This window comes from Lucilia sericata, unplaced genomic scaffold (genome assembly GCF_015586225.1).
Source record: "Lucilia sericata isolate MDLA Ls3-8-SP2 unplaced genomic scaffold, ASM1558622v1 Contig001808F_arrow, whole genome shotgun sequence".
NCBI classification, from domain to species: domain Eukaryota; kingdom Metazoa; phylum Arthropoda; class Insecta; order Diptera; family Calliphoridae; genus Lucilia; species Lucilia sericata.
Genome location: NW_023995707.1, coordinates 3,708 through 75,796, shown reverse-complemented (window position 1 = coordinate 75,796; position 72,089 = coordinate 3,708). Strand labels below are relative to the sequence as shown.

Below are 72,089 nucleotides of genomic sequence, written 5' to 3'. Positions count from 1 at the left end.
ATATTGTTTGCTTGTGTATTACTAAAACATATCTAATGATGGGTTTTCTAACGTTTTTTCCAGTATACCGCGGCAATATTTCTTTAGACTTTGTCCTTTGTAAAAAAAATAAAACTTTAATGATAAATTTCATGGTGTGTGTGCGCGTTTTCGTTTGTAACTTTCTAAGAAAGATCTCTCAATTATTTACACTTAATTAATTTTAATCATTTTTCATTGAAAAACAAATCTCTGTTGTTTTGCTATTTCTAAAAGGCGTATAAATTTAGGATTTCATTTATTTGATTTGTAAACTTATTCATGAGTAATTGCAAATACGTCATGGTAATTATTTGATAAACGTGATTTGCTCAGAAGTAAGAAAAACAACCACATTAAATGTATTTTTGAAGTATTTCAAAACGGAAGTTAGTTAAAAGATTTTAATTAAATTGTTTTACTTGTTAAATGGAATAAAAATTAAATATTTCATATATAAATATTTAAAAAAATAAATAAATGTTGAAGAAGTTGAATACGTAGCATTTTTGAAAAATTCGTTTCAGTAGTAATGATACAAATCAGAAACCAAATTCTGGCATTTGAAAGCGATCACCTTTATGGAAAAGGGACTGAAGTCATTGAAGTTATATGTATGTACCTATCTGTCTTAATGTAGACACGCTTTGTTGTATTTATTACACATAAGAGTAAACACTGCTGAAATCAGGGATAAAAACAATTTATAACGAATTTCTAATTTTTTTTGACAAAATTAATTAAAAAACAACAAAAACATTTTTTTTTAATTTTTATATTTAATTTTCAATAGTAAAGGATATATAAGATTACTCTTACTTGATTTTATTTAGAATTGTCTTGCATTCAAAGAATTGCCCTTTTCAAAATGCATTAAATGTGTTTTTCTTTTTAAAAGTAATTAAATGTTTATGTTTTTTTCTATATTTTTAATCAAACAGATTTTTCTTATTACTATCGCTTGTTTTATTGTTTTATAAATTCGAGAGGGTACTTTTTTCAACCATTTATTGTGCATATAGCTTTACTTTCAAATACTTAATTCCATTTATTTTGCTAAACATTCCCTGCATCCTTAGTTCTGCTTAATTATGCTAGTAGTTTTAATTCCTATAGTTAGTATTTGTAAATTCTTATAAACTCATTTTTAATATGCAGTATGTACTTAAAAATACATACATCTTAAAATAATTTCTAAATTAAAAAAAATCTTCCAAAGGCAAAAAACTACCTTAATTAATAGTAAAACCAAAAGGAGCAAAATATACACAGGAAAACGGAAATTATGTTTGAAATATCCAAATAATTGAAATAAAAAAAATGCTTCTATAAGCACAATAATAATATAAACAAGAAGGAATTTATAGTCGGGCATAGCCGACAATATGGTACCCTACACTAGTTTAAAATTTTGATAATTTTTTTAATATAAAGCATTTAATTTTTATCGTAATTCGGAAATATTTTAAAAATTTGTTGAGAAAAAGGTATTTTCTAAAAGAGCGGTTATATGGCGGCAGGGGGCAGAATATCATCGTGATGCCCCGGGCATGTTTCCTTGATGATAGATACCATCTTGGTGTATTGCAATCGGGGGGTAAAGGGGTGCTACCAGTACCTCTAGTCTGACGGGACTATAAACTGGTGATGTCACATCACTCCTCTGGTCAGTTGGTTGAGGTTCCTTCTGGATCCACGTAGTGGCTATGGTTTAAACCAAAATTCGCGGGAAGAGTAAGTGGCGGTTAAAAGACTGATGTAAGGTAAAGTCAATATTTCGGGATAAGTTCGGTGCTGTTGCCGATGACAACAGATACCCCACAGAGGAGTGACTGTGTTACTAAGCTTTGAAAATGAGTTGGTGATTGTATATGGTATGGGATGAATGTAGGTATGTCGTATGTTTTTCTCTAATGAGTGTGTCGGATGATGAGAAGTGTGCTGGATTGAATGATGATGGATGAAAGGTATCATATACAAGTGATTCCATTGAATTTTTCTTCCTTTTCCAGGTATGTTCAGAGTAAACTTTGTTCATACCAGGATTACCGCAGTGTGTCACTGTGAGTAAGAACAAAGTCTCGGCTTATTTGACAGATTCAACAGAGGCCATCCCATCTGTGTGGTTGTAAACAGAAGTGATGTTTTACATCTCGGAAGTTAAGCAACGGGGCAGCAATGGTCAGAGATTAGATAGCTCGAGTACTTGAGCAAAGTGCTCGTATATTGGACCGGAACAACCATATACGTAAATTGCCACCTGCGTGTAACAAACACAATGGGCGGTCACAACCACCCAGTGGTTGGAAAATAAGTGAACTTTGTCAATCTAAAAGGGACTTTGTATGGGGAATAGGGTTAAATGAGGGCCGATCATCAATCGAAAATCGGAAGTATTATTAAGACTTTTATAAAACTAAGTTTTGCAGTTTTTGGGAGTGATACAAAAATATTTAACATATTTTGAGCTCAAAATCCCTATTCGGGGCGTACAGTTGTATGGGGGCTATGCGAAATAATCGACCGATTTTACCAATTTTCAAAAGGCTTCGTGCTTGTATGTGCCAAATTTCATCAAATTATATTCAAAATTGCGTGTGCACAAGTTTTACAGACGGACGGATACACAGACAGACGGACTTAGCGAAATCGACTCAGAAAGAGCCGATTGGTATACTTTAAGGTGTAGGACCAATATTATGCACAGATGCATAATATTCTCCCCACTATAGTGGTGTAGGGTATAATGATCAAAATTTAAGAAAACTTATTTTAAGTAATTTACTAAAATAATTAAATAAAAAAATTAATTAAAAATAAATTAATCTAATTACACAGACCAACAAAATGAAGGTTTGTTAAAACTTTTGAAACCAATTGGACTATTCTTAATGTACTTTTAGCTGCTGATTTTATTAAAACTTCATAAGTATGTTTCCCATTATCTTGAATTATAAATTACATATTATAATGCATGAATTATAATGCATAACAGTCAAGAATTTAGGCTGTTTTTAAAAAATTTTAACAAAAAAATTGTGTTCTCCGAAATCCTAAAAATTCAAATCGCAGGTACTGCTAATCTGTTAGAGATATCGACCTAATTTCTTTACTATTTACTTCTTTACTATTTTATGCCTTTATTTGTTTTCCATAAGTTACATGGATATTTTCTTAAAATTTTAATATTTGCTTAACAAAATTGCTAAAAGTTTGAAACTGAATTTTTGAAACTGCCGTCTGAAGGGTTTCCCATTTACGACTATACCCCAAATACGGTTTACGCTATCGAATGTGAATAAAAACTCACATTTAAGTTAATACGAATATATTTAATGAAATGACATGGTTTTATTATAATATTTCCCAAAATTTGTTAAATTTTTTAAAATATTTCTCATTTAAGTGTTTTGTGATACAAAATGATCGTAGGAATTTGTAGTAACTTTTCAAATTTTTAACAGATTATTGTGTTTTATATCGATTTGGAACAATAAATGCAGACATATTCCAATTATTTGTTTTAAAATCCAAAAAGATAAATTTAGTGCCAAAATTTTTTTAAAAATACTTTTCCTCTTCAGAGCCGTGGTCCCACCAGTTAACGCGGTCCTATCGTACTAAATTTTTCCAGAATGTATTTTTATAACTTTAAGTATAAATCAAGATGCAGAGACAGTCAATATTCGCAACTTCTGTAAAATTACAAAATTTTGTATTTGGGTCTCAAGTAACAGTCAAAAGGACTAAAATATGAAAATGTGGAAAATTGGTGGGTGATACGACTTTTTTATTTCCATAATCGGAATTTGCACACTAAATAACTAGTGAAAATTAGTGAAAATTATTTAAAAGTTTTTACATCGTTTTTAATAGAAATTTTATTTTAATTCTAAAAACTTTACGCAAAAATTCAACAAAAAGTTTTTTTGGACACAAAAATTAAATAATACGTATACGTCACGTATCCATATTATGGATGAAAAAACTTTCACCATGAAATGTTAAATATTTCCTTCTTAATTTTACCTATGACGTTTTATATATCATTGGATTGGAAATTAAGTCTAGATTTTAGAATTTTATAATTTTTTAGCAATTAAAAAATTCATAGAAATCTTTCTTAAAAATTTGGAAAGACAAAAAGTTTAAAATTAAAATAAACTTTCTATTTATGAATATTTATTTAACAGTTATATAGACCTTTCCATTGATAATGTAAAACTGAAAAGAAATTTTGAAATTTGTTATCACAAATCAGACAATTCCCAAAAAGTTTTGAAAATCCCTAAAATTATTTTTTTTACTTTTTTTGGTTATATTATCCATACCAGGGCCCAGGGCGGGGTTATCGAAAACCTTTACAATATAATTAAACCTTTTTTTCGAAATCACAAACTACACGGTGTATGTATACATTTTCAATTTTTTTTTTTCAAATATAACTTCAAAATTTCGAATGGAATTTTGAAAATACGAACATTACATTATATTGTTCTCAGATATATGTAGACATCCACTCCAAATTTCAGCATATCTGAGCTACAGAAAATGGTGAAAAAAGATTGTCAGATTATCGCTGTTTTGGCCCTATCTCTTATAGTTTTCAAGATAAATGGACTTTTATGTTTTCATTACAAAATGGATTTTTGGTGGGAAATAAAAGTGATCACAGATTATCGTTGTTTTGGCCATATCTCTTATAGTTTTCAAGATAAATGGACTTTTATGTTTTCTGTAAAAAAAAACTGATTTTTGGTGGGAAATAAAAATGATCACAGATTATCGTTGTTTTGGCCCTATCTCTTATAGTTTTCAAGATAAATGGACTTTTATGTTTTCTCTAAAAAAATGGATTTTTGGTGGGAAATAAAAATGATCACAGATTATCGTTGTTTTGGCCCTATCTCTTATAGTTTTCAAGATAAATATACTTTTATGTTTTCACTAAAAAATGGATTATTGGTGGGAAATAAAAGTGATCACAGATTATCGTTGTTTTGGCCCTATCTCTTATAGTTTTCAAGATAAATGGACTTTTATGTTTTCTCTAAAAAAATGGATTATGAAGCTTTCAACGAAATATTAACATAACTTCGAATTTTCTAATTTAATTTCGATTTTTCGAACATAATATTGCATTGTCCTCATGTGTCTTTATCAATCTGCGGGATCTGATATTTAAATATCATTATAAAAACCTGATGCACATAAGGCATCCTTATTTTTCACCTACTGGTGTTTACAAATACACACATAAACATATGTATGTACTTGCAGTTGCTCTATGTCATGTAACCAAGTTATTTCTCAAGTTTCTTTTTTCTCATATTCTTATTTTGGTTTTACAATTTTTCTCTTCGTCTTTTACTTACAATCTGATGATGATGATGTAGAATGTTGGTAAGAGTAATAAAATTTCCCCTGTGGTTACAACTAATTAGAAAACATTTCGCATAAAATTCCCAATTTGCAAACTAACACGTTTTTAAAAACCAAAAAGTGCTCATGAATGTATGTATGTGTGTTTATCTGTTTAAGCATCCTAGTTTGCTTATGTGTTCGTAATGTGTGTTGAGGCTAATTTCATGTTTTTTTTCTTGTCAAGATGAAGGATTTTTTCTGTCTGTTTTTTTTTCAATAGAATGCAAATGCAATTGAAATGTTAAAGAACCAAAAAGTGCTCATGAATGTATGTATGTGTGTTTATCTGTTTAAGCATCCTAGTTTGCTTATGTGTTCGTAATGTGTGTTGAGGCTAATTTCATGTTTTTTTTCTTGTCAAGATGAAGGATTTTTTCTGTCTGTTTTTTTTTCAATAGAATGCAAATGCAATTGAAATGTTAAAGGACAAATTCTGAAACCTTAACAAATATAGGTAATGTTAAATATTATAATTGCAGTGAGTTGTTGATACATATATATATATATATATATATATATATATATATATATATATATATATATATATATATATATATATATATATATATATATAACAAAAGTGTTAAAAAGGATCAAAATAAAATGGATTTAATTTAACCCAACAAATTTAATTTAATTTCGCACGCGACCAAATTCCGTCAACGTTTTATAAGTTTTTATTGTTGTTCTAGTTTCATAGACCTTAGAGTCCAATCCTGGTATTAGGTCTGCTAACATCGACACTTATAACTTATTGTTATTCCGTACAAGATCTGTCCTCTGAGACTCATTAGCGGGACAGACAACACCAAGTTTTATTTATTTATTTTTAATAAAATTTTAAATTATGAAAATAGTTGTTTTGCATGTATTTCATTTACTTTGTGTAAGTTTGTTTTAAACTAGATTATTATGTGCTTAAATAGATAAATAAAATTTTAAATGTTCCTTTTTTAAAAACTTTGCTATATTCAACAATCACTGCAAATTTTAAGAGTGATTCAATTTGTTCGAAGCCAACTTTTATTAAAAAAAATACAATAAAATATACTCCTCCATCAACTCATGCACATTAGACCTGTCCCTTGAAAGCAATTACAAATACTTGATATCATTTGAGATCAAGCGATTTAAGGAGTCGGATTGAGAAAATATATACACAATCGATACACACTGAATTGGGAGTGGTGCTATGAAAGAGCAAGAAATTGATATGTAGGAAAAAGGGAGCTTAAGGAAGTTTAACTAATGAATGTAAAACCGTTTGATGCATCGAAGAATGATTCAAAATCCTGCATGAGTGGATACCAAACGCTCACTAGTAACGTATTCTTAGGTTTACGGTACGAAATTTGACGAACGGTTTAAAGCGATATCACGTCATTGCCTATGCCTAAATTACATCCAAAAATATTGGGAGCATTGTTATTTAAGGTATAACTTCCCTCAGAAACACTGATTGGAAAATTCTAAGGAACTACGATCATTTTCGTGTGGTGTATTTTTTCCCAACTGACTTTACCTATGAAAGTTTTCAAAATTTTTTACCTTATTCAGATCTGGTTTTATCGTTCATCGGACTAAATGATGCTTAATTTTTGAAAAAGTTATATAACTTCCAAAACCTAAAGAATGAACAACCCGCCAATACTTTCAAAAATTGCCATCTAAAATTGAATGGCTTTACCTAGGATTCAATCAATGAGGGCAATATGCCTCACTTAAAACAAAATAATCTCTTCAAAGCATTTACATTTTTAAGGGCATGTTTTATGTACATTCATAAAACTACATATCGAGGAACTATATTCAATAGTATCTATCTTAAATAACACAACTTTTCAGGAAACAACTGTTTACTTTTTTTCTACAATATTTTTTTAAGATCATATCTTAAGCCGTTATATAATTATAAAGACATTTTTTATATCTTTAGATCCTGAAAGAATAATATAAAAATAACACGAAATATTTTCCAACTCTTCTTGTTCGCTTGACATTAAATTTAGCATTGTTTGATCAGTAGAAGTATTTTAAAATATTTTTTGAAAAATTTACTTTTTAAAAGTTTGAAGTCCTTTAAAAAGGACACAGGATTACAAAATGAAAAACTAAAAACGTTTTTCTCCATTAAATTTATAGTTTCAGACGTATGTATGTATATCATCCGTTTCGTTTTTAATTTTGGGTGTCGGACGGTGAAATATAATGAAGTAATAGAAACTTAATACTTTAAAAAAGCACCAGGTCCAAGATCATTATTATATTGCTACTAAAACAAGTAAGATATTATAGTCGGGTGTGAACACCATATAATACAATACACTAGATAAGAGAATAAAATGTGATTTGTTTTTTATGATAAAGCATTTATGTTGAATTGTAATTTTTTGATAAAAAACAATTTTTCCGATTTATTTTCGGCTTTATATAGGAGGTGGGGGAAAATGTGGACCGCCTTATAAGATCTACGTTTACATAAAATGTGTTTATACTGAATTTCATCGCGATATTAACCTTTTTAAGCGAATAGCGTACATTTAACTAATTTTCGGAAGTTGTCCTTATATGAAGGCTAGGGTCAAGTGAGTACCGATCATTAAAAATTTCGGCAGGGTCATCAAGGCAAGTACCTATAAAACTTAGTCCCTGGGACAATAGAAGATTCATTGAATTATCATCGAAATTGCGACCTGTAATTATTTACAAGGTTTACATGGATGGACAGACGGACAAATAGACAGACAGACAGACGGACGGACGGATGGACATGGCTAAATCGACTCAGAAAATTATAGTGTTGTAGGGTACAATTAAACTAATTAGCATCATAATGTTATGGGGATAATTAAACTAATTAGTATCATAATAAGCGATATCTCAAAAATCATTAGGCCGATTTTAAATATTAGACGGATTTGAGTTCATCATATTCAAATTTGTAAGAAAATTATCCACACCAATAGAATTTTAAGCAATTTTTGTGAAATAAGAGATAGCGACTATTGAATATAGTCCCCTGATATGTATATAAGCCAATTTGTTTATTGTATTGTACACCATCGTAGAACAAATTTATTGTAAAAAATTCATTCAACAACTTTCTGAGTTGAGGTTTTGTTTCACAGATTTTACATTTTTTTTTGCTTAAAGTTTGTTAAATCAAATTAGTAATGCTTGTTTTAGTTTTTATAAAGATATAAAAACTAAAAAAAATTATAAGTGCAGTTGTGAATATTTTTTCTATTTCTCTCTCTCTATTTGTAAGTCTACAAATATGCTAAAGTTTAACTCCCTTGTTGAACAAAGTCTATGTTTTGTTTTTATTGTTTTGTGCATGTAGTGTCGTTATTTTCATTTTTTTTCTACATCCCTCTTGTATGCAACAGTTTTTTGCAACGAGTTTTGCTGTTTGCCTGCACAGTTTTGTACACCATCACATGTTGCCACTTGTTTAATACTATTTAAACGTTTTGCAATTTCTATGGAACTTGGCAACTCGTTTTGTTGTTTGTTATGCGCACAATTTCTGGCGTAGTATTTGAAAAAGTGTTTGTTAAAATTTCACTTTTACTTTCAGAATGTTGTTTTTGAAAAAATCAATATTTTACACAGAAACCGACCGGCACATACACTTTGACAGAGGATTAAGTACTTGAGTATTTTTTGTGTGTGATGGCTGCTGCTATTGGTTTGTGTCATATATTTCTGAGGATTTCTTTTCAGTTTTGTTTATATTCAATTTGTGTGTGATTTCGCAAGAAATATTTATTATCTTCTTCTATTTGATTTCTGTCATATAAAATACTTACTATTTCATCTTGTTCTTCGTGTGAATTGCAATATTTTTTATATTAATTTATTTTATTCTTTTATGCAGTGAAACAACATTTGTTCTTTAAAATTAATAAAACATTATTTTCTGAGAAGAATATATTTACTGTGCTGACTATTTACTTTCGTTCGTTCTCTTTTTGCTATAATTTCTGTTGCTGTCGTTTCAGCCACTAAAAGTGTTTATTTTGAGTCATGTCTCTGCACGCTCACACACTTTGTGACCTTGACAATGAACTAGTAGAGTTGCCAAATATTTACTTATCTATTTACTTTGGCATTATGAAAGAAAGTTTTTTGAACTTTAATTCGATACGAAACAAATGTTCTGTTGTAGAAACATTAAATTGATATATTCATGTCTTAATAATTTAAATTATTGTTATACAATGACACGTTTATTTATTTATTTATTTATTTTGTTGGCAAAAAACCATCTTTTGAATCAAGAAAATTTAAATTTTGTTGCTACTGCTTGAGTTATAGAAAAACCCGTTATTAATTAAACAAGAAGTAAATAATTTTTTAGATATTTATTAAGCACAAATTTAATTTTTTACTAATAATTAAAAAGTCAAACAAATAAGTGTGAAAAGTTCGGAAGATAGAAAATGGGTCAACTCAATCAAATTGAAATTTAAACAAAACGTTTGTCTATCCGCAGTTTAAAAGTAGAAAACGGAATAGGTCACAAACAAAAGAAAATTAAAAAGAAGAAATTCAGTAGATACAAGTAATTGTTATACGACTGTGCCGAATCTTACATAACCCTCACCATAGTGTATTTGAATAATTACACAGGACAACAAATTTTTCCATTACACGATGTTTAAAATCGAAAATCCCTCGTTTTTTCATTTTTGAGACGTTAGAACAAAGTTAAAATTTGTTGTATCGTCTGAAAGTCGAATGTGTCGAGTATTTAGTATCTGTTATATCTCTTTTTTTCTTTGAGATATTTTAACCTAAAGCATAAAACAATCGTAATTTAATAAAACCGAATTTTTAACTTTGACATAGATTAAACTTTTATTAGATCAGACTTTCCGAACTTTTATAAATCATCTCGCTTTTATAACGTCACGTGTTTTGTTTAATTTTTATGATATGGAAAACATGATGTTCTGTTGAAATTCGGCTTCAGCGCTACTCAGTCTTCTGAAAAAGTGTACCTTAGTTTTTTTTATTTTTTTATTTGTTTAATTTAAAAAAAAATCTATGTTAAATTCCAAAAAATTAAAAATCAGTTTTGATGAAATGAGATTTGTGACATAATCATTTCAAAAATGTAAAATTTTTCCGAAAAATTATAAAATATTAAATTTCTTTAACTATTACTCCATTGAATGCATCTCTGAAAAACCATTCAGATAATATACAAATTTTATAACATTTCTTTGTGAGAAATAGAAAAAAATTGGAAAAACCTTAAAAGTTACCTTTATATCTTTTGACCCAGCTCACCAAATATTTATGCCAGGGAAAAGTTTTGAGAAATGTTTTTTTGATTAAACTTAAACATTCGTTTCCGGTGGGAACAGCAGAAACTTTAGGAAATTGTCTAAGCTTTCCTTTGAGCAAAAATGCAAAAAAACGTCCATTTAAAAAAAAATTGGGTAAAATGAAATATTGAACAAATCTTATTCTTGAGTTAAAAAATATTTTTTTTGATAGATATTCCACTCGCATCCCATTAACCCTTTTACGCACAAAATCTAACCACTGGACTTTTTATGATTACGACTGCATCACACACTTTATTTTGACGTATATCAATCTTTTTTAATGAAAAATGGAAAAAGTGTTTTTGAAGAATATCGCAGGATATTATCCTTTTTATCATGTAGTCAAATTCTAAAAAATAACGTATTTTTCTTTGGAAATAAACATTTACTGTAACAGTGAACTCTAAATTACACTCTAAATCGAGAAAAATGTAAAAAAATCTTACCTGAAAGAGTTAAAGGAAATTATATAAACTTTCTTTTCAGCAAAAAAACATAATTTGAAAAAAATAAAAACGAGTATTTTTTGGAAACAGTGAAAAAATAGCTATCTAAACTCCTGTGGACAATTTCACCAATAGATGAAAAAACCCTGTATGACCAAAATGTCCAACTTTGACCCCCTAACTCCAGCAGTTCTTGACTGAGCTGGATATTTATATTTGGCCTAGTAATCAATAGTACCAACCTTGGAACAAATTTTATCCAAATCGATTTTTTAAGTTGTGTCACTTGAAACGAAATTGCCCAAAAAAAAATTTCTGAGACTATAACCCCTTGTCTGACCCTCTGTCCGTAATTAGAGGGAAGATAGTTTTTATTTAAATAAAATCTATTTCTCATAGCCCAAAGAAATTGAAAACTTTCTTTAGGACAATATAACAATGTTATGTTTTTATAAAAGGTATCTTTGCGAGGAACATAAATATAACATTATATGTCGCTCCCATGCCCTTCCGAATTTTACCTATTATCAAAATTCAAATTTGGGTTACATGTTCTAAAATCCCAAAAAGAAAACGGAAAGCAGTTTTGTAAGCCTTGATGTATTCCCTATATGCATATCTCCTATGTGTATTTTAGCTCTAATATGGGACACGTTAAGGCTTCCGTCTTTGAAATCGGATTCCTTGGCTATACCTATGTCAAATTTTATATTGATCAAATAAGCCGTTTAGAAATTCCAGATTTATTTTCCATTCTGCTCCGCTGTGCAATTTTCACATGGTAGATCATGGCTTTCTATACTTTGATAAAAATATTTTTTATACCCTATACCACTATAGTGGGGAGAGAGAGCGTTTGTGCTGATGTTTGTAACACACAAAAATAAAGGACCTACACCCACCTTAAAGTATACCAATCGCCTCATAATCACTTTCTTTAATACTTCACCTAGCCCCTATACAACCAGACCTTCCGATTTGGGTTTTTTAACTCTTAACTACGTCAAATATACTACTATCTCTCCAAAAATTGGCACAACTAAGTTTTATTTGGACATAAATGACCATGCCGTTTTTTATACATCCCTCCTTTCAATTTGTTGGGGATCGGCCCATTTTTGACCCTAAAACCATAAAATGCCCCTTTTAGATATTTAGTTTTTCATCAATAAATTGCTTAAATACATCGGAATTAAGGTAAAATTCAACATAAAAGTTTCTTTATGAAAAATAAACAATTTTCAAAACATACTAATGGTGTTGGGTATCATATAGTCGTCCATGATCGACGACACTTTCCTATTTGTTTTGTTTATGGAAAGTTGGAAATAGTAGTCCAAAATTTCCGTCCAATGTTCAAAACTAAACAGGAAATCGGGTACATAATTCAACGAACAACGAACTTTCTTTATCGGTTTGAATGTTAGTCCAGCCGAATTTTTTTTCAACAAAGTGGACGTTCACAAATTTTGTCTTACTTTCTTTATAAAATGATCAATAACCGGATTTCAGATTTGAAAAGGTCACATGTTTTATTAGTGGGTATATAAGGTTTTAACTAATATATCACATTTGCTTTTATAAACATTTTGTATAATATTTATTTACTTATTACTTACTTTGAACGAAATAAATGCTGATCAAAATTTTTATTTAATTTAATTGAACATGTTGTTTTAAAAATATATTTAATATAATATAAACAAATATTTTATTTGAAACAAAATAATATAAATCTTTCCGTATATTCACTTTATTACTGAAACAATAACTTAAAAATGCCATCAATCTACATATTCTATGTCTTAACTGTCTGTATAATTAGACCTTTTAAGAACAACAAAATAAAAATTAAATGTTTGCTAAACTTCTGCAGCAACAAACTGGCTATCAAATAAAAATTATATCAAATATTTATTCTTTTTTTCTGTTCAATTTCTTCTTAAGTACATGTAGAAACAAACTGTCATAAACAATATTGGTTTAAGTGTTTTGAGAAAAATCAGCGATAAATTGCTAATTAATAAAGTGAAGACAAATTAGTATGAAATGCATATTTTAAATTATCCTCTTAATGATTCTTTGCCGGTTAACAATCATGAAAAATAGTTATTGAACAAAAATTTCATAACTCTAAATCCTTTAAGTACACAGAGGGAAAATAAATATACACGCCTGGTACCAAATTGACACCAAACTGTTTATAATTTTTCAATACCATCCGTTGTCAAAGTATATACATATGTACAACAACACTATGTTACCAACATTGCAAAAATTCGTTGTCGAAGTCTAAATTTTATACACATCCGTTGTCTAAATGTTAACAAACGTGGTAAGCTCACTATTGACAAACAATCCGTTGCCAATAGTGAGCTTACCACGTTTGTTAACATGTAGACAACGGATGTGTATAAAATTTAGATTTCGACAATGACTACATAGTGTAGTCATACGTATGTATATACTTTGACAACGGATGTTATTGAAAAATTATAAAGTCTTTGGTGTCAATTTGGCACCAGGCGTGTATATTTCCTTTTCCCTCTGTGTACAGACATATTAAACTAAATTGTCTATAAATTATATATAAAAAAACTCTGTAAATTAAAAAAATATATATTTTAAAATTTTTTATTTAAAAAACAATATAACACTTACTTGTTTTGATTGATTCTCCTTGAAAATAATAAATCCATTTGTAAACTGTTAAATTTTTTGTTTGAAATATAATTTTATTTTATATTTTTATAGTTTTTATATGATTTTACGTTTCTTTTTTTTAAGTTTATTTTTTTTCAAATTAGATATTTTTTTTTTAGTTTTAGTTAATTTTACTATTTTTTTTAGTTAGTTTTACTTAATTTTGAAATTAATTACACTATTTATAATTACATATGATGAAGTTTCTTTTCTTGTTTTTGTTATTTTATTCATTATAGTTTTTGCTATATAATTTAAATCATTAATATATTTTTTTTTTTTTGTTTTTTTTTTTGTATATTACTTACTTATGTTTTTATTGTCCATTTGAATGTGGACATAAATAAGGAATCTTAAAATATATTTATAATTATTTTTGGGAAAATTATTTTAACTACTTTTTTAGGAAAAATTAATCAATAAAGTATTTTGTTTAAACGTATAAAGGTATAAATATGAGAACTCGTTTACTTAAATATTAAATAAAAAGTAAATTTGCTTTTAATTTTAGTTTTGATTATTATGAAATTTTAGTTGTCTTAGAAATAATTAATAATAATTTATACAGTTTTTTTTTTTTTTTTTGTAATAAGTAGTTTAAATTAATGTTATGTTTCTAATGGTTGTAGTTTAGTTTATATTACAGTATTTTGTCGATTTTTTATTTAATTTTATAAATTATTTTTATTAAATTAAAGTTATTACTAGTTAAAGCCTAAATAATTTGTTTAATTATATACACAATTATAAGCAAAATAATTTAGGAATACGATTTATTTGAAATTTTTAAAACTTTTTTATTTTATATTCTCACCTTTCAAATATTTGACGAAAATTATGTGACCTCTAAATAGTCAAAATTTTATCAGTTTAGATTTTATTTATTTCGATTATTTTTGTAATTACAAGAATAATGAGGGTCCAAAAAACATTTACAAAAATTGGTAGTTACGTCCTTTTCGTCAAATATGTACATATATGTATATCATTATAATTCTCATTTGGCTAAGAACATTTTAGGTGTGAGTCGTTATGTTTTTGCACTTGCAGGCATTGTTCTCTCACCATATCTGTTAATGATCGGTACCTACAAAAACTTGCATTGAAAAGTAAGGGATTAAAATGGTAAAATTTACTTCCACAATAGCACTCTAAGTCATTATTGGTAACACAGGGATGCTATTTGATCGCTTACAAATAGGGAGTTAGGTAAGTACTTTCTACGATCGCCTTCAAATAGGGAGCGAAGTAAATACTTTTGATTCTGAGAAAACAACCCAGTAAAAACTTTCATTACAATGTAAGGAGTTAAAATGTTAAAATTTACTTACACAATAGCATTTTAAGTCATTATTTTAACACGGTGATGTCATTGGAGGCAAGTACTTACCACAAACGATTACAAGTAATTAGAAAAAGTAGTCATTGCAAATCGCATGAAAAAACATACACAGCTTCTCGATCCCCACTGGCAAGATGACTAATGAATTAGAAAGTATTTATATAACACATTATTAGTAAGACCTTATTACACTACTTCTATGTAATCCAGACGATATGTAGTAGTCATTCAAAAGTATGTTGTTAGGTACGTAATTACAATTGAAAGCCATTACCCTGTTTTTGCTGGGAAGGTTCGAAAACAATATGTCAAGACTGACATGTATGTTCTTACATAATGTATTATTTGTAAGTCATTAGTTGAATGCTTCTAAGTAATGTAGACGGTATGCAGTAGTCATTGAAAAGTAAGTTGTTGTTTAAGTTTAAGTCATTACCATGTTTTTTCTGGGTATTATTGTTTAATGCGTGTTTTTAAAAGTTATCAAATTCCATTAACACTCGGAAAACTTGCGTTACAATTGAGATCTAATAAAACTCTACTTTGAAATAACTACTGGATTAAAAGTAGTCAATGTGAGCGTAAGAGTAAAATGTTGTACATAGATTTTGTTTTGTATAGAACGTGTTTATGCCAATTTTCGTATTTTTAAATAAGAAAAACTCGTATATTAAAAAGCAAACCTCTTTCCTGAAGGGAACCTTATAAAAATTTCTGAAGAGGAGGTAAGGTCAATTATTGACCGATCTTCATAACATTTTGTAGACCGATTTTCGTTCATATAAAACATGTTTACCTTGAATAGCATCACTGTACTCATATTTTTATGCCAGTAATTATCGTTAAAGTAATTTTCTATTTTTAAGTCAGTAATGATCGTTTAAGAAATTTTCTGAAGGGGACATTAAGAATGGGGGTTCGTAGTGTCAATTATGGACCGATCCTCATTAAATTTGGTAAAGAGATTTTGACTCGTTTAAAACTTATGTGTGTCGAATTTCATCGCTTTACTCGTATTTATAAGCCAGTAATGAGCGTTAATTTTCTGCAGGGGACCTTATGGGGGATAGGGTTATTCATACGCCGATACTCATAAAAGTCAGTATAGAGGTTTTGGTACGTAGAAAAATACTTATGTCGAATTTCATCGCTATACTCGTAGTTTTAAGCCATTAATAAACTTTAATGTAATTTTCTAAAGGGAACTTTATATGGGGGGTAGGGCCAATTAAGGACCGATCCTCATTAAATTTGGTAGAGAGATTTGGGGTCATATGAAACTTATATATGTCGAATTTCATCGGTATACCCGTATTTTTAAAAAAGTTATACCAGGTTAAAGCTGTCCACTTGTATGGGGGCTATCCGAAAACGTGGACCGATATTGCCTCTTTTTAATACCAAACAAACCTTATCAAGAGAGAATATTTATGCAAAATTTAAACTATCTAGCTCTTCCCGTGTGGAGCCTATAATGATTTCAACAGACAGACAGACAGGCAGACAGACAGACAGAAGGACAGAACCTGGAATATATTTTATATAATTTGTATTTCTTTATTTTCTTCATTTACCTTATCAAAGTTTAATGTCTCGAAATCTCTTTTTTTTTAATTTTAAAATTTCAATGCTACATCTGAAAACCCTTATTGAATACAATCAATTGTTGCATTTCGAGTTAAATTCCTAAATAGAATGAAATGCCGAAAAATCCTCAAATTTTGCGATGATGACTCAATATGATAAAATGAAAAATCTATCTCCTCAATGGTTGCCACAATTACTCTCACTCAACCAAAGCACTTTAGAAAAAAATGTGGATTTAATAATGTTCAATTGCAGTTCGGGGAAATATTTGATAACAAAATTGATTAATCAGGCAATGTGTGCCTCAAAGAGACCAAAATGGTCTGACGAGTAATAATGTCATGTCGACTGGTTACATAGGAAATGATAAAAACATAAACGACTAATATTTTTCTTAGATGGAAAACTGATTCGATATTTTATAATAAGTTAGAATAATAAAAGAAGAGAAAGAGAGGATTTTGATTTTAATTATTCCTTAAGTTGGAATCTAAATCCACCTAATGGACTTAATCGATTTTCCAATGGAATTTTTTTTTTAACGAAAAATTTAACTAAATTATTTTGCTTATAATTACATTTACAAATAAAACTAATTTTCTTTATTTATTAAAGACTTACATACGAAAAATCAATTCTTGGTGGCGTTTTTTTTAATATTCAAATTTTACACATTTTACTTTTTTGTTCTAATTTTGTTTAATTTTTTTTTTTGTTTTTGGTTGGTAATTTACAATTCCTTTTACATTTACAATTTTAATTAGTTGAAATAATAAACTAAATAATTTATGAAAAATTTAGGTTACAGATAATTTTTTTACTCTAATATTTGTGTGATTAAATTTGTAATGAATATTTAAATATTTTAAATATATCATTTTGTTTAGTTTTTTCTGTTAGCTTATTATACTCTAATAAATTGTTTTATACGCAACGCAATTTTTTTTTCACTTTTGCTTATATAATTTAGTTAATTTACAAAATATTAAATTTACAACTAGCAAAAAAATTTTAAATAAAAAAAAAACTATTTTCATTTGAGTTTTTTTTTTTTTATAATAATCACTAATTATTTGATCTACGTTGAATTTTTTTTTTTTTTTTTGATTAATCTGTTGCTTTTTTAATTCAATTTCAAATTAAAGTATTTAATAAAATTTAATGAAATCAATGTATATTTTCCAACAAAAAAAAAAAAAAAAGATGGTTTCCTTAACATAATGTTTTAAAACGATAAAGGGGCTCAGTTTTATCGTTTCCTTTTATTTATTGTTTATTCACCATCTTTGTTTATTTATTTTTGGAAGTTTTGGAGTTTTTTAACATAAAATATTTTAAAATTTCATTATTATTGTTATAAATTTTAGATTTTTAATGGAAAAATTATTTTAATCGTAACTCATAGCACCGTTATATAATTCGTTGTTTTTTATTATTATTATTATTTTTTTTTTTGCTTTCTAAAATATATTGGTCATTTTTTGTTTTTTAAAAAAATATTAAGAATTTCAAATGAAAAATATTTTAGTAATTTTTTTTCGAATTTTATAACTTTTTAAGTTTAGTTGCATAGATAAGAGAAAAGATAATTAATAAAATTTTGAATTTTTCTAATATTTTTTTGAACAAATTATAATATTTGAAGAATTTTAACTCTAATTTAAATTTACATAATTTACAAGTTTGTCTAATGATGTTTTTTATAATTTATTGAATTGTCTTATTTGTTTTATTATATTTTTAATAGGAGTTTTTGATGAAACTACAATGATTTTAAAATATTTAAGGGCATATATCCTTTGAATTTATGTGAAAAATATTAATTGATACGACTTTATATGAATGAAGATACAAAATAAACAAAAGAAAATCACCATTAACTTCACAAAAGCTGAAGCGTGTGAACCGTCTCCAACGACATTGAATGATAAATAGTTTTTAGACTAATAAATAGGTCGTCTAGACATACAAGAATAGAAACTCAGCTATTCTAGGTTTGGCAGTTGTCGCTTATTCAAAGAAGTAACTCTCTCGTTGAAACTATATAATAAGTAGAATTTTGATAGATATTCGATCAGACTTCTTAAATGTGCTGTTTCTGACAAACACTCAAGTTTCATAAACTTTCCATTTCAATTCCTTGAATTACTTTGATGATGCCTCAATATGATAAAATGAAAAATCTATCTCCCCCATATCTGCCACAATTGTTCGCACTCAACCAAAGCACTTTAAAGGAGGATTTAATAATCTTCAATGGCAGTTCAAGGAAATATTTGTGCTTCTTTTTGGTAGCAAAATTGATTAATCAGTCAATATGTGCATCATAGAATGCTAAAATGGTCTAACGAGTAATGATGTCATGTCGACTGGTATTTTAGGAATATTTCATAGATAGAAAACTAACTCGACATTGACAAGTATAAAATCAAATACAAATCATTCCGTATACGTTACAAACCAAGGAAATAATAAAGTGAATCATTTCACTATTAGAAGCAATTGTTCCCAGCAAAAACTTGGTAATAAATAACCGCTTACCTATTAACATATTATATTCAATGACTACTACATATCGTCCGGATCACATGGAAGTAGTCTAATTACTTCATATTAATAATTAGGAATATTTCATAGATCTATTAACATATTATATTCAATGACTACTACATATCGTCCGGATCACATGAAAGTAGTCTAATTACTTCATATTAATAATTAGGAATATTTCATAGATCGAAAACTGACTCGACATTGACAAGTGTAAAATCAAACAGAAATCATTCCGTTTGTCTAATACGGACCAAAAAAAAAATAATAAGGTGAGTCATTAATATTATTATGTGTTGTGCGTGAAAGGGTTAAATGCTATTATGTAAGTAAATTTTAGTATTTTAAGGCCTTACTTGGCAATGAAAGTTTTTGATGGGTTTTTCATAATTTTTTAAAGAGAAAGATCTTTCATATTTTACATCATTGTGTATATTTTAGTAATATGCAAATATTCCCAGCAAAAAATAAATGAAGCACTTTCAAAAGAATCACATTCATCCGGTTTAAAATTAACACTCAGAGCATTTCAAAATGGAATATGTATTTTTGTATTCTGAGCATGATTTCAGAAGTTGTGAATTATGAGTTTTCCAGTGCCCGAGTGGTGGACAGGGGCAGGTGATAGACAATCTGTTTTATCCGAGCTATAGCACCTGTGAATCTGTGAAAATAAAAATAATTATATAAAAGTTACGGAGCATGGCCTTAAAAATCCGGTACCGGCTTTCGTGTCATGTGTCGTTATCATCGTAAAATCATGAGCAGGATGCTATGTACTCGAAGATAGCTCTAAGCTAGCTCTGCCTTTAATGATAGGTCTGGATTCTTACTCTTAATCATAAGATGATAATAACAGCAACATCATAGCAAATCCCAAAAAGGATGAAATATAGCAAATGCCGAAAGAGATGATAGCATTTCTAAACTAAAAAACGGCTTTCTAGGGCACGGATAAGGAAATTGAAGAAGATGCTTTAAGAAATCATTGTCAATCATAGAATTAATCCAATAAAATCTAAAGAAAAAACGGATTCTCTCTCAATATCTGAGGCAAAGAGAATAAACCTAAGAAGAAAAAGAGATCCCGGTCTTCTAATATACAGTCGAAGCCAATCCATACCTCACTCAAAGGAACCTTAAGTCCTGTGAGTAAGGGTGACAATGCCAAGTCAGATATTCCAAAGAAAAACACATCGGCGAAATCAACCTCGAATATGAGAGTGTCTCAAAAGAAGCCCCGAAAAACGGGAAAGAGGAACCTAAACTGTGTAAAAGGAAAATATACCTGCTCCCGGGGCATGTTTCCATGATGAAATGTCCCATCATGGTGTATTGCAATCCCGGGGTAAAGAGGTGCTACCAGTACCTCTAGTCTGCCTGGACTATAAACTGGTGTTTACATTTCACTGCCTGGAGAGCACTACATAATCTGGTACTCCGGGTGGCCAGTTGCCGACATGACTTGTCCTGGCTGGTCAGTTGGTTGAGATTTTTTCGGAATCCACGTAGTGGCTGTGGTTGAAACCGCAGGAAGAGGTGCTTGGTTAAAAGACTGATACACAGTGAAATATAATTTTCATGATGAATTTCTGTTATCGTTCCTAGATTCTAGGAGCGGTACAAACTGCAGAGCATGACTGTGGATTAATAAAATGTTGGATTTGAGCTGATAATGCTAAGATTGTGTATACAAAGTGGAGTTTTTCTGGTACTTTCTGATGTGTACTCTGATTCAATAAAGCGGATGGAGTAATTGATGGATTTGACGGATGGAGTGATTTGTGGCTTATGATGTGCTGAATAAAGTTATGGCTAGACGGAGTTGTGATGCAAGGTCGTCTCTAGCCTTTCTTTAATTTATCGGCGGTTTTCCTTCATGGTTGACTGTGTAAGAGTTTACTGTAAAACATGCTCAACTTATCTTTGTGGCCACTGCAAAAAAACTACCAATTTCATCCCTTAGGTGCTGTTGCCGAATCAACAGAGCCATCTCAGTAGTGTGGTTGAGCGACATATAAGGTTTTAACTTTGTCGGGGTTCGATTAAGCTTGCTCATGACACCTGTTCTTCCTCAACGGGACTACTACCCAGGAAAAACTTACATTGAAAATTAGTGACTTAAAAAGCTAATAAAACCTCTTTTCACTACTTATTCATTAGCATTTTAAGTCATTATTTTAACACGGTGATGTCATTGGAGGCAAGTACTTCTACGCTCGCTTACAAATATGGAGTTAAAGAGGTACTTGCAATTTCTCTTACAAAACAGTTGTTGAGTAATTTGTTTTGTTTTTTAATAATAAATACAGCCAGCTAGAATACGAACCAGGCACTTCGGTTTGTTAGTCAAATGTTCCACACACTGCACCACTGCTTAGCTATTTTATTGCGCGTCAAATAATGGTTTTCACATACAAAACTAATTTTGTTTTATTTTTTGTAAAACACAGTTCTTAAAACGCAATTATATCACATTATAAGAAAGTCATTACTAGAGTACTTCTAAGTAATGCAGATGGTAAGTAGTAGTCATTGAAAAGTAAGTGGTTATGGAAGTACAACCCATTACCGAGTTTTTGCTGGATATGACAAGAGATTAGATAGAACTTGAGCAAAGTGCGCGTACCGGAATCCATAAAGGTAAATTGCCACCTGCGTGTAAGAAACACAAAAGGGCGGTGGTGAGTCGTTATATTTTAGCTCACCCAGTGGATGAAAAAGACCGCCATGAAATAGGCCAACATGGCAGGTTTGCACGTAAAGCACTTCGACATTCATACCGGACGATCTTTGCTATACAGTATACGATGGCAGACACGCAAAATTCCAATAGAACAACAGGTAGAAGATCTGGTTAACAAACAAATAGTGGACCACGCAATCGCTTCAAAGGGCAAACAACTAATAGAGAGCGTGAGCTGCGAGTTCAACAGGGGCGTGATGTTGATGAGGTTTTAATATATTTAAATTTTCGGATAAAAATGCTTGAGTTTGAAATTTATTATTAGAATTTAAAAAATCTTTTTTGGACCAAAACTTAAACTATGCAATATTTCATACGAAATTTCATTAAAATCGGCAAAACCAGTATGTAATACCAATGCATATCAAATATTTGACGAAAAATACGTAACCAAAACATTTTGTAAATGTTTTCTTTCTCGATCTTACATGATATTTGTAATTGTAAATAATGTCTAAAGTAATAATACTAGTGATAACTTCAAAGATATTTTAATATTGCAAGGAAATCAAAATGTCGGTTTTCTAGGGTTCACATATTTTCGTCAAATATTTGTTAGGTGTGAACATACCTTTAGACCCTTGCTATTGCTATACAGATTTATAATAGTCCTTCTACAAATGTTTGCATAAATTTAAAAATGTCGAACTAAATCCAACATATATTTTTGTGAATTTGTACAAAAGAAGTAAAAAAAATTAAAAAAAAACTAATATAAAATTTTGGCTTGAATTATATTAGAAGTACCTTAGGATATAGTGCCCTTAAATTTTTCTATTTTTTTTTTTACAAATTTCCTTATTACTAATTCATCTAAATTTAATAGTTTACGAAACCATGTTTAATTTATATTTTATTTATATAATAATTAGAAATACACATTTAATTTACAAGTTTATTTTGTATGTATGTATTTTTTTTTTTACTAAAAATTATTAAATTAATGAGCACTAACTGTTTTTTTTTTTGTTTATTCATTTTAATATGTATGTATTTAAGTTGTTATTTTATTAAATTTAGATTTAGAATACAGGAAATTTTGTATATTATATATGTATGTATATTTGTTTTTTATATATAAAAAATGGAAAATATGTTTTTATATGATTTATAAATACATTTATGTATTTAAATTACTAATATACAAATTTTTTATTGATTTTTTATTTGGGGATTTGTTGTTAATTTTATTTAAGGTTTATTTAGAATTTTTTTTTGTGGTAATTTAAAATTACATGAAACAGTTTTTTTTTTATATATTAGAATTTATACATATTTTTTTTAAATTTTTGTAACAAGTTATAAAATTTATAGTTTTTAGACACACATACATTTAGAGTTATAGAAATAATATTGTAGAAAGAAAATTTTTTTGAAAAAATATTTGCTTAATTACAATAAATTATATTTCATATAAATAGTTAAACTTTTAGAGTTTTTTTGTTGTTTTTTGTTAATTTTTTTATTATAAATTTATATAACAGTAACAATAGTGGAAGACTTCCCCGCTTAAAAAATATTTGTTATTTTTTGTTTTTAAGTTTAAATAAATATTTTTGTAGTTTTTGAAAAATTAATCTTATAGTTTTGTATTTTTCTTTTGTAATTTTGATTTTTTTTTAGTTTAATTTGTATGAGTATTTTTGTTTACTGTGTTGTAGTAATTTTGAATTTTTTCCAAAATTTTAGTTTTATTTTTTTTTAATTGTTTCTACTACTTATCAAAAATTTTATACTACACATTTAGACATAAAAAATAGAAAATATTTTTTGTTATTATTTTTATTTTATTTTATAAGTTTAGTATACATTTATTGTATTTTATTTAATTTTACTATTTTTTCTTCTGTTATTATTAATAATTTTTCTATATAAGTTTTACATCAGTCATTAGCATCAATCCATTTAGAATTATATAAATGTTGTTTGTTTAAATTTGGTGCGAAGAAAATACTCAACTGAGGAATTTGGTGAATTAGATAAATTAATATTCAAGTTATAACTGAACAACTTTATGGTGTAAAAAGGTGGTAAGAAAAAATAATTCTTAAAGTCACTAAATTATGTTTTAACTCCAAGATATGAATTTGTACTCATAAACCTTTTAAAACACAGAATTTGATTGTTTAAAAAGAAAAATTACATTGAATTTCAGAAAGACTTGTAATGTTAAATATTTGTTTTAATAAAGAGATTTATTTACCACTAACTGATTATCAAATGGAAGTGTTATAAGGAAGCTGGGGAAGATTAAAATGGATACCGAATAATGGATAACAGATATCATTAAATAGACTCAGAAACTCTTTAGCTTATTTAGTTTACTATAAGGTGTATTAGAGCCAACATCGCAGGCCATTATGTTTTTAAAGACCAGAGTATATTAGATTAATTTCATCCTAATTTGTTTATCAAATCTGGTGTTCGAGATATCTTAAACGAAAGTTTGATAACCAAACATGTTCGCCCTATCTGAGGTGCGAAAGTACTGGTGTAGGTTATATCCCATTCAGAGCCTTCATTTGATACCTATATTATTATCATACAATACATATAAATATAATCGTTTGAAATTGTAAGTCCTTTAAACTTTGAAGCCTGTTTATAAGGGCATATGAGCTGTAAAGGTTTTTTCAAAATTGTTACAGGGTGTAATAGCTTATTCACACAGAGTTCCAAATGCCTCACCAATGCTAATGTTAGGTTTTTTTCCCAAAAATAATTTCCCCAATAAATGTCTATAACATCATACGTATGAGTAATAAATTTTGAATAAAATAATAAAAATATTACGTATACGCTCCGAAGAAGAGAAGGAAAATAATCTTTTGCAAGGTATACACGATGCGACCTTTTAAACAACTTTGCTTACAATCAAAGTTGCATATATTGCACAAATGTTGCAATTTTGCAAACAATCTCTTAAGACTTCTTTATTTTGTAAAAATAATTTTTTAATGTTCGAACATACCGATTTGTTGTATACAAAATCTTGTTATACATATGTATATCGGTATTGATATGAGTACCAGAGTGGTTTTAGGAATAGTACTTTCAATAGAGAATTAGATCGCCAGGCAGAACTCGAGAGTATGACAAATTCTCTTAATATCTTGATTTTTAAACCATTTATTAACAATAAAACTATTTTTTATAAAAAAAGTTATATGTTAACGATCTTTATGAAATTTTTTATCGAAATTTTAAATAATGAAAAAAACTAAGTTCATTACTCTGCTTGCAGTTTTAAGTTAGTTATAAACGTAAATGTAATTTTTGAAGGGGATCCAACATACATATACATATGTATGTGGGGCTAAACTTTATAAATTAATAATATTTATGGACGACTTCAGTCATATAGTTTCTCCAGTTTCCAGCAAGCAGAGATATACACAAACAGACAGACAAACAGCTAGACGGACCTGACTAGATAGTAATAAGTACTAAGAATATATATATATTTTTGTGGGTCTATATGTTGTTTTGATTGCGGGTATACTTATCAAAATCGTTATACACTTCTGTCTCTCATTTAATTTTTTCGACTGATCTATCCTACGATTAACGATATTTTCGTATTCATCAATAATTCATTGTATCGATTGTTGCTTGCGTAATAAAAGTCTCGGTGGTGTGTTGGAAAATATTTTTTGAAATTATAAAAAAAATTTAACAAAACTTTCCTTATATTCTTCAACTACCTGAAAAAGTTATTTATTAGGTTGGCCCTAAAACAAAAGTTGTTGATTCTCCCTGTTAGAATGAAATTTTATTTAAATCAAAGAGAATGTTTTTTTTTTTGCTCACACATCTTACAAGGAATCGCTTATGATTGGTCTTAGAAGTAAACATTTGTTTTGATTCAATTCCTTGGAATCAATAAAAAAGTATTTTTTGATTTCTTCTTTAATTTTTCCTCTTGGTGAATGGTACTTCACTTCATACAAGTTTCTACTATGCAAACAATTCTGATTATTGTTAAAATGTATGTTTCATCTTGTTGAAGTTTTGCTCCGAAATTTCTTTTTAGTAAATTTTATTTTTAATATCCCTTCGAATACATTTCATTTAATATAGTATTCCGGGAATTTTATGTACTAAACAGATCAAAGCCTAATACAACTTAAATCTAAACTCAGTACACAGAGGGATAAAGAAATATGTATACATGCCTGCTACCAAATTGACACCAAACTGTTTATAATTTTTCAATACCATCCGTTGTCAAAGTATATACATACCTACGACAACACTATGTAATGTTGACAACATTGCAACAATTCGTTGTCGAAATCTAAATTTTATACACATCCGTAGTCTAAATGTTAACAAACGTGGTAAGCTCTCTATTGACAAACAATCCGTTGCCTATAGTGGGCTTACCACGTTTGTTAACATTTAGACAACAGATGTGTATAAAATTTAGATTTCGACAACGAATTGTTGCAAAGTTGACAACGTTGCGTTGTCAACAAAATATAGTGTTATCGTACGTATGTATATACTTTGACAACGGATGTTATTGAAAAATTGTAAACTCTTTGGTGTCAATTTGGTACAAGGCGTGCATATTTCTTTTTCCCTTTGTGTATGTGTCTGATATTTTGTATGTTTAATGTTAGCCACATGATTGGTTTTTAATTATTATTTCCTTATTACCAGTAACATCTCTGAACTAACTTTGAAATAGTTATGAGACAGGATAACAATATATGGTGTAAATGTATTATAAAAACTTTGTTACTCCTTTTCGTTAAAAGCCTAACCTCTACAATTTTCCAAGATCAAAAGCTTTTTTCCTGAAAGTAATTAAAAGAAAAAGTCTTTTTTTCTCTGCGTACATATTTACCTTGGAGAGTTTGCCTTCAGCAGAATTCTTAAAAATTATTTCCATTTTCCGCAATATATCGTTAAGTATTTTCCCCCAAAAGTAATTACCATATACCCACAATTAAACATACACTTGTGTTTTTGTGAATTTTCCTTTTTCTTGGAATATTTTTCATACTTTCTTACATTTTACTCATACAATTATTTAATTTCCTTAAATAATAAACATAAAAATTTATTTTATTTTCATTTTTTTGTTCATGGATTATTTTTAGTTTGTGCTTTCGGTGATTTTTGTATTTCGACATTGGATTTCGTTATTTTGCTTTCAATTTCACTCATTTTATTATTTGATTTTACTTTTTTGTTATTTTTACGATTTTAACGTTTTTTTTTTTTTTCAAAACAAAACAAAAAAATTTACAAAATAAAAAAAATAATTCTTAAATAAGTTTTCTCTCTTTTAAAACTTGTGGAAGTTTTTGCTGTAGTTATAGTCGTTATAACGTTTATTGTTTATGCAAATACTATTAGGTTTGTTTTTGTTATTCGTGTTGCTTTTTTAAAGTTTATTATTACTCAAGGGTTATTTTTGCAAAGTTTTTTTTTTCTGTTCTTTTTTTATAAAATATACAACAAAATAATATAAATGAACAAAAAAGAAAAAAAATAAGAATACTTAAACAAAAAAAAACCTAAAGTATGAATGAATGAAACTAAAAATATAAGAAATATAATAAACATAATTATTTAAATAAACATTTATTTTACATATTCTTTACATGGAAAAACAGAAATTGTTTCCCTTATAGCGGTGACTCTATACATTCAAATCAGTAGTCGACACAAAGAGCAAATTTTTCTCAAAATATTCGTTACTGTTTGTTTAATAACTTTTGCTTTTATTTATCATATGTGTAAAGAATGTTGTCGTTACCTGTTGGCTTATAGATGCCGACCACTATCTTATATAAATGCTGTTATTTTCAGAGCAGCAGGGATGAGCTTGAAAATGTTGCTGATTATGTATTCATTTCATATGTTTATTTTTGCACCTTTAAATATTCTTTTGTAGAGGTGGTTAGTACCAATGGCAAAAATAAAAATAATATTTTTACTTTTTTTAAAAAAAAAGAATTCTTTGAAAATATTTACAAATTTGCATAATTTAATGTAAGCTGCTTTTTAAAATTCTTGTATATATAAAATTTTATCAGCGGAATATTTCTCAAGAAAATTTTATCGTTTTTTGTCTGCATTAAATGTATATAAATTTTTGCTACTTTTTTTACGATCATATTAGATTAATAGAGAGATTATATTTAATAAGTGTATGCTTATATTTCATTCCTTTTTGTCATTAAAACTAATGGCAAAAATTTTTATAAACTGGTTAGAAAAATGAAGGATAGATAAGTAAGGAAGGACTTTATGTTACTGATTAATTATTAGTTTAATTTTAAAAAAGGTAGTTAAATTTTGTTTTAGAGGAAATAAGTTTAAAAACTTGTTTTGCTTATGTAATTTCTTTAAGTAAAAAACTAAAAACTGTTATGACGTATGATGAATATTTATCATACAAAAATTTTTTAACACTCATACGCTAGCTAACTTATACAGAGAAAGCATTATGAATTTCAATTTCATGTCAAGTGACACAACTCAAAAAATCGATTTCAATGAAATTTGCACCAAGGTTAGTACTATTGGATTACAGGCCAGAAACAAATTTTCAGCCCTATCGGTTAAGAACTGCCGGACTTAGAGGAGGTCAAAGTTGGACATATTGGTGATACAGGGTTTTATTTAAATGAGTGTAACTTTTCACCTATTGATCTTAACTTACTAATCGGAAGACAACGATTTTAAAAGTTGGGTCACTTGATACGAAATTGCCCATATATGTACGTATGTATATGCATATGTGCCTCAGGTAGGTTAATAGTTAGTCTGTCAGACCTGAGTTTGATTCCCACCAGAGTCACTGATAAAGGTGAGCACAACGGGCCAGATTGAGGAGGCCTATGTGTATTTCTTCGGATTTGATGTAACATAATCCTCCTTTAGAACCAACTAACTAACTAAAGCCTGATCCAGGAAGTTAGGTAAACAGATTTTAGCCAATTTTAATACACTTTGTCCTCAAATTAAAATCAGCCGGACCATTAGAGAAAACCTATACCGAATTCAACTGAGATATGACGAGACATGAATAATTCCATCATGACAACTCCCGTCCATATGTTGCAATACCCGCCTTAGAGTCCAGACCATTCCCTGTCCTGTAGACTTTGAGGCCTCATAAGTAAGTCGTAGCTAATCAAATTTTTTATTATTCCTGACGCCATAAATAAAAATTCAAAAAGACAATATGTAAGAACAAGTGAGAGTGTTATATTCGGCTGTGCCACCATCAAACCGTATGCCTTAAAAGGAATGCTCCCCTATAAACCTCACGGTGATATTACTCATCAGATTAACTGAAGAGGACCTTATATGAGAGATGGGTTAATAATTGACCGTTTTTCATAAAATTTTTTTTAGACCAATGTTGGTTCATACAAAACAACTTTACATCAAATATCACTTCCGTACACTTTTTGCATGAAATTCGGTAGGAAGGTTTACGTTCCTATAAATGTTTCTTATACTAAATTTCATAACTGTTCACGTATTTATAAGTCAGCAAAGATCGTTAAAGTAATTTTCTTATGGACCGATCCTCAATACATTTGGTAGAGAGGTTTTAACTCCTATAAAGAATATGCGTGTTTCTGTATTTTGTATTTTTGGATCATAATATACTTATTAATGGCAAATTTCATTGTTATACTAGTATTTTTAAGCCAGTAGTGAGCGTTAAACTAATCTTTTGAAGGGGACCTTATATGGGGGGTAGGGTCAACTATGGACCGATCCACATAAAACTTGATAGAGAGATTTTGACTACATTGAAACTTATATGTGTCGAATTTCATTACTATACTCGTATTTTTAAGCCAGTAATGAGCGTTTGAAGGGGGCTTTATATGGGGGGTCAATTATGGACCGATCCTCATAAAATTTGGTAGAGGGATTTTGGATCACATGGAACTTATTTATGTCGAATTTCATCGCTATACTCGTACTTTTGAAACAGATATGCAAATTAAAGCTGTTTTTAGGGGGTCCACTTGTATGGGGGCTATCCGAAAACGTGGACCGCTATTGTCCATTTTCAATACCAAACAAACCTTATCTATAGAGAATATTTGTGGGACATTTCAATCCTCTATCTCGTTCTGTTCGTGCTTTCAACAGATAGACAGACAGACGGACGGACAGACATGGCTAGATCGTCTTAGAATTTAATAAGGACCCAGAATATATATACTTTTGTGGGTCTAAGACCAATATTTCGATGTGTGATAAACGGAATGACAAAATCAATATACCCCCCATCTTTTTTGATGGTGGGTAAAAAAATAGAAAAGCGTGTCCTTGAAATCCTCCTGAAATTAACACGAAAATATTGCCGATATATATATTTTTAGTACAAACATTTTCCACAGTATATTTATTCAAAATAATCATCACAATTGAAATAAAAATACTAACAACATTAATACTCTGTAAATAGACTTTAACATAATTAAAATATTTATAAAAAAAAAAATGCTTCAAATGTTATTAATTATTTCATTTTTTACAATTTTTCATAATTATTTTCCTTAAGCAAATTTTTTACATATTTATTTAAATTAAATAAATAAATTGCTATTAATATAAGTTATATTTGCCTATCCTTAGTCGATTAAAAATTCCCTGTAAAAACGAATAATAATTTTGTAATAAATTAATTTATATTATAGCGAAATTAAACTCTCATATAAGATTAATGTAAATATCTGGTCGCAAAATTAAATATTTTTGTTGGAATTTATTAAAACCTTTTTTTTTTTTTGGTACGCAAATATGTGTGTATGTGTGTATTTAAAAAATTATATAAATTACTTCGTTTCATTAATATGGCAAAAATATTCACACTATATCTGCATAATAATACGCAAAATATCTACAATATTTATATAAAGTATGTGGATTAGGGTGGTTTTATTTTTATTGGGAATTTTTAATTTTGAGAATTTCAGGGAGTAATTAATGACTCCCTAATGAATCACTAATTCTCTGAGCATAGTTCAAATTCTGTGAGTAACGTTCCACTGGAGAATAGCTTTAGTATCTACAACATCTAAATTTTAGATGTTGTACCTAAATTCTTGAATATCGATTCATAGAGTCTTAATAACTATATCAAGTTTTACCTTTCAATGTCAATAGAGGCCTTAAATAGTTGTGTTAAGCCATAGATATGTATGAGTTGTATATTAAGATGATCTAAATTTTATTACAACTAACAAAATCATTTTAAAACTTTAAACATTTTACTAAAATTTATAGAATTTTCTATACTTCTGAAAATGTTAAAAGAGAAAAGTAGAAAACCTCCTTATTGTGCATATTGGCTTAACGTTAGTGAATCTTCTACTCATATGATTTATATATGAAATATATTTGGATATGAATTTTCAACATTGCATATTTTGTATACATTAATATTTGCCTGCAAATTTGCTTTAATGCAGTAAAATTTAAAAAAAAATAACGAAAAAAAATATTTCATAGTATATTTAAATGAATAGTTATGTCAATTCAATAATATAAAATTTGCATTTAGTAATATTAACGCAATGAACAGAGTTTATTAATAATATTTATTACGTGGTTCGAATTAATAAACATTGAATTCAAAGTTAGGTATATCTTGTTCCTTTCTTGAGATATCAACCTGAAGTTTATAACAATTAAACATAGCTTTTATAACTTATAAATCACTTCTCATAGTATTTCTTTTTAATTGCGAGATATTGTCCATTGAAAACTTTGCGCAGGTAAATGCAAAATATTTTTATACCCTTCACCTTCGTGAGAAGGGTATTAATGCCGAAGTGGTCTTTTTCATCCACTGGGTAGTCTTTAGAACGGACTACCATCGCCACTTCAATCTTTAATGAAGAAACCAGGTTGGAATTTTTGTACATGGCTAAGCCGGTCCATGTACAAGCACTTTGCTGAAGTACTTGAATCTCTGACCATTGCTGCCCCGTTGCTTAACTTCCGAGATGTAAAACATCACTTCCGTTTACAACCTCGCAAATGGGATGGTCTCTGTTGAGTCGACAATAGCACTTAGAGACGTAACCGGTAGACCGAAACACGAATCCATCAAATAAACCGTGATTTTGTCCATACTCATATCTGTACAAGGAAAATTCAATGGTGTCATTTATATATGATACCTTACATCCATCATCATTCAACCCAGTAAACTTATCATTCATCCTACACAGTCATAAGAGAAAAACATACGACATACTTATTCTAGGTAAACGGGTGAGTGAGGCCCGCATACCCCATATTCATGCCGTACCATATACAATTAACACCAACTCATTTCCAACGCTTAGTCCTACAGTCACTCCACTGTGGGGTATCTGTTGTTTCGGCAACAGCACCGAACTTATCCCAAAATATTGACTTTACCTTACATCAGTCCTTTACCGCCACTTACTCTCCCCGCGAATTTCGGTTTAAACCACAACCAGCAACTGGCCACCCGTAGTACCAGATTATGTGGTTCTCTGGTTAGACCCCATGTCAAATCATACCAAGGACTAGCCGAAGAATGAAGTGACATCACCAGTTTATAGTCCCGGCAAACTAGAGGTATTGGTAGTACCTCTTTACCCCGGGATTGCAATACACTGTGATGGGATATTTCATCAAGGAAACATGCCCCGGGGGGACGTGAGAAGGGTATATATATAAGTTTATCATTCCGTTTGTCTGTCCGTCTGTGTATCTGTTGAAATCAGTTTTCTAAAGACCCCAGATATCTTCGGGATCTAAATCTTCAGACATGCTTTCGAGAATTTTTCTATTTAAAATCAGGAAAATCTGGAGATAATAATATAAGCAAAAATCCGAGACAACCTCTGAAAATTTCATAAAAAAGACAATTTCATGCATGCTTTGATAAAAAAGCAACAGCAACATTGCTTATTGGAAAAATTATGTATGTTTGAATGTATTCATTGTTATGTGTTTCATTGCGTTGTGTGTTTTGTTTTTTTTAAAAATACGTTTCAAATTTGAAGTCCTTTTATAAGGACATAAGAGCTGATTATAAAAATCGGGGTATGCGGATTTGCATTAAATGGATTCTAGTCTCACTTGCATATCAACTTTTCCGTGTGTGAAAGCTTTTTTTCACAGTTTTTTTGCTCTCCTGAAAACTTGTGATGTAAGATAGAGACTTTTAAAAAGCTGCTCTTTATACTAATTAAATTCTTTACTATAGTTGTGAATCAATAAAAATGTTTTATTATACAACCATTGTTTTAAGGACTATTTGGCTTAAATATTTACTAGAACTATCTCAAAAGCAAAATTCTCTGCGGTGGGTCTAATTCTTTCACCTTAACTCTGACAATTTTAATCTAACTCATTATTTTCTAAGATAAATTGAAATTCCAATTATTACTTCTTTTATTGTTATTTTGTTGTTTTAATACATATTTATTTTATGAATTGTATGTAATTCTTAGATATTTTTGAAAAATTCTTATTATGCTTATTATGTAAATATTTTATTTTCGCATAATTTCTCTTTCTTTTATATGAGGCTTTTAGTTATTTTGCCCTTATTATCCTGTAACAAAAAATAAAAAAATACTGCCTTCCATCTTCATTCCAATACACAGACGTCAATCAATTTATTTTAGTTAATCATGCATTAAATAGGCTCATAAAGAAATTTATTTTTCTTTTTTTTATTATATTCAGATTGTACAATTTGTATACAATTTTTACAATGCATTATTACTTCATATTTATTTTATATTTTCCTCTTAAATAACCCCCTTTTACTCATTCATTAGTTTCTTTAAATATTGCTTATTTTGTATAAAATATATCAGTAGAATTTTATTTTATTTAATGGTTTTATTGTTAGCCACATACATATTATTTACAACCATTATTTTTAAAAATAAAAATGTTAAATGTTACAAAAGGAAATAAGGGATCATGATTATTTTCAGTTTAATTGTTACTTTGAAATGTGAGGTAATGAGGTCTAGAATTTTTTTTAGAAATATTTATTTTTTATTGAAATTTCTAGATTTAGAGGCATAAGAAAGAGAAAATTTATGGAAAAGTTTGTATAGAAAAATAAATTATCAAAACAAATTTTTTAAAAAAAATTATGGAAAATTTTTGAAAAAAGGAAAATTTACCTTAAATTGCCTATAAAAAGAAAATATGACTCGAATTATTTATTTTTCACAAAAAGCAAATTTGTCAAAAATTCTCTACAAAAAGCAAATTTGTCGAAAATTCTCTACAAAAAGCAAATTTGTCGAAAATTCTCTACAAAAAGAAAATTTTTCGAAAATTCTCTACAAAAAGAAAATTTTTCGAAAATTCTCTACAAAAAGAAAATTTTCTACGGAAAGAAAAATTATTGGAAATTTTCTATAAAATGAAAATTTTCTACAAAAGGAAAATTTATTGAAAATTTTCTACAAAAATAATATTTATTGGAAATTTTCTATAAAAAGAAAATTTATTGGAAATTTTCTATAAAAAGAAAATTTATTGGAAATTTTCTATAAAAAGAAAATTTATTGGAAATTTTCTATAAAAAGAAAATTTATTGGAAATTTTCTACAAAAAGAAAATTTTTCGAAAATTCTCTACAGAAAGAAAATTTTCTACGGAAAGAAAAATTATTGGAAATTTTCTATAAAAAGATAATTTATTGAAAATTTTCTACAAAAGGAAAATTTATTGAAAATTTTCTACAAAAATAATATTTATTGGAAATTTTCTATAAAAAGAAAATTTATTGGAAATTTTCTATAAAAAGAAAATTTATTGGAAATTTTCTATAAAAAGAAAATTTATTGGAAATTTTCTATAAAAAGAAAATTTATTGAAAATTTTCTACAAAAAGAAAATTTATTGAAAATTTTCTACAAAAAGAAAATTTATTGAAAATTTTCTACAAAAAGAAAATTTATTGAAAATTTTCTACAATAAGAAAATTTTTCGAAAATTTTCTACAGGAAGAAAAATTATTGGAAATTTTCTTTAAAAAGAAAATTTATTGAAAATTTTCTACAAAAAGAACATTTATCGTAATTTTTCTATAAAAAGAACATTTATCGTAAATTTTCCATAAAAAAGTACATTTATCCTAAATTTTCTATAAAAAGAAAATTTATCGGAAATTTTCTATAAAAAGAAAATTTATCGGAAATTTTCTAAAGAAAGAAAATTTATCGGAAATTTTCTATAAAAAGAAAATTTATCGGAAATTTTCTATAAAAAGAAAATTTATCGGAAATTTTCTATAAAAAGAAAATTTATCGGAAATTTTCTATAAAAAGAAAATTTATCGGAAATTTTCTATAAAAAGAAAATTTATCGGAAATTTTCTATAAAAAGAAAATTTATCGGAAATTTTCTATAAAAAGAAAATTTATCGGAAATTTTCTATAAAAAGAAAATTTATCGGAAATTTTCTATAAAAAGAAAATTTATCGGAAATTTTCTATAGAAGAAAATTTATCGGAAATTTTCAAAAAAAAAGAAAATTTATTGGAAATTTTCTACAAAAAGAAAATTTGTCGAAAAAGAACATTTATCGTAAATTTTCTATAAAAAGAAAATTTATTGGAAATTTTTATAAAAAGAAAATTTATTGGAAATTTTTATAAAAAGAAAATTTATTGAAAATTTTCTACAAAAAGAAAATTTATTGAAAATTTTCTACAAAAAGAAAATTTATCGGAAATTGTCTATAAAAAGCAAATTTATCAAAAATTTTCTATAAATAGAAAATACATCGTAAAGAAAGAAAGAACGAAAGTGCGAATGTAATAGCTTTAAAGGGACGGGAGCTCGACGAACGCAAAACCATTTGACGCAGCAAGAGCAGAATTAAAAATATGGGTGACAGAAATCCATAAGTCCTTTTCGAACGGTGGGTAGAACCAAAAAGATCCTATGGGGTGATCCTAACGAGAGCAGGACGTGAAGCCTTCTCAAACAGAGCAAGGATGGTACGTATTCTAAGTGAACACACAGGATAACGGGCACTTCTATACAAAACGTGCGGATTCAGAAGAATATAGGGCATGCAGAGAGTATAGTGAAACTCTGGAGCACTTTCTTTCATTCGGCTTTCGCCGAATTCAAATATTTTGGGAGTGATATTATTCCGGATACGAACATTGATTCGAAAATTCTTATGAGTTACATCCAGGAAACTGTGTTTCTGAACATCGGATGATAATATAATATATAAGGTTTTAGCCAACAAACATTTGATAATTTCGTCCTTTGACTAGAATTTTCTCTAAGTGTATACTAAGTTTGATCTCCATACTTTAAGTTACTCAAAAAGTAAAAAAAGAAACCCTTTAAAAGTATCACATAATGTCTATACTAAATTTGGCTTTAGGTAATATTATTTTACAAAAATGCTTTAAGTAATTTTATGTGAATTAACACAACTATAATGCTTTGATTTCTTTACAACCTCTTGTTGATATGCCAAATGTGTAAATTGCACCATGGGGCATTGTTGGCCTGAACAGGCACAAATAAAAATTTATTAGTTTAATGTCTAACCAATTGTGATTTTTACTGAAAATCCCATAAACGAAGGTCATATAAGATTATATATACATTTGTGTAAAGTTATACATACATGTATATAAATGATATACGTATATTATATACGTACCTATAGTATATTAGTTTTATTACATGCTGATGTTAGTTGAATTGTATTGTAGTTGTGGCAGTAGTAGTGTGTTATATACAACAATATTTATTTATTTTTTTCATTTAACAAATGTGCAAATAAAGAATCCTTAAGCTTCTGTCAAGTACAGACATGTGATGAAGAGGAATTTAATACTTTATATAAAGAGAAAAGGAAAAAAATAAATCGAACAAAAAAAAAAAAAAGCAAGTGCGGGTGCTCTACAGTAATCCCGCCATAAACATTGTTTCTTTAAAATTTGTTATATTTCTAGTTATAAACTGAATCTTACCTTTACTTTTGGAATAAGAAATGTTAACTTTTATGTACATCTTCATTATTTTAAAGCACTTACAAAGTAAATCGAGGGATTACTGTACCACAAACAAAATAAAATCATTAAATGGCCAATGATTTTTTAAAACTCAAATGCATTTCGAATTTCCTTAACATGTTTATACAACTTGTTTAAAATATTCACTTAGTTTTTCAATTGAACCTATTTTTATAGACACCACTGTACGGGCATGTACTTTTTCATTCGCTACACATGAGTATGAGTGTAGAAAACAATGTTCGATGGCATGTTATTTGTATGTTAAATGTTTGTATTGTACTTATAGTTCATTTATTGTATTGTTGTGTATTTGTTAGTGTGTATAAGTGTTTTACAAGTAATTTATTTTTAATAAATATAAGCTCGACACCAACTGTAGGATTTATCTTAATGTTCCATCTGGGGGTATGAGACTCTTTCTCTCCCAAACACATAGTAAAGAATACAAGGGTATAATAAAAGTACTACATCAGCAGGAAATTTATAAAATAAATACAACACAAAACTATACTATAGTATGTAGAATATTTATTTATTATTTTCTACACATACACACTCGCTCCCTCTCTTTCTTTTCTCCCAGGATATGTTTTAAATTGTAGTTATACACACACATACATATGTAGATAATAACTACATAAATACATATGTACGTCTGTGTGTTTGTATTGAATAGTATGTAGAGCATATTTGATAAGAAAAAAATAAAAACCTAAAAAAAATCTGTTTCTCTTTTTCTATAGTATTACATATTTTCAAAATAATAAATTGACCTTGAGTTAATAGACCCCCCCCAAAAAAAGAGAATAAAAACAGGAGCAGGCAAATAAAATATTTATATAAGTATACTTTTGTATTTATTTTAATCTTCTCTTCTGTCTACAACAGGTGTACGAACGTATGAGTTTATTCGATATTTCTTAGAAAAATATTTGTCCATTAGACTGCATTTACCTTAAAACTAATATACGCAATTTAAATGTAAGTAGCTTTCTTTATCAATGGTTTACTTTCGGTTTTAAGGTGAAGTTGCGAAGTCTTCTTTGTGTAGGGACTATGGTCAAATGAGACCCTATAATATTAAAATTCATTGGAGTCATCAAGGCTAATATAGAACTTCATTTTGCAGCTTTTTGTCGAGATACGAGTATATTGAACATAATTATGAACTTAAAAGCCCTATTCGTCGGGTTCAGTTGTATGGGGGCTATGTGAGATAATTGAAAATCTTCAAAATTGTGACCTGTTGGTTGATTGCAAGGTTTATAAGCCTTATTCAGGGGTTCAGATGTATGGGGGCTAGGTGAAATAATGGACCGATCTTAACCATTTTCCATAGGCTTCGTCCCTGTGACAATAAAAGATCATGTACCAAATTTCATTGAATTATCTTCAAAATTGTGACCTGTAGTTTGATTACAAGGTTTACATGGACAGACAGACAGACGGAATGAAAAAGTACCAAAAGTCCCTTTCATTAGATTTTCATTCATTCAGGTCCCTACATGTTAAATTTTATGTTTCTATGTTCAATATCGTAAAAATATCAAAATCTAAAAAACGAAAGAGTACAAAAATCTCTCTCAATAAATTCTCATTTAATAAGGACCGTGTGTCATGTGTTCGGGTTAACCATTACAGAGAATCCAAAATGTATCATGTATCAAAAGTATCAAACAGTTCCCACTTACAGAATAATATTCAGTCAAGACCATGCATGTTAAAATTTTATGTTTCTAGGTTGAATATTTTAGAAAATTCAAAAAGTACCATTTGTGACATAAAAAGTTCTAAAAAGTCTCTCTTAAAGAATCTTGTTCAAAGAGGACCGAGTATATTTAATAATCATATGTTATGAATTCATATACTAGAACATTCAAAGAGTATCATTTGAAGAAAGAAAAAGTACCAAAAGTTGAATAAATTCTACCTTTGTGAAAGGTACTAAAAAAAAGAGTACCATTTTTCCCCTTATCGCCTAGGAATAGACTTTTTCTAGAAATGTTCCGTGTTTAAATCTATATATCACAGATAAAACTCAAACGATTCAAATCTGCATTCCTTTGTTCCAGAAAAATTGTGCTTTCAAAAAGTACCAAACAATTTACTCGAATTTGATCCTATATAGGCCTTAGTACTCGAATTCCAAAATAATATACCAATAGCTTATTTTATGTGAGTAAATTAACTATTTTTTTAATTTTATAAATGGCTCAATGAGTTTGAATAAAATTATATTTCCCGTTGTTCCCCTTTTTGGTACTTATTTTACCCAGTGATATTGCAAATAATTTGTTTCAATGAATATTATAGAGTTCGACCGTAATTTAATAGGAATACTTCAATAAATCGCAAAAGTTTTCTTAATGTGCTAAAAAGCACCAAAAATACAGTTTTGTCCCTTTTACACCCAAAAAGGACTGAATTTTAAAAAAGTAAGAAACAGGTGTCTCCTAATTTTGGGAGATATAGTCAAATTATTTACAAAAATGTTATTTTGTTTATTAGTTAAAACGTAAGAAACAGCGTCAAAAAAGGTACCAAAATCTCCTTTGTTACAGATTTTCACCCCTTAAAAGTACGAATTTAAAAAAAGTACCACACACCCATCTGCTTATTTTAAGAGTAGCTACAGATGCATTTAAAATTTTTATTGTATAACTAATATTAGTTAATATAATTAAGAAAACCTGTTTTACCAGTTTTTTTCCTTTTTTACCCCTAAATGTACATACAAATTTTTTAACATCGCTCCTTAGTGGATCTACATAACAAAAAAACACATCTACTGTGCGACTACTAACACTACTCTTTTATATATAGATTAATTAATTTTTAAATAATAATATTAATTCTTGCTATAACTAATTTCTTTAATTTTTTACAGATCATCCTATAGAAATCAACGCTAATTCACGGAATAATGAGCTGATGATTTTAACAAAGTAGAACAGAAGCTAAGGACTCGGCTGTTTTATGTTATTTGTATATTTATGATATTCATTTCATTAATTATATTAATTGTTTTTAAATAAATAAAAATACATTTGTATGTACGTGATGACTGTTATCAAGAGTTATTTGTTGTCTTTATTTAATTATCAGTATTATTAGAAGAAAATCCTTCTTTACCTAGTTCAAAATTTTTCCTAACATGGTAACATATTAAATATTCATAATTCATAAAAATATCATTAGTACTAATGAATCATTTCATTCATTTGACTTATTTACCACAAACACCTATCTTAATACACAACCAATCACACAATTGTGTTTGTGACGTCACATTCAAAATGAAAACAATTTTAAGCAATATCATTTTAACCACAAAATTCATTTGCTAATACCAAGCGCACAAAATCCAACGAAACGCAATAGGCATAGTTGAAAAAATTTGTTCAAGCAATTTTCTTCACATACTTTTAGGCATTAATTTAATGAAATATTCGCAACACCCGGTACAGCATTTAGCTGTACAGGCAGACTCAAATACTTTTCAGCTCCTTAAGGTATGCTGTGCAAAATTTTGAAAAAATAAACACCTTGCTGGTTTTTTTGCGATTCTGTGCTCCTGTTACACAAAAATCAATTTGTGGGCAAATTTCGATTGTAAAAATTTTGCAGTCAGTTTTGGTGTGACGTCACATTGTAGAAAATGCATGTGTGTGTATGTTATGTTTTTGTTCATATAAGAAATGCATGTTGTTTGATGATGTTTTGTGATAATATGCAGATTATTATGGTTTAAATTAAATAAAAATAAAACAAAATGTTTTTTAATTTATTTATTAAATTATTATTTATAAAAAAATAAAATTTACAAAATAATAACAATAAATAATTTATTTATTTAATTGATAATTTAGAGAAGATAATTAAGATTTTTTAACCATGAATACAGTTGTGTAAATGTTTTTTATTAACGAAATGTTTTTGATTCTTTTTGTGATTGATCCTTATCTATTGCGTCAAATACTGAAACTTTGTAAACATACCTTAAGGATTTGAGTATTTCTAACTATGTATCCTAAATGAATTCAAGTTCTCCGATGAACACATACAAAAATTGAAAGAGGAACATGCTTAAATTGCTATGTAAATTGCTTTTGTGTGTTGCTGATTGGTTACAACGGCAACCACATTTTAGACCGTGTCCTTGCTCATACAAACGTGAAAATCGTGAAGGGTAGAGTGTGGTTGTTTTCAACTATCCATTCATTTGAACGATAAATTGTTATTGGATTGAACATCAAAGTTCAATTCTTTTCACCAGTGCAGGCAGCTGTTTTCGTACATACAGTATGTTTTTTTGCTTTTATCGCTGTTTTGGCCAGCATATAAAAATGCAAAATTGTGTAAAAACAAGTGAAGAAGAAAACAAGTAAGAATTTATAGTCGTGCATGGCCGATCATATGATACCCTACACCAGTGATGATGTTAAAAATTTGTATTATTTTTTTACTAATAAAGTATTTAATTTCATTTTTGCCTTAATTCAGAAATATTATTGCTGACAAAAAAGGAATTGGGGTTATATGGGGGCAGGGGGTTTATATGGTCCTATCTTTTGAAAGTTTGGTGGAGGGATTTAGGTTAGGTTAGTTATTTTTGCAGAATATCATCATGATATTAGTGTTTATAAGTGAATTTTGACCATCAAGTCATTTTCTGAAGAGGACTTTGTATAGAGGATAGGGTCAAATAAGGCCCGATAATTATGAAAGCCAGCAGTATTATTGAGACTTATATAAAACTAAGTTTTGCCGACTTTTGAAGTGATACAAGAACATCAACATATTTTTGAGCTCAAAAGCCCTATTCGGGGGGTACGGTTGTATGGGGGCTATACGAAATAATGGAACGATTTTAACCATTTTCAATAGGCTTGTGTCAAAAGAAAAGCATGTGCGAAATTTCATCAAATTATCTTGAAAATTGCGACCTTTAGAGTGCACACAGACAAACAGATAGAAGGACGGACATAGCTAAATCGACTAAGAAAGTGATTCTGAGCCAATTGTTATACATTAAGGTGGGTGTAGGACCAATATTTTTGGGTGTTACAAACATCAGCACAAACCCATAATACCGTATAGTTGTGTAGAGTATAAAAACCAACAAAGAAAATTTAAAAAAAAAATTATTTTAAGTGTAGATTTCTGAAATACGTAAAAGATGTAGATGTAAACTGAATTTATGCAAGTTAAAGGCATTGAATGTAAACTAACTACATATGTATCATGATCAAATAAGCCAGATGTTAAACACATACAAACAAACTCTATATAGTATAGTTGAGAAATATGCCAATTATCTCATTTTATAATTTTATGCTAGAGGTCTTTAATCTGTCTTTCAACATTCAATTCGTTTGTCAAACCACCAGCAGGTTGCCTAAGGAGGCAGAACTTAAAGCTGCAAGTATTCTCAACAATCATTTTTTACCGTCTTTTTTCTACTCCTCTGTCCGCAATTCAACATGTTGCTTAAGTGTTTGTTGTCAACATGTAGCCTGCAGAAACCTTTTAGTTTTTTTATATTGTTTTAACCTACTTCTAGTGTAAATAAAAAATAATGTATTTTTACACTTTTATTTGGAGTGCAATTCAGTTTGATTTTTTCTATATTCCTATTTTTCACGATTTTTGTTTTTTTTTGTTTCTATTCCTGCATTTATGCTATCTATTTTCACTTTAGTTTTTTTTATTGAAATTTAATACAAGTGTCATTGAAAATATTTTCAAGTTTGATTTAGTTTATTCAGTATTTGAATTTTTCTATTCATTTTCCGTTTTTTTATGCATTTTAAATATTTGCATTATTTATTTCACTTTATTTCATTTGTTCAGGTTTCATTTTCTTCATATTTTTAAACAAAACGAAAATTTATTGAAATATGAAATTCATTTATTTATTTTTAAGGGCATGAATTTTAAATGGATTTTTTTTGTGTGGTTTAATTTAGTTTTAATAAATCTATAACAACAATTTCTGATTGGAAAAAATAATATTTCGTTTTGTTTTAATATTTTTGTGAAAAAAATTACAATAGTTTACAAATAGTTTTTTTATACTCTACAACACTATAGTGGAGAGGGTATTATGCGTTTGTGTTTATGTTTGTAACGCACAAAAATATTGGTCCTACATCCACCTTAACGTAACCTATCGACTCAGCATCACTTTCTGAATCAATTAAGACATGTCCGTCCGTCCGTCCGTCTGTCCGGCTGGCTGTTCATGTAAACCTTGTGCGCAAGGTACAGTCCACAATTTTCAAAATATTTTGATTAAATTTGGACCATATGCGCACAAGGACGATCTCTTCTGAAAATGGTTAAAATCGGTCCATTATTTAACCTAGCCCCCATACCACCAAACCTTCCTATTTGGGGTTCTTAACTCTTCGTCAAATATACTACTATCTCTCCAAAAGTAGGCATAAACGACCATGGAGATTTTTTTTTTTTGACCCTAGCCCCCATACAAACCCCCTTTAAAAAATATCTTAAACGTCCAAAAATTGACTTATAACCATTAGTATCGCGCTGAAATTCAGCATAACTAACTTTAATATAAAAATAACTCCCTCCTACCAATTTATTGGGGATCGGCCCATATTTGACCCTAATTCAGATATAAAGCCTCTTTTACGAATTTTGTTTTTCATCAATAAATTACTTAATCGATATATCGAAATTAAGGTAAAATTCAACATAAAAGTTTCTTTATGAAAAATAATTTTCCAAATATACTCATGGTCTTGGGTATCATATAGTCGGCCACGCCCGACAATACTTTCCTACTTGTTTATTCATTTGTTGGTGGTTGTAAATATTTATTGTGGTATATTTTAGACTGTTTAAATGAAAGTGAAATATTAAAAAAAAAAATCTCACAAAAAAGAAAACCACTTTATATAGTCCAAAAGTTTGGTCAAATATTGGAGAATTTATATTAAATTAAAATGTATGAAATTCAATTTGATAATTTAGTTGTCTTTTATAGAAAACTATCGACTAAAATTTTGTAGAAAATAGTTATGATAAATTTTCGATAAATTCTCTATAAAAAATTTCTGATATCGAAAAATATTCTTTAGAAAATTTCAGTTATAAATATATTTTCTATATAAAATTTCAATTATATAGAAAATTCTTGTTATTGAATCATTTACTATAGAAAAACCTAAACGCTTCACAAAATCAGCAACAACTAAAAAAGTTATAACAAAAAGTTTTATAAATTAAAATACTATAACTACTATAAATGAATTAAATAAAAATATACAATTCACAGCCTTTTAATGCTTTTAAAATGAGCTAAATTTTGGGTTTTTAAAAACAATAACAAAAATATGATAATAATTTAATAATAAAAAAAAACTTTGCAAATATTTAACCCTAAATTAAAACAAAAGAAAAATTATAAAATTTGGAAAAAAACATCTACACACATATACAGAAAAATTTATACAAATTTAAATTGAATATTATGAAAATAAATGAATGATTTTATCATATTATAATTAATTAACTAATTAATAGTTAAAATTTATTGCTGGCGAAACCTTATTTTCGTAGTTGATTATTTTTAATTTTGTTTTATTTTTTGTTTGTAGTTATTGATTTAAATCCGTTTAGGGTTTTTTTTTTTAATTTAGTTTAATCACTATTTGTAATTTACAAAATCTAAGCAAAAAATAACCAAATCTAACGTCTATAATGATACATATTATAACCCATAGGTGTGCTGCCCATGGCACGTTCGGTTGCCTTTTCGATACTGGCATGAACGCACCGATAACAGCACACATAGGCCAAACATCACTTGAAGAGTATGCGGCGAAACGCTCGCCGAAAGTCCTTGTTGAAAATGGTATAGATGGCCGGATTGAGTGCTGAATTCATGTAGCCGAGCCAAAAGGCAATGGCAAACGCCGAATCGGGTATATGACAATGAGTCGAGCACGCTGGCATTAGAATGTAGAGAAAAAAGAAAGGCAGCCAGCAGGCAATAAAGGAACCCATTATTAGACCCAATATTAGGGTGGCTCGCTTCTCTTTTTTCCGTGCTATACGCCGTTTCTCCTTTTCGGGATCGCGGGGCTTTTGTACTTTCGGTATGGCAGGTTCGAGTTCGGCTTTAACGATCTCAGCGTTTTGTTTCGGCACATCCTTAACCGTCACCGTTTTCGATTCATTTTGTCTTCGGTTATTGTTGGACTTGCGACCAAATATTGGCTGACATAAACGAAATTTTAAAGGTTTTACGACCGCACAACGACTTACAACTCCAGAATCTGAACTTGATGGATCAAATTCACTTACCATATCAGGATCGACGCCTACCGACAGGGCTCGACAACGTCCCGCCAATGGTGAGACCTTCAGTTCGTTCGCATTGGAGGCCGTCAGCGTTGTAGTGGTGGTAGTCGTCGTCGTTACACTACCATTGTTGTTATTTAAAGCAATTGCTGTCGTTGTCGTTGTGCTGTTATTATTGGCAGCCATTGATGGTGGCACGGGTACATTTAAGGCCCCATGACCCGTTGTTATTGTACTCACTTTTAGGGTTTCTTTACAATTCGCTGATGCACTTAAATTACTTGGTATGTCTACATTATTGGAGGGCAGGAGACCCATATTACTACTACAACTACTATTGGGATAAACAAGGGGATGCGGTTCCATTTCCGCTGCCTCGGAGGTGGAAATGTCTGATGCTAAATCGCAGGTTACAGTTGGTATTTGCATTGGTAGTGCTCCGGCACTATTCGGTGGTGTTTCGATTGTGGCTATTTGGTGTTGTTGGTGTTTTTGCAGTGCACCCGCACTCGAGGATGGCATTGGTATGGTACCTTTTTTATTGGCGGTGGTAAAGCTGGTAACCTGTAATTGTTAAAAGAGAGAGAGAAAGAGAAAACAATTTGATTATTTCATTATACTTGTGTGTTTAGTTGCTTAAACGTTATTTTTAAAAATGATTTAAAAGAAAATGACAATTTAATTACATTTTCCTGGCAGCCATCTATTACATGTGTGTTATTTACATGCAAATTATTTGCTGATTCATGTTTACACTCATGTGTTTTTTTCTTCTTTGTGTACGGGGAAAAAACTGCACAAGAGACAACTTCAGTGCAGCACAATATGAACAGATATAATGGGCCATCTTCTACGTACTTATTTGGTCAGGAAGTTGAACAATGTTACGAAAAAAATAGTTATCGTTTTTACCAATTTCTTTCTGTACAATTGAAATCAATTCCTTTTCAATTTCCTGCCAACAATTTGACAATTATTGAGCCATCAGTTGTTAATCTTAATGATGAGATGAATACGATGAATGGCTACATATAGTATATAGAAGCATCAAATTTCCATTTGTATTGAAAAATGTGACGACAATAGTTGGAAATTTACAGTAAAGAAGAAATATCTAGGTATGTGGAAGACTATGACATTGTTGGGCATTGGCGAAATCAGAATGAATAAGTTTTTTTTATCAAATTAGTTAAAAGGCGCTGAAAAATATTCAAATTTTGATGATTTTTGAAGAACATTTTAGTGAAAATTTCACAGTGGTAAATGAGATTAAATTCTTTTATATTAAAAAAAACTGGAAATGAGTACTTAATTCAGGAAAAATATTAAATTGCCATTTTTTTAACTTTAACCAGAAAATATGTCTTTTGGCGAAAAAGTTTTATTTCTTTTATGTAAAAATCTGATTTATGAGAAAATATTGTTTTTTGGTCATTTACATCATAATAATAACAATTTAAGCGGAAACCAACAATTTCTTAAAATTCTCCATAAATATTCAAGATTTTGTTAAACACATTTAATGTAATTCACATGTAAAATCCTGTTAGATAAATTTAAGAACATTTCTTGCAATTCTTCATAAATTTACAACACCTATTGAACTCTTCTAATGAAATCGACTTGTAATATCCTATTTGATAAATTTAAGAAAATTTTCTCTTTAAGATTATCTTACAAAGTAATGCACCAAAACAGTCCCATTCATCAATATTTTTATTCAACATTTATTACTTTTTTTCATTTTGTTTTAAGATTGAAGAGGAATAAATGCAGATTAAAAACTCGTGTAATGCACACGTGACAATAAATTTAATACATCCCATATGCCATGCGATTCCAATCAATTTTACTTAACTCATTTCCCACGTATATCCCGTACAACATGTACAGCGTGTATTTACATTTAAACAGTGAAGAGCAAAATTTTAGATGAAAGTCTAAGTAGAATGAATTGAAAAAAAAAATTTCAAATACTTTGTGGGAACATTCATTCACTTGATCTAATTTAATAATTTGTCTCAATACAATTTGTATTTAAATGCAATAGTTTTTGTTTGTCACTGTTAATATATGTACGTCTTCATGTTCAATGTCTTGTAGTTTTGTTTGTGGTATGTACATATGTACGAGTGTGTGTATGTTTCTGTTGTAATCTGTCAATACCTTGAAATCTGTTAGCTTGTTTAAGATGGAACGAGTAGAACAAATTTTTACAAAAATTGTATGCGTACTTGTATTTGTGTAATTGTTTTTTTTACAATTCGGCAATTTGTTGTTGTTTTTCTCTGTCAAACATTTATTAATCAAGAATTTTATTTACTTTTTTTTGCTCATGTTTCTTTTGTAGGAATAAATGAAGAACTTGTAGGAAAATCAACGATTAAATAAATAAATAAATGACTGAACCTACATACATATATGCGAGCAATAACAGAGATGTTTGAGGTTCGATATCTTGAAATGTAGTTTCCGTTTTATACATTATACTAGCTATACCCAGTGTGCTTTGCTACCATCTTTAACTCTAACTGCTCTAACAGTTTTCTAGATATACGAATTTTTATATTTAATTCATATGTTTCAAATATTACCCAAATGCTCATATAAGTGTAGAGTTCTTCGTGCAGAATTTAATATTCTAGCTGTAATAGTTTTCCAGATATACTTACTTCATATGGGAGGTACAGGATCCCCTAATAAAAGTCCGCCCATTTTTCTCCGAAATGTTTAAATGTATGTTAAAATTCTTCGTACAAAATTTGTAGATTCTAGCTGCAATAGTTTCCTAGATAAACGAATTTTTGAATTTAATTTATATGGGAAGTACCACGCCCCTAAAATCTAGTCCGCTAATTTATTACCCAAATGTTTCCACGGATGTCACAATAGTACGTGGAAAATTTTAGCTCTAATAGTTCCTCAGATATAGAAATTTTTGTATTCAATGGAAGGTGTCAAGGCGCCCTTATGCAAGTCCTCCCAATTTCTCCTAAATATTCCCATAGATGTTAAAGGTCAATTTTAGGATTTCATCTACAATAGTTTTCCAGGTAAATGAATTTTAGGTGAACCACCCCCCTTATTTCTAGTTTGCCCAATTTCTGTTCTAAGCATTCATGTTGATAATAAAGTGTCTCCGAAATAAATGAAGACTCTAGCTGTTATATTTTCTCAGATATAGTTTAATATTTTCTTTATATGGGAAATGCCACGACCATTATAGCTAGACCTTATGTGCCCATTTAGCTGTCTATAAAGTCCAAACAAACATACAAATACACATTCATTTTTATATATACTGGTAGATAGATAAAAGTTAGTTAAGTTGAACTTAATCGTGATACTAATGAATTTTTGAAGAGATACTGGTATATTTCATGTAGTTATAAGCTAACGAGTCTAAATCGGGAGGTTCCTTTGTATGGGAGCTAGGTGAAATACAGGTACAGGTAGCAGGACGTACATGGCTGAATAGACTTTGAAAGTGATTCAGAGTCAATCGGTATATTTTAAGACAAACGCAAAATTCCCTTCCCACTATGATATAGAGTATAATTGCAGAATTGTTGCCACATATTTCGAAGAAATAAGAACCCTTATGTTCCTCACAATTCTCCATATTTTCGATAAAATTTAAGAAATTTGATTTACAAATGGTACTGAGATCTGGATTTTCAATCGCTGCCAGAGAACTGAGGACATTTTCAAAAACTTAAATTGTATTTTTTCCCTTATTCACTATAGCAATTGTTTGAGAGGTGTGTCTACAAAAAAGTTGCCCACGGGACACTCTATTAGATATTGGTATACTTTAAAATGTTACTTCTGCGCGTTAGAAACTTATTAAGGTTTCATTACATATAGTCTAAATATAATATAAATTAAACCTTTTAAACCAAAGTTGATTAAGAGGAACCATTTAAACATATTAAGTCCGCAATAAAATATTTTGTTTGAATAAATGCGTACTATTAAGTTTTTTTCTATTTACTCATTACACCAAATATACATATATGTATGTATATAATACTCATACACAACCAATTTTAATTTTTAGAAAAAATCAATTAAATTTTTAAATTGGTTTCTAAACTCAACTACTTCAAGCAATGTAGTCATGCATCCTCATCATCTACTCAGCAATGACTTGCCAATATTAAAATGTGCCAAACAAAAAAAGAAAAATACGAAAAAAACAACACTTGAGTAGATACTCCATTTACCTCTTCAAATACATAATGAAAGTCAAGTGGAAACAAAAAAAAAAAAAAAACGTTTTTTTAACTACTAAGAGTTTTTTTCCATTTATAGTTTAAATCCATAGAGAGAGATAAACAAATAAAGTTTTATATGGAAATTTTAGTGAAAAGTAAAAAAAAAACTTTGACAAGTAAAATGCAATTGCAATGGCAACAAATACGACATTCGACTATTAAACACTTGTGTGACAAAGTGTGGCAAAAGTTAAATGAAACTGTGATAAAAATTTGTAACATACGAATTAAACAAACCACCAGTGATAAATTTGATTATATCGAATTATATATAGCCTTCGCAATAATATTTTTTTTATTAAATAACAATAATGTTTTTGAGATATGAGTTTATTCCAAATAATGATATTTTTGAACATACATATTTTCGGACGTTATGAATATCAAAAGAAAATTTGCTGAAGTACTACTCGAGCTATCTAATCTCTTGCCATAGTAGCCCCGTTGCGAAATGACAGGCAGCATGGCATCAATCCCAATGCATCATTCTCCGACTAGGACACTACCCCAACATCAGGTGAAATCAATAATCCGGTAAACCGGAGGGTGACCACCCTTATGATGCCATGAAAGATTGCATTATTTAAAATGCAATCCCCATCAACTAATGGCCCATTCTAGCGCATTCCTTAACCTTTTAAAGTCCGCGCAACCACAATACTAAGATGGCTCTGTTGATTCGGCAACAGCACCCAGAGACGTATTTGGTAGTCCGAAATACCCAGCCAACAAATCGGGATCCCTCTTTATGTCAGATAATATGACAAAGGATGTAGGAATTTTCAAAGTTAAATCGAACCCAATTTTCCCCGGGATATTGCAATAACACCAAGATGGAGATTTCACCAAGGTAACATGCCCCCGGGGGGATGAAGTAAGTAAAGTCTGAAAAGCGGAAATGTCCACATGAAGAGAATGCATTAACATTGTACCAATAAACAACTGAGGAACAAGTTTTAAATATGTGCAAATGTGAAAATGTTTAATACAATGTACACAGAAAAATCAGTTACAGTTGCAACAAACAAATTTATATTCAATGTAATGATTCGTTGTTATTTGCATATAAAAATAAAGCTTTAATTGATCAAAATAAAATTAAACTAGATTTTCTATTAAATTTTCTTCACCAGAGTCATGATGCTTAGTGGTTGTAATTGTTCTCATAACGAAATTGTTTTCTCAGTGTATACAATGTGAGCAAGAATACTTACAGAATAAATTTAAATTCAATGACAACATTTGTTGCAAATACCACAAGCAATTAACGTTGCACAAACATTCGTTAAACACACACACACTCACATACATGCAAACACAAATTCAGATATACATACATATGTAAGTATGTGTGTACATTAGGAGGAGCCACGAAATGTTGGTTGCAGATGTTTCCACCGATATTAAAATTTTGATCATTCTATGTTACTATTTTCCAAAATTTGTGTGCAGGCATCAATATTTGGTGAGCTGGATCAAAGGATAAAAAGGTGCTTCGGTCTATTATTTCACCTAACTTAGAATGAACCTAGCATTAATTTTCAGGTGGAAACATCAGTACCATTAATTCACCAAACAAACGGGGCCTATCTAATGTTCAACTAACTATGCAACAAGCAGAACTGCGGTGGAAGATAATAGATTTATAAAAAAAACAGTGAGTAGGGAGTGCTACCCCTTTTAATTGGTTCATCTTTAGGCGACCCTGATTTGAAGTGCTATTTAAGTATACATACATAAATACTTTGTGGGAGAAAATGATTGCTATGACAACTCGAAATGTTATCATAAGATATATGAAACATTTTCTTGATTTTGCTCATAATTAAGTATAAATATTTATGTTTGAATTTTTTTTATTTTTTGTTGAGATAAAAAACTTGTATTTTGTTTGAAAATTTCGTAAGTTCAAAAAGGTTTTCTCTACGAATGAAGAATTAGTCTCCTTTGTCTTCATAGACTACAGCTAGATAATCCGGTATCGGTCATTATTAGTAACTGCAAATTTGGTAACCATGCTAGATGCATTGGTCTTCGATATAATGAATTCTGCAGAAGTTGTCAGAATGGCAATGAAGAGGTAGCCTAACTTACCTAACTGTCCAGCCCTGAAAACGACTATAAAGCGAACTCAAGGGTCAACCTACTTCAACGATCTATCTATTGCATTTTTAATCTATGTACGTCTTAATTCAATGACATAGTCATCGTTTCTTCTCTCTCCTTCCATTGAAATTTTGAATATGCCATGAACTTTGAATTCGAACTATTCACTAGACGTAATCTTCATACTACGTCTCTATTCAATGACATGTTCATCGTTTCTTCACTCTCTTTTCTTTTCCGTCTCTACTAACTCTGTTTCCACTACCTCTATTTTTCTTTTTACAAACGGATCTACTTTGGTACCAAGTATTGCAGCATCAGATGTTCGATGCGCAGCAACCTTTAAACAGTCGTAATTATTTTTTAAACGCTTTTAGGCTTGTGTTTGTTGTCTGGCTTTCGGCAGTTTTGTGTCTCGCTCACACTGGTGTAGTGTATTACTTAATATAACTGTTCGTATCACCTCAAGTGATGTTATGTTTTATTGCTGTAGACCAGAAAATACTCAAACGTTTATATTCTGGTCAACCGTTTATACCTTTAAAAGTCAACCGTTAAATGATCTCCACAATTAAAACTCTCCAACTTTACTGGTGGAGTATCATTAAAAACTAACTAACTAACTACCTAACTAAGTAACTAACTAACTAACTACTAACTAACTAACTAACTAACTAACTACTACTAACTAACTAACTACTAACTAACTACTAACTAACTAACTAACTAACTAACTAACTACTAACTAACTAACTAACTAACTACTAACTAACTACTAACTAACTAACTAACTAACTAACTAACTAACTAACTACTAACTAACTAACTAACTAACTAACTAACTAACTAACTAACTAACTAACTAACTAACTAACTAACTAACTAACTAACTAACTAACTAACTAACTAACTAACTAACTAACTAACTAACTAACTAACTAACTAACTAACTACTAACTAACTAACTAACTAACTAACTAACTAACTAACTAACTAACTAACTAACTAACTAACTAACTAACTAACTAACTAACTACTAACTAACTACTAACTAACTAACTAACTAACTAACTAACTAACTAACTAACTAACTAACTAACTAACTAACTAACTAACTAACTAACTAACTAACTAACTAACTAACTAACTAACTAACTAACTAACTAACTAACTAACTAACTAACTAACTAACTAACTAACTAACTAACTAACTAACTAACTAACTAACTACTAACTAACTAACTAACTAACTAACTAACTAACTACTAACTAACTAACTAACTAACTAACTAACTAACTAACTAACTAACTAACTAACTAACTAACTAACTAACTAACTAACTTAACTAACTAACTAACTAACTAACTAACTAACTAACTAACTAACTAACTAACTAACTAACTAACTAACTAACTAACTAACTAACTAACTAACTAACTAACTAACTAACTAACTAACTAACTAACTACTAACTAACTAACTAACTAACTAACTAACTACTAACTAACTAACTAACTAACTAACTAACTAACTAACTAACTAACTACTAACTAACTAACTAACTAACTACTAACTAACTAACTAACTAACTAACTAACTAACTAACTAACTAACTAACTAACTAACTAACTAACTAACTAACTAACTAACTAACTAACTAACTAACTAACTAACTACTAACTAACTAACTAACTAACTAACTAACTAACTAACTAACTAACTAACTACTAACTAACTAACTAACTAACTACACTAACTAACTAACTAACTAACTAACTAACTAACTAACTAACTAACTAACTAACTAACTAACTAACTAACTAACTAACTAACTAACTAACTAACTAACTAACTAACTAACTAACTAACTAACTACTACTACAACTAACTACTAACTAACTAACTAACTACTAACTAACTAACTAACTAACTAACTAACTACTAACTAACTAACTAACTAACAAACTAACTAACTAACTAACTACTACCTACCTACCTAACTAATTAACTTACTAACTAACTAACTAACTAAAGTTTGTTACAAACTATGTATAATTTTGAGAAATACTTGGAAACATGAAAATTTTTTTGGTCACCTCCTTTGTATTCTTAATACACATTGCAAGTTTATGTAAACATACATTTTCAATGATATAATGATAATTTAAACTATGTGCAAAAGGATGTGTGTGAATATTCAAATACTATGAACATGTTGCAAGAATCTATGCGTACGAAATGCTTGAGCATATCTAATGATAGATTGAACAGTTCAAATGCATACAAAACACAAATATTTAAAACAGAATAGCAGAATACATTCAAAAAAGACCAAGAGAAATGTCTGCCCACACGCATGCAAAACAGTCATAAGAAATTTAATTAAGCATTACGAACATTTGTCGATATAATTTCTAGGGATATTGGTGTAAGTCTATGCTGCTTGATGGTAATATGAATAAAATTTATCGAGATGAAAGAAAAAAATTACATCAGCCACATTACTTGTAGCACTAAATACTACGCATACTACAAGAATGTTCATATTCAAGAAGCAATTTAAAATTTGAAATTAAATTCTTTGTAAACTCATGCATTCTTCTCATAAAATATTCAGTCGAAATCCATTTGATGTAGTTTTCATATAGTATAACAATCTATTGGCTTTTCGATTGCATTGTATTTTTGTAATTACTTAAAAACAAGAACAAAAACAACATGTAAGAAAGTATAGTCGGTCGTGTGCTACACTAATTATATTTAAAAGTGATTTTCGGAGGGAATAGAAGTTTGTGTTTCTTTCTCCACATGTCCCCATTTACTTATCACGTATGTATATCTTTTTGAGAGATCGAGTACAATTTTAAAGGAACTTTTGAACTTTGAAGGCTAATTGGGATATCATTGAAGTGGGAATTAAGACATTATTCAAGTGGTAATGATCCGAATGGTACAATTTGGGTTTGGAACCTTTAGTATTAGCACAAAAGGTTAATCAATTCCACTATTTTGTGGTGTAGGGTATAAAAATAATAAATAGTACTGCAGCCCAACCATTTCTATTGTTTAATTCATAAAATTAAAAAGTTTTTCTTTTCTTTTTTTGCATTCGCTTTTGCTTTAAAAGTACCAATAACAATGGATAGCTGGCTGATCTAGCTAGCAACCATCCTTTTCAACAGCAACATCATCATGCTCTTCATTATTGCCACCAACCACTTTTTTATTATTCAAGTAGACACTTTAAAAGTGTAAAACTGTTTTTACAGTTTTTTTCTTTTTCGAAATGTTGACGATGGTCATTGTTGTTAAATTCAAGACTATAAAAATTTATACCAACAATCGATTCTTTTCTTTAGTCAAATGCTTTTCTATGGTTTGACTCTTTCAGGAATGAATGAACAAATGAGTGAAGGAAAGAATGAATGAGTGAATAAATGTTAAGTTGTCGACAACAAATAAAAACTATCTAAACTACTTTGCTCTATTTGAAGTATTTTTTCTTTCCTTCAATTTTTTTACAGTATTTTGTTGAATTGAAATTAAAAAGTAAAATAATAAGGAAAAAAAAGAAGGAAACTTTTTCATTAAAAGAGATTGCGATAAATTGATTAAAAGTTTTATACCAGAGCATTCTCGTTTATTATGAGAAAAACACAAAACTATTTCTGTTATTTTTCCTATACGTATAACACTGCAACAACAACAACAATAACTACATTCAACTGACAACTCCAATGCTAACTATGAACAGACTTGTAAAGTTCAGGTCTAATGTTCGTGGTCAAGACAGGCACATTAATGACTCCTGTTAAGTATTAAACTTAAAACCCACCTGAATAAATGATGGAGGAAAGGGACAAAAAACAAACAAATAAATGAATGAATGGCTAGTAAAGGTAAAAGTTTTATTTGTAAATTTTTAAGGAAATTGATGTTGAAGAAAAACATAGCAAGGAACTTAACAAGACAATAAACGTAGTAGTGGTGATGAGATGAACAATAGGGAACAATTAAAAATTCTTAAAAAAAAAAAAAATATTGGAAATTATCGATTTTCTTGTCACTTGTTTATGTTAAATAGATTTTAAATTAAAAGTTTGCAATACAAGTTTTATTTTTAATTTCAAGTATATGACCAAAAAATATCAAAACAATAACTGTCAGTTTTTATTTTTAATAAAGAAGACCATTAGTGCACGTGGCTGAGTTATATGCTTCTTGTTGTAGGCAGTATTGTCAATTATAACAACTAAATAATTAGATAACTTACGTTTCAAAAAGGAACAGGTCATTTCGTATTGATGCTGAGGTTTAATCGACTGAGAATGACTTTCTTAGTCGATAAAGAAATGTCCGTCCGGCTGTCCATGTACAGGCCGCAATTTTCAAGATGTTTTGATGAAAATTGGACCATACATGTTTTTCGGTAATAAGACGTAACCTAGGATCTTCCCTATACAATCGGATCTTCCGATTTGGACTTTTTCTTTCATTTCAGTTCATATAAATGACACCTAGCCTAATGCAACGACATTTGATTCTAAGTCTCTTATTTTTTTTTGTGGCTTGAATAATTTCTGCTACTTAAATATGCAAAAAATAAAAATTAAACAAAAGTGAACAAAAAACTTCTACTCACCTGTTCGTTGTTTGTTTTGCGCGGATGTTTTTTAATGCCGCGTCTCGCACGCGCCTTGGCGGCAAAATAAATTCGTATATAAACGAAAACCATTATACAGCTGGGAATGTAAAAGGAACCCAAAGCAGAATACAATACATAGCCAATATCTTCACTAAGCTGTAAGAGAGAAGAAAATGAAAGGGAAAAGAAATAAGTGAAATGTTATTAAAATTTATTTCATAAATTTTATATGAGCTTTTATAATTTTTTTTTTGGTTGCTTCTACCCTGATACAGTATCTTAAAATATTTATTTTCTACATCTATATTCGTTTCTTTTTTCTGGCAGATTTTTTGGTGCTAGTATTTTTTAATATTAAGTTTATTTCTTGACAGTTTCAGGCTGCAAGTAAATTAAATTTAACTTAATTCTTTCCTTGTGTTTAAATTCTTTGCCACTTTTCATAGCTTTTGGGGGATTTTAAGGATACTATATTTAAATTTTGTTTCTTTAATATCAAGATGGTTATTTTTTTCCTAATGGTGGGCTGTGTAGTTGTTGTTGCTATCTTGCTGGTGAGTTTGGTGTAATAAAAATAAGAGATGTTTTATTACTTCCGTTTCCGCTTTAAATGTTTGTGTTTATTCATGTGTAATTCTATGTTTATTTAAGGAATTATATTAAAAAAAGAGGTCATTTTGGATTTTCTTGGTGGGCTTAACAATTTAAAAAGCTAGCAATAAAATTTAAACAGTCTGCAAATAAAACTTTTAGTATTCATTATGAATAATGATGTTGAATTTAACTTTTTGGACGGTTATTGTTGGAAATACTGTTTAATACATATACTATGTATGTGTGTTTGTATTTTGTTGTATTTAAACTTTTGAAATAGTTAAAAGGTACTTCGTCCATAAAGCTACTATATTAGCTAATTAATTTAATGTTCCACCATATTTTGTAAAACACGAAGGCGTATGATTGTTATTTATAAAGCTATATGTATGATATCAATCATACGCCTCGTATAACATGAATATTTATTGTACGAGGCGTATAATTGATATCATGCATACAGTTTTATTAATAACAATCATACGTCCTGCTAGTAAAGGTAAATTTTAAATAGATAAATACATTTTTCTAAAAGTACTAATCTTTAATCCTCAGAAAACTTAACTTCATATGTGCTAAGTTCGGACTTAACTTCCTCTAGCTTCCTTACTCTTGTAGCAAGTACATTCGTTCTGCGTATGTTGTTATTAATAAAGTTATATGCATGATATCAATCATAATCCTAGTATAATATGAATATTTATTGTACGAGGCGTATGATTGATATCATGCATACAGTTTTATTAATAACAATCATACGTCCTGCTAGTAAAGGTAAATTTTAAATAGATACATACATTTTTCTAAAAGTACTAATCTTTAGTCCTCAGAATACTTAACTTCATATGTGGTAAGTTCGGACTTAACTTCCTCGAGCTTCCTACCTCTTGTAGCAAGTAAATTCGTTCTTTCGGTGATACCAAAGTAAATATTTCATTAATTACTTTCCTACCTTTTATTGACTAGTTCATAGACTAGTATATACTACGATATACTATTGATTAGTCCATGAATTAGGCTAGAATATGGACGGCTTTACGGCCTGTTCTATTGACTAGTTCATTGACTTGCTTATGTATCAGGTTATTGACTAATTCACTGTTTAGGCTCCTATAATCGACCTTCTTTCAAAAAATGTATTTATATATTTCATGAGAGTCAAATGTGGACATAAAACTCCAATTATATAGTTCCAACTTCTGAAAATCATTTTAAACATGGTATAATTTGTATAGGATATCACACGGGTATGTTTGACAAAATTTTAATTACTATTTCTAATTAAACCACTTTAAAGATTTTATCTAGTTATTCATAACAATTTAGATAATTTTCAATTTAATCTAATTTATTTGAATACATTCACCATGCATTCTTTTAAAGAGGATACAAGAAGCAGTGAAATGAAAATAGAGGAAGAAAAGCGGAAGAAAGAAAGGTAATGATGATGCAGTCAACACAAAACCTTAAATGATGATGAAACAATTTATTTTCATTTCTATATTTACAACACTTTTATTTCACTTTATAAGTAATATGTACTTGTACTTAAAAGTGTGTGTGCGAGAAATGCAAGGACTCTTGTTAAACTAAAGAGGATAAATATTATATATAAGAATTTTCTATTTACTTTCTCGTTTTTTTTTTTCTTTTTTGACAAATTCAACATCTTAACCAGCATTGGGGTTTGAAAAGTTTTTGTTGAAGTAAGCTTAACTAACAAACACTAACTAACTTTATAAATCTCTGTCGTTTTTACTATTTCTTATCGTTTGTGTATATTTATTTTGGAATAAGTATTTTTACATATACATAGTATGTAGTTGCCTTTATATACAATTTATATTAATATAAAAAAAAAATTGAAAAATCATGTTAAGTTTATATTACAGTTGAATAAATGCTCCCTCCTTCTAACAGCCTTAGAGTCATCCCCTTAAATGTTTCCCTTTACTACAACCATAATAAGAAGATTATAAAGATTGATTTGCTTCCATATATTTTCTACATTTCACTAGTTTGTTTACAATTCAGAGAAAACTAGTACTATATCCTAGAACTCTGTTAGTTTTGATGTTGCTATTCACCAATATTTCGTTAACTATTCAAATGTGTTCAATGTCAGTTAGTTGCTTATACTATATTCTTATCGTATGTAGTTATAAATATTTTGTAGTTCTTGTCATCATTATTATTTTCTAAAGCTATCAAAAAGATTACAATATTTTTTTGCTACATATAATGTGTATTGTAGTTTTATATTTCACTTTTTGGTTTCGTATTAAATATTATGCATTTCTCTTTTTTTGTGGAAAAAGATGTGCAATGTACAAAATATTAAGTTAATAGTATCAGCAGCATTGTTGTTGGTAAGGATTTTCAAAAAATTAAGATTTGTAATGTAGTAAGTCTGATTTTGTGTTTAGTTGTGTTCGTGGAATTTTCTTTGAATAATAAATAATGTTATAATAGATTAAGTTTGCAACATAAATTAATACCAGCTATTGAAGAAAAACATTTTATAACAAAATAAACCCAGCAAAGACTTGACTTACACTAACACAACTAATTACCTTTCAATGACTACTACTACCGTCCACATTACTTTTATGTACTTTAATAATGACCAACATGAAATCATATCATATAGGTTTTCAGGCTCAGATATAATAACTAAGAAATGGTGGAACCACGAGACCGAGGTTCGTATATTGCAAGTACTTATTTAAGCACTTATTTGTAAGCGAGCGTGGTAAGAACTTCTCCAAAGCCAATGTATAATAATGAAAAGCGGTTTTATTATTTTTTTAACTTATTACTTTTCAGTGTAAGTATTTGGTGGAAGTTTTTTATAAACAAACATTCTACTACTTTCTACTCGAATAACAGAGCATAAATAGACGAGGTAAAAAATTTAGCTTCATACTAATATCATAGCCAAAACCAATAGTTGACCCACAGAGAGTCGTAGATTGTATTATTTGGCTAGATTCAACCCATAAGTTAGACGATTTCAACCAATTTTAATAGGCTTCGCCCTTCGGACCAAACCAGAAGTCTTACATGGACAGCCAGCCAGCAGGACAAAAATTAATTCTGAGCCGATTAAGACACTTAAGTCCGTCTGTCCGGTTGTATGTCCAATGTAAATTTGAAGGTGTCAATAAATACTCAAACACTTCCTGTTTTGATTTGGATATCGTAGATTCAGGTATGTACATATGAACTCCCCACAAAATAACTCCTTAAAACAAAAATGAAATAACTCCCTAAAAATTTGTTCAGAAAGCAAAAACAACGAAATTTGAGGATTAAATTCGTTTTTTTTGGCATTACTTCACATTTAAAATGGGGAGTTATTTCATTATGAAATAATTCCTCAAAATTCAAAAATGAAATAAAACCCTAAAAATATTTTTGGGAAGTTATTTCATTATATTACTTTTATCACACGAAATAAAAAATATATGTTTGATAGCTGGCTTTCGGCCGGGCGCAAGGGTTTGATCCCTGTATCAAGAGTATATAGCCTTAAGCCGGGTCTTTAAGAAATCTTAACTAAGTGAAGCCGGTGTTGACATATGATAAAGTAATAAACCCTTGAGTTGGGCCGTAGGCCGACTATTTAGGAAATATTTATTAAACGAAGCCGTTGTTAGACATACCATAGATTAAAAAGTTCCTGCGCCCGGCCGCAGGCCTGCTATTAAGGAAATCTTTATAAGCGATTAAACTGAAATGTATTAAACTTTGGAGCCCCACTCGAAAGTATGAGCGACATATTTTTTTCTCTCTCATATATTTTTTATTTCGTAATGTAATAAAATAACTCCCCAAAAATATTTTTAGGGATTTATTTCATTTTTGAACTTTGAGGAATTATTTCGTAATGAAATAACTCCCCATTTTAAATGTGAAATAATGCCCCAAAAAACGAATTAAATCCCCAAATTTCGTTGTTTTTGCTTTCTGAACAAATTTTTAGGGAGTTATTTCATTTTTGCTTTAGGGAGTTATTTCGTGGGGAGTTATTTTATGACGCCCTTTTTTCATTTTTAAATTTGGGAATTATTTCATAATGAAATAAGTCCCCAAATTCTAGGAGTTATCTCAGTATAGTATATCTCAAACAACTATCCATTGCCATATTGTTAACTGTTTATGGTTTATTTCACAGCATATGTAATACACACTGTATTATATTGTTTGGGCTAAAATTGATAGCAACTGTTAGCAACTGTAATCTAACAATACTTATAACACATATTGCAAATTAAAGTTTGATCCCTGAATATATTCCATTAAAATTACTACCCCTATTTTAATAAACCAAATTTCAAAGAGACATACTAATGAATGAGTCACAAAATAAAAGTGTAAAATGTAATATATCCACCAGCATCAGCAAAAATCTATCTTAATAACACTTCAAATTTAATATTTATAAAATTTTCCCGCATTCATTCGTATACAAGTACACTTCAATTCATTACATTTCACTGCATTTTCTTTATTTCCTCTCAAACAAAAATTCGACAATTGTTTTACTCACTCAACTTAAATTTCCTTTTTTCTATTTTTTAGGTTTTAACTATAATTTTCCTTTTGATTTCAATGTATCTTCAAAGCGTTTGTATATTTATGTTTGTATATAGTAGTAGTTGATCTTTAAGATTACACTTTTAACGCGCAATTCCCTTCTAAGAAATATGTACATATGTATGTATAGACAAGAATTTTAAAGCTATCGTTTGACTGCTTGATATTTAGGGAGTGAACTCTACATTTTTATTGTTTTAGCTTCTTGTGAATTGTGTGTTCTTTTGAACTGCTTTTTTATCATTCTTATTCTTGCTAAATTCTTGATTGCTTATAAAAATGCACATTTTATACTTTTCTTTTTGTATATCCCTATGTACTTTATTTTATTTTAGATTCCCATCTTTCAGTTTGTTTAACTTCCTCGCTGTGAAGTAAATAGTACTTGAATTGGAAGAAGAAAAATCATTGACTTGTCGGTTGTTTTGAATGCCAAAGGTGTTCTGTTCTAAAACACGAAAAAAGTTATTTGGTACTCCTTCGTCATCGTCATAATAAAAGTTTATAGATTTTTTCTTGTCTTTACCGTCATGGCATTTTTTTTTGGGGTATTTTTGGATAAAGTTTATGTTTGATGTATTTAACCTTTTTTATTGCTATTTTTCTTCATTTCATTTAAATTTTAATGAGGTCACACATACAACGTTTATTTTTCAACGAAAGATGGTGGTTATTTGGATACTTTAAAGGGCATTTCATATAACTTATTGAATTATTAATGGGAAGTTTTTAAAAGGAAGTTAAATAAAAAAAATAACAAACATTATTAATGACTTTGCAAAATGTTAAATAAATTGGTTTGAAACAAGAAGTACTCTTACTACATATACATATGTATATATTCGGCTGTGTAGAATCTTATATACCCTTCAATAAACAATACACTCTGTAATTTCTTAGAATAAAGAAATTTTTGCAATATTTGTTTTTAAAATATATTTGTTATATTATTTTTACACAAAAAATTATATTTCTGCACATGTGCATATGAAAGCAAAACCATATTTTTATACATGTATGTAAATGTATATCTCAATATACCTACCTATAGCCAAGGTATATTTAAGAATGAAGGAATAATTTTGGCTTTTGCTGGAATTTTGCTAATATCTCCGATATTTATGAATCATCTGTTTAACTGTTAAGGAATGAATGTCGAAGTGCTTTACATGAACACCTGCCGTGTTGGGCTATTTCACGGTGGTCTTTCTCAACCACTGGATGAGCTTCAGTGACGACTTACCACTGCTCCGTTGTGTATCTTTCACGCAGGTCCATGTACAAGCATTTTCTTCAAGTACTTGAGCTATCCAATCTCTGACCATTGCTGCCCCATTGCTTAACTTCCGAGATGCAAGAACATCACTTCCGTTTACAACCACGCAGATTGGATGGCCTCTCTTAAGTCGGCAACAGCACCTAGAGATGTTATTCTCTTTGTTCTTACTAACAGAAAACATACCTGGAAAAGGATGGAAAATTCACAGGTATCACTTGTATAAGACACCTTTAATCCATCATCATTCAACCCTGCACACTTCCCATTCTTCCGACACACTCATAGAGAACAACCTCCGACACACTCACTCTAGGTATACGGGCTGTTAAGATCCGTATATCCCTACATTCATCCTGTATAACATACACTTAGCGCCAACTCAGCCTTAGTCGCCAACAGCATCGAACTTATCCCGAATTATAGATTCCACCGTGCATCGGTCCTTTAACGAAAATTTCTCTTCCCGCGAATTGAGGTTTAAACACCCAACTATGCAGCCACTACATGGATCCCGAAGAAACCTAAACCAAATGACCAGTCAGGACAAAGTTTGGCAGGCAACTGGCCACCCGTAGTACCAGATTGAGTAGCTCTCTGGTTCGACCCCCAAATCATTGCAAGGAAAGTCCGAGGAGTGAGTTGACATCTCCAGCACCTCTATACCCTGGGATTGCAATACACCAAATGAGAGTCTTTCATCAAGGAAACATGGCCCGGGGCGTTTGACCAGTTGTAGACCGACCTTATACTAAAAAAATTGGGAAAATAATTTCGGTACACGAAAATGTAATATGTACTAAATTTGGCCTCACAGAGTTTTATAACTATGTGTCTAATTATGAACTGCTGAGGTACAACGAATTTTGAAAACAACTGTTTAAACGCTTCCTGAAACACTAATCTAATAACTAACTAACTAACTAGTAACTAAACTAACTAACTAACTAACTAACTAACGAACGAACTAACGAACGAAGAAAACGAACGAACGAAAAAGAACGAACGAAGAACGAACGAACGAACGAACGAACGAACAACGAACGAACGAACGAACGAACGAACGAACGAACGAACGAACGAACGAACGAACGAACAACGAACGAACGAACGAACGAAAAACTAACGAACGAACGAACGAACGACGAACGAACGAAAGAACGAAAGAACTAACGACGACGAACGAAGAACGAACGAACGAACGAACGAACGAACGAACGAACGAACGAACGAACGAACGAACGAACGAACGCGAACGAACGAACAACGACGAAACGAACGAACGAACGAAAGAACGAACGAACGAACGAACGAAACGAACGAAGAACGAACGAAGAACGAACGAACAACGAAAAACGAACGAAACGAACGAACGAACTAACGAACGAAACGAACGAACGAACGAACAAGAACGAAACGAACGAACGAACGAACGAACGAACGAAAGAACGAACGAACGAACGAAACGAACGAACGAACGACGAACGAACGAACGAACGACGAACGAACGAAGAACGAACGAACGAACGAACGAACGAACGAACGACGACGAACGAAGAACGAACGAAGAACGAACGAACGAACGACGAACGAAAAACGAACGAACGAAAACGAAAGAACGAACGAACGAACGAACGAACGAACGAACGAACGAACGAAAACAACGAACGAACGAACGAACGAACGAAGAACGAACGAAAGAACGAACGAAGAAGAAGAAACGAAAACGAAAAACGAACAACGAACTAACGAACGAACAAACACCAAAAGGGAAATGTACGAAAGGGCCGCACAGAGGGAGAACGAGGGGGCGAAGGAAGGAGGAGCGGAGGGACAACGAAGGGGGAAAACAACGGGGGAAACGCGGCCGGAAACACGAAGCGAAGAACGAACGAACGAACGAAAAACGAACGAACGAACGAACGAACGAACGAACGAACGAACGAAGAACGAACGAACGAACGAACGAACGAACGAACGAAAACGAACGAACGAACGAAACGAACAACGAACGAAGAACGAACGAACGCACAACGAACGAACAACGAACGAACGAACGAACGAACGAAGAAAACGAACGAACGAAGACGAAAACGAACGAACGAACGAACGAACGAACGAACGAAGAACGAACGAACGAACGAACGAACGAACGAACGAAAACGAACGAACGAACGAACGAACGAACGAACGAACGAACGAACGAAGAACGAACGAAACGAACGAACGAACGAACGAACGAACGAAACGAACGAACGAACGAACGACGAACGAACGAAGAACGAACGAACGAAAGAACGAACGAACGAACGAAACGAACGAACGAACGAACGAAAACGAACGAACGAACGAACGAAAAAAAAACGAACGAACGAACGAACGAACGAACAACGAACGAAACGAACGAACGAACGAACGAACGAACGAACGAACAACGAACGAACGAACGAACGAACGAACGAACGAACGAACGAACGACGAACGACGAACGACAACGAACGAACGAACGAACGAACGAACAAACGAACGAACGAACTAACGAACGAACTAACGAAAGAACAACGAACGAAGAAGAACTAACGAACGAAACGAACGAACGAACGAACGAACTACGAACGAACGAACGAAACAACTAACGAACGAACGAACGAACGAACGAACGAACTAACTAACTAACTAACTAAACTAACTAACTAACTAACTAACTAAACATAACTAACTAACTAACTAACAATTACTTACTAACTAACAAATAATATTATACTTATGAAATTATGCAGAAGCAAATACGTTTATCTCTCTGTACGGTGGGCATATCTTGGAAATATAAAAAAACTCAAATCTTATGTTCATTAAAATTTATAGATATGTAATTCTGTAGAAATACTTATTTGTATAAACAATTTTTATCTTTTTGACATTTTCTTTCTTTTTTTTTTTGCCAAACATAAGTTATCTTTGACCACTATTTGTTGCAACAATGTTAACTGTTGCATGTAACTATAGAACAACATAGAAAATATAGAAAATTACCGACACAATCTCAAGTGGATTTAACAAGAAAAACTTAATTTATTACAGCAACAACAACAGAAACTAAGACAAATAACTAGATAAATGTATTTATATGGAAAAATATAAAACCAAACAGACAGACGTACGAACATAGTTATTTACACAAACAAAGAGGCAAACGAATAGATAAACGAATAAACAAATACAAAATAGATTCATGTAATAAAGTTTAACAAGAACAATAGAATTTACAAGCAGGTAATAAAGTTAAAACTTGGTTGTACATGGACACATACTTTTAACTCTACTGGTAGTTGCATTAGTATTGCAGAAAAAATCTTAAAAACTGAGTAGTAAAGAAATTGTGGTAATAAAACGGAAGAAATCAAGAATTTGTTAGAAAATAAATGTGGAAATAAATGATTAAACATAAAATATGTATGAATGTATTTATCTATATGTGTTTTGTGTTTAAGTATTGAAGACTAGTTTGGTATTAGACGGATATAAAAGGTTGATGTTTTTTCTCCATAGAATTAATAGCAAATGTCATCTCGTCACCTGCTGAAGTAACTTGCTTTCATTGCTTGCAAAATATTATTTCATTAGATATAAATATAGAAAGTTCAGAAATTTGTTTTAAAAAAATAGTTATTTCTACAACTACTCTATTATCGGAAAGGATAAAAAGTGAAATACACAGAAAATCTTAAATATATGTTATGTTTTTTAATAATTAAAATATTTTTTTTATAAATCCTTATAAATTCTTTAAAACTTCATAACTTTTTCAATATTCATGCACCAGATAAAAATAAAATAAAAGATCTATATCCGACCACTTGTTAATCCAAAAAAAAAACATACAAATTATAAAAAACTTTTAACAACAATGTTACCAACACTATGCACAGCAAACTAGCACGACCAACACCCACACCACCTGTGGGTTATATTGTTACGATTTATGTACTTGAATGTGGCATGATGAAAATTGGAACAATGTTGTATAAATGGCTTATAAATACATTTAAAATGTCTTTTCCTTTTTATTTTTTTTACCCCCTTTTTTCATTGCAAATAGTTGGTGCTTTAAAAAAAACACAAGTTAACAACAGAATGTAAAAACAATCTCGAAAAAAATTACAGGAAGTGAAAGAGTAAAAAAATAAAAAAAAAATTACATGTTATGCCAAAAAGTCACGCACACCTATAAAATATTATCGCGTTATTTTTATTTCATGCACTGAACAATGCTTTTAATATACCAGAATACAATTACTTACGAATCGGAAAATCGCAGATGGAGAAAATGGTGAGAGTTAAGGTGTGTTTTTTACTTAACCATTATAGGTTGCTAGTACTAGAATGAAATATGTGGTTACTTATAGTTTAAATATTGTGGAAAGTACCTAAAGAAGAAATTCCCTTAATGGGAAAATAATACTAATTAATTCTTTTTGTAAACAAAAAAATCTAACAGACAGACTATCTGTTGCAATCACTATAAGGTACGAATGAAATCATCGAATACTCCTCCAGAGATAGGCATTATATGAGTATCAAGCCACTAAGTATCAAGGCTAATCGAGGAAGTTATCCTGATGAATGAAATACCGTTGGACGCAACCAGTACCTCGTTTCTGTAATTTTCTCGAATCGAGAAAAAACTTAATATATAATAGTCTTCCAGTTTTTAACAGTGTGACTCTGATTATTTTTAAACTGTACCATTAAAATTTAATAAGAAATTTTTAAATTTCTTGTATTCACCCTGTTTTATACAAGCTGATCATGAATTTTTCGACAGATTTTCTCGATGTGAAAATTACAGAAACGGGGTAAAGGACCGGATTAGAAACATACTCTACGGCGCAATGATGCGGAAATTAAAAATATTGGCGAGAGAATTCCATAAGACCACAAGGAAGCTTCCTCAAAAAGACTAAGTCCGATTTCGGTATGATAGTCCTTATTTAGGATTACGAATACAACTATACAAACTTTCGAAAACTTTTTTTGTCATTGGCAGGCTTTCACCGAAATTAGATCCAAATATCTTTAATGTTATACCAGATATTACGTCTAGGAATCTGAGTTTCTTAACATCGGACAATATAGACCACTATTTAGGGCTTTTCCCACAAAGGTTTTCTACGTAAAGAATCACACAGCAGTACCAATGGCGGTCAAAAAGTAATTCTTCGAACCTAATGTACTCAGAAATTATATTGTAAAGTATGGCGAACATCGAGAAATAATTGATCACAATCCCCAAATAATGCCACTTTCAGAAAGTTTATAATTAAAGGTAACAGTTTGGCAACAAAAGATCTTATTCCAAAAATCAACCAGATATTCATACACTTGAAAAGAGAATTGAGTAATCCGTTCTCGAATCAATCCCGAGCGGTATCAGATGTACGAACGGTTTTCCCTAAATAGTAAACTGATTAATTAAGGTTAGTGAAGAAAATTATTTTAATCCTGTTTTTGGATCAAAGTGATCTTACTGACTGAAGCTCAAATGCGTATTTGATTTGAGATAAAAATATCCAAAAATATCCAAGCCCAAAATGGGCTTGATATGAGCTCGATTGGTACTTGATACCATGAACACAAAACAGTATCTTATTTCAATAATTTAGCTTTTCAGGACTAAATAGTATAATAAATATATATTTTACAATTTCGTACAATTACTGTACTAATTCCAACTAAAAAAGTACTTCCCAAATAAAGAGAAAAAAATTAAAAATTCATTTTGAATTTATTATATTTATCTTAAGATAAATTCTCATTAATATGTAAACATTACAAAGATTTTAAATTAAATAATGTTACTCAAGCTAAAAAAAAAAAAAAACTTTATACCCAAGTTCACCTTATTTTCCCTCCCAAAATCAACTCACACACATGCACCAAGTAATTTTCCCTTACAGTCAATAGTTTTATGTGTCGAATTTAACATGTATTGTAATCTTAAAGGGAGTGTAAGCTACAGAACAATTGAGAACGCCTTCTGGAATACAAGTCTATAATCTGTAGAATATTGAACATTTATTTAAAACTTGAAGCAAGACACTCACAAAGTCATTAAGATAGACTAAAATTTAAAGACTAAAGTTTTCGTAATCTTAGTTTATCAGAGTTTTTCATACGTTTAAACTTTTACTAGAACGAATCATTTCTAGGTGCATGAGTGTTCGGAGTGAAAAGAAAAAGTAAGAAAAAAAAAAAACTTAAATTAATTCAAATGGAAAATCTTATGTGTGTGTTTTTGTATTTTGCTCTGTTTTCCGGTTTGTTTTTTTTTTTTGTTTAAGCTGATGAAAATAGTAGTATGTTGCAGATAAAGTTGTATATTTGAGTTTCTTCATGAATTGGCATTCGTTGGCAAAAGGTGTTGCTTTTTAATTTTAACAAAAACTTTTCAATTTTCATTTTGTTTTCTCAACCAACTAAAAATATATATTTATAAAGATATAATGCTTTGAAGGAGTGTTTTTTGTAGGAAACAATTTCTTGTTTATTTTTTTTACTTTTGGCACAACGTAAGTTACAACTAATTTATACTTTTTTAGTATTTTTATTATTACTTTTTTAATCTAAAGGATGTAGGTGTATTTTTTTCATTTTTTTAGTAGCTACTCTTATAATGCAATTTCTTTGCCAACAAACGGATTTAAGTAATTAAAAGTTTACATATTTACGACTATGGAAGCAGAAAAAAAAAACTCAAGCAGTAAACATTTCATTGTTTATTTTTCTTTTAAGCTAAATAGATTGTAGCTTAAATAAGTTTGTATGTAAGTATATATACAGAAAAACATATTAAAATGATTATACTTTCTCTGTTTTATTTATTTTCTTTATAGTTATAATGTTAAAATATTATTTATTTTAAATATTACTAATGAATCAAGTTTTAAAAACGAAAATAAAAAATAAAAAGCTGATTTATGAAAGAGATCCTTTTATCAGCCATTGCCAGAATTTTGTTGAAATTAGATAAGAAGTTTTTGGGAGAAAATTCTTAGGATTTTTTTTAGGAAATTTACTTTTTGAAATTTTGTGTTTGAAGATCCCATATATTTCGGAATGCAATCTACATATAAAAGAGTGGCGTTACTGACTGACTGATTCATCATTGCAGTCAGTCAACTTCACATCATGAAATTGTGACAGGAGGGATTTTTGGAAATTTGTACATTTAGGGGTAAAAACGGGGAAAAAACGGATAAAACAGATTTTCTTAATTATCTTACACAATATTAGTGATACAAGAAAATTTTAAATGCAAAATAAGCAGATGGGTGTCTGGTACTTTTTTGAAATTCGTACTTTTAAGGGCTGAAAATGTGTAACACAGATGTTGGTATCTATTTTTGGCAGTTTATAACTTTTTAACTAATAAACATAATAAAATTTTTGTAAATATTTTGGATATATTTTTCAAAATTATGAGACACCTGTTTCGTACTTTTTTAAATTTTAGTCCTTCTTGGGTGTAAAAGGGAGAAAACTGTATTTTTGGTACTTTTTTAGCACATTAAGCAAAGTTTTTTCGATTTATTGATGATTTATTAAATTACGTTCTAACTCTGTAATATTTATTGAAACAAAATATTTGCTATTTCACTGAGGGAAAAAGTACCAAAAAGGGGAAAAACGGGACATTTAATTACTTTGAAAAAATAGGTAATTTTCTCTCACAAAATTAGCTATTGTTTTCAAATTCGTATTATTGTATTGTATTATGTATGTATTATTTTCAAATTCGGATACTAAGGCCTATGTAGTACCAAATTCAGGTACATTGTTTGGTACTTTTTGAAATCATAATTTTTCTGGAACAAATGTATGCAGAATTTAATCGCTATCTGTGATATATAAATTTAAACACGGAATATTTTGTAAACATAATTTTAAGGGGAAAATAGTACTATTTTTATTAGTACTTTCCACAAAGATAGAATTTATTTGTCGTTTGGTACTTTTTCATTCTTCAAATGATACTCCTTAGATAGAACTTTTTATTACTTTTTATCTTTTAAATGGTACTTTTTGAATTTTCTAAAATATTCAACCTTGCATCACAATTTTGAACATGCATGGCCCTGACTGAATAATAATTTGTAAGTGGGGACTCTTTAGTACTTTTCCATTCTTTAAATGGTACCTTTTGGATTTTCTATAATGAGGAACCGGAACACATGACACATGGTCCTTATTAAATTTATTGGGGGAGATTTTTGTACTTTTTCGTTTTACAGATGGTACTTTTTGAATTTGTAGGAACCTGGGGGAATGAGAATCTAATGAAAGAGAATTTTGAAGGGATATATAATTATATTTTTTTAATTTTCTATAATATTGAACATAGAAACATTTGATTGAAATCTCTTACAGGTATAAAATATATATAATATATATAAAATACTTTGTAAAAACATCTCCAAACTTGGAAAACGGTGCAAAACTAAAATCAAAAACATGTTTGCCGATGAAATGCACACATATTTCTCTATGTTACTTAAAAATCATATAAATCCGTTGAGAAACTTAAAATCGGTTCAGATTCAACTAAGTTACTGAGTTATAAGTGCTTAAAGGTACAAAAAAACGAGTTTTTACCCATATCTCAAGATTTTGGAGGTGTTTGGGAAATTTCAAAAACAGATTCTTGTTCTACTCGGATCTGCTTTCAGGAATTTAAATTTTTGTTTATTTTGTCTCACTGTGTTATTGAAGATTTGAATGTCGAAAATATTTGGGGTCTTCAGAAAATTGATTTCAACAGACGGACAATTATATGTATGTAGAGGAATATGCATACATATTATTCTTGTTATATTTTAAATTGAACAAAAAATAGGTACAAAAAATTTTTTATACATATATTGTATTTCATCTAGTTTCTTCTTAAAATTACAAGGAAAAAATTTAAATAAATATAAATACAATCATAGCGAATATACATATATTTTATTTACCCTAAATATTTGCTTTTATCGCTAATATGCTAGTACATATTTAAAATTCT

At 29.4% G+C, this 72,089-nt stretch overlaps 1 protein-coding gene across 1 annotated transcript; it reads right to left on the bottom strand.

Annotated features, from left to right (window-relative positions):
• Nucleotides 1–44,768: 44,768 nt before the first annotated feature.
• Nucleotides 44,769–56,715, bottom strand: LOC119612706 (alpha-2B adrenergic receptor; the record flags this gene model as incomplete). Its single annotated transcript, XM_037968552.1, has 3 exons — nucleotides 44,769–45,446; nucleotides 45,534–46,094; nucleotides 56,557–56,715. Coding segments are annotated over 3 exons (1,137 nt in total), but the record flags the coding sequence as incomplete, so codon positions are not given.
• Between the last annotated feature and the right edge of the window lie 15,374 nt (nucleotides 56,716–72,089).